Consider the following 72,089-nt stretch of genomic DNA (forward strand, 5'->3'; position numbering starts at 1 on the left):
TTAACAACCATGGACCTATCGGCTCTTAACGTTGGACGAGCAAAAAGATATGTGAAAGAATAAAGTATGTTTTATGAGCTGATCTTTCCCCATAACATTGGGCGTGGATATAACAGCAAATCATAAGAAAATCATTTTTAAATGGCTGCCATCAGAAGATAGACCGGTACGAATCACAAAAACAACTAACATTAAAGCCATAGATAAAAAACGGTTAACGAGTACTCGCAGTTGTTTTAAAACTAGTTTCAAGGCAATTACATCTTATAGAAGAATCATATTCTTCCATAATGAAGTATCAATCGTCACATATTAAATCACAATGTATATTTTTAAATCTATCAAAAGAAACTAGATTTATTAAGTTAGAAAAGAAATGACGATTCCTATTTCCTATCTTAATCAAGGTTACCTCTAACAACAAATTAGAAGTTGTTGCGCGATTTACCCAATCATCAAAGACATCAAGTTCAACTAAATAAATACAAAACAAACCATTTATCCTTCATCCCCATCTCCATCCGGTTCTTGTGCTTGGACAACATATGTCCATAACATTACCACAGCTAATACAACTATAATAGCATGATGCAAAAATTCGTTCATCCTGCAATCTGGTTTGACGAACTACGTTCGAATCTTAGTACTGTTGCTTATAAATGGACTTATCTACGACGCAATTTGTTTAAGCATGTATGTATAACATGTAGCAGTATGAAGGTTGATGTAAGAACATCTTTTTGAAGTAACTAACATGTTTATTATTTTTAACAAAATTCGACATCATTATAGATACATAAAAGTTGTGATTTTTATATCCATTTTGACATTTGTAACTGCATGTTTTTAAAATTCGACAGGAAAACAGTGTCATGACTTACAGCGAGATTAACAAAGCAAAGATACAAATTTCAAATCGTTTTCTTATACAAAACAAAATTCTCTTTTTTAGATTCATTTCAGATATGTGAAAAAGGGAGTATTATGTTATTTGTTTTTATGATTGCATTTCCTATCATGATTTTCTTGATAGAGGGTTGCTGCTCACTAGGAAGCTATTAAACCATAGTTCCAAATGGTGAAGTTGAAATAATTCCTTCGTAAATTTTACGGACGCCATCACGAGTTGGTTGACCGTTATGGAATAACCGTTTCACAAACGATATCGGATCTGTTCCTTACGTCGTAACTACAATCCCCTTCCCTTTCATGAATGTGACCTACTGAATTAGACTATTTACCGGATTTGTATCACATAAGCAACATGACGTGTGCCACATGTGGAGCAGGATCTGCTTACTCTTCCGGAGCACCTGAGATCACCCCTAGGTATTGGTTGGGTTCGTGTTGTTTATTCTTTATTTTTCTATGTTGTGTCATGTGTACTTTTGTTTGTCTGTTTGTCTTTTTCATTTTTAGCCATGGCGTTGTCAGTTTATTTTCGATTTATGAGTTTGACTGTGCCTTTGGTATCTTTCGTCCCTGTTTTTTAATGTATTTGGTCACATGCTTGTCCTTAACATTTTCAAATAATTGCAATAGAAAATAAATCAGAAAACGTTTTAGTGAGGAAACAAAAAAAATCAACGACTTATTTCTGTATATAAGCCACTTTAAAACTGTCCCAGGTTAAATCCCGCTAACATTTGTAATTCCTGCATCATTCTGAATATATGGGCCTGTACTAAGTCAGGAGCCTGTATTTCAGTGGTTGTCGTTTGTTGCTGTGTGACATATTTGTTTTTCGTTCATTATTTTGTACATCAATTAGGTTCCTCGTTTAAGATGTTTACATTTGTGGTTTCGGTGCCTTTTATAGCTAACTACGTGGTTTGGTCTTTGCTGATTGTTGAAGGCTGTACGGTGACCTATCTGGTAATTGCAGTGTCATTTGATCTATTGTCAAGAGTTGTCTCATTAATCATAACATATCTGCTTGTTTATATGTTGTATGTTAAGAAGGTTTCAAATAAACTTGAGGATAAGCAGGTACACGCAATCAGATATGTCTTCTTTCACCATATATGGATTTGGTGGTTCGTGTCTTCGGTAAAACAACTCAACATGTTTATTACACATTATTTTACTTTTACGTTATGTGATTTTATTGATATATTTTTTAGGGGGAGGTGTCAAATACCTTGATTACGGGATACAAAAATACAGACAATAACAAGTATTATACAACCATCTTTAACAGTTGTCCGTATAGCAAATATAAACTTCTATGAATTTATTTTTTGTTAGACATTTTTCGAATTATAGGCTTTATTTAACATGTTTAAGGTCTTCTCCTGTTTCCATAGCATTTCAATTTTTAAACTTTGATTAAGTTGAAGCATAAATCATATTCAGATTTTCATTTTGATTTATTAATGTATTGTAACAACGCATGGCATTATCAATCGTTCGTACTTTATTGATGTGGAATTTGAGAAAAAATTATCCTTTTTATATTGCACAACACTGCTTTACAAAATGTTACCTTCAAGTTGGTTTATAAATAGTGAAGTGGTCTATTGTATAATAAAGCAAGAAAGTCGAAGTAGAAGGCAAGCACAAAATATATTTGCTTTTAGTCTGATATTCACTTTGAAAATAGGGTAATGTTCATTTTGATTTACAACCACTATTTAAGTTATTTAAAAGGATACTTTTATAAAATATTTAATTGTTCTTCAGCGAATTATGCGTGATTGTGCTGGATTTTTTTTAAAAGGTTCTCAACTATATTTGAACTGTATCCGCAAAATCTGTTACCTTCTGAAAAGTTCATCAATTGCTATGATTACGTACGCTAAACTTACAATTTAAAAAATCAAATGAAATGATTTGGCTATATGATATTCATTGTTATATCTTCAAGTAAAAACGAACATTTGTATACTCACGATAAATAGACAATATCCTGCTAACCTCATAAACTTGCTAGATATTTTTTTTTTCAAAGTTTGTATAATATATTTACATGTTTATGAATAGGAAAATAGGAAAATAGGGAAATACATCTTTCAAAACCAAACTTGCTCGACAATATTATACTCAAATTCGACATTACCGGTTATATGACACATACACTCAACGAAACCAGGATAGAGAAGTCTTTACATGCTTTCTGAAGACTCATATTATTACCAGCACGCAGAGATGACATTTAAAATGAGGTAGCATTTTACCCTTTTTGTGGCAACAAGACTCCATGACCAGTTTGAAACTATTAACATATACAAAAAGGATCCCAAATACTACTGATATTGGAATATATCAAATAGTAGAAACTAAAGGAACAAATCCAACATATGTGAACTATACTGTTAGAAACTGAAAATATATAGGATCGAACTTTTGAAACAGGATAAATAGTTATCAAAAGTACCAGGATTATAATTTTATACGCCAGACGCGCGTTTCGTCTACATAAGACTCATCAGTGAAGCGTAAATAGTTGTAAGTAGATTGTAGGTTAATATATTATTATATTATGCATGAATAAAAGATGATTTGTGGTATCAGTCAACCGAATAGAGACTACTGAAGTTGAAAGGTAAAAGAAAAATTGAATGAAACACTCATTATTTATATACACTTCAAAGAAGATCAATCAATTATACAGAAATCCCCAAAAAAGTTTGAATCTACAAGGTGCATTATTTGGTACTTAATAAAAAGAGGTGAGATAAATAGATAAAACAGAACTAAAAACATAAAAGCCTCAAATTGAGAATTACAAACAAATCTGAGGTTATTTACTGTTTTTATCCTATACAAATTTAAGCAAGATGTTTTTTTTTTCTTCAAATTGTTAAAACTTGCTTCAAAGCAGTTTTCGTTTCATGTACATGGAATGGTAATGGAAATGTTATGTTTTGTTTTCTTGTTTGAAAGATAAAACGCGGGAATACAATACTAAACAAAATCACATCAAAACAATTCAAAATGAAAGTATACGTCTATAAAATTCTGAAAGATGTTGCCAACTACTTTTTATCAACTTGAATATTTGAAAAATATAAATTTAGAATTCGTCATTTTTGAGTTCTGCAGAAGATATAAAGACAAGACCCTATTACTACATTTATCATGAGCGCCTTTAATTGTATTTATCCCTATTTTGTGCATTTTTCCTTTGATCTTTTTTGTGATAATTTTTCATATCCTGTTGCTCGCTTGAGATGAAAAATTATCGCTAAAAACTAAGGAGGCACATGGCGTTGCTAATGAAAATGACATGAGATTGACAACATCGTCAAGGTAAAATAATGATAAACAGATTATCATTGGTCATCTCAACGTTAACTCAAATGCTTTTCTCTCGTACCGGCTCAAGCTAGAAAATCAATCTCGTTGGGATGATCAACGATCATCTATAAATTATGAAATTACCTTACATTTACATCCGCACCATTATGTTGTTTTGGCATTTATACCACATCTCATTATTTTCTTATTGTATAAACTTTACGTCACAGAAAAAAAATATGAAACTCAACTGTTAATGATGTATTTCAAAACGTTTATTTTCGTCTTTTAAATCAAGTATATTTGGTTTTGTTATATTGAACATTTTACGAAGAAAGTAAGTAAATGCAGCTCGTATTTTATTATCTGTTGGAGAACTCGGAGAAATCTGTCTAAAAATAAGTCAAACAAATTGAAATTCTATTTTTATTAACATAAAGTTGTTAAACTGCATCTGATTATCTATCTGTACAAATAGCATATTGATTGTCCTTATGTCAGTTCTTCTTTCCATTTAATCGATTGACAACTATATTGGAATCTGAAAAATATAAAGCTGTTAAAATTATTCAAATTTTCAACAACAATATAAATTTATTTTTTACTTATTTGTGATAAATCACACCATTAACGTGTGTGTATTAAGCTTTTGATTTTCAAATATTATAGTTTCTAGCATCAGTGAATTGACATTAAATTTCTTTATGCGTAACATATATGTACTGTTGAATATTTGTTCGTCAGTCTGAAAATTTTATCAATGTGATTTATGTGAGTTTGAAAACAAAAATGAGTAAGATAGAAACATGATACATGTCTTCAATGACTGTGCACTACAGACAATAACTAATCGCTCTGAAATCTTTATTGATATTACTAGGAGACTTTTTTATATAGATTATACCATTGGTGTTTCCCGTTTGAAAGGTTTTACACAAGTAATTGTTGGGGTCCTTGATATTTTGCTGTTCTGTGTGAGCCAAGGCTCCATGTTGAAGGCCGTACCTTAACCTATAATGGTTAACATTTATAAATTCTTACCAAGGTTATGTCCCTTGTGACATACAATCAAAGTTTCACAATATAGGCTATTAAGTAGTGTAATACAACATCTTATGCATATTTAAAAAGATATTTTTATTATTAAAGTACAACTTGGTACATATACATGAAATACAATATATTGCAGTTTTAAACATAAACATTCAATAAACATGTATAATTATACCAACCAGCCTTTAGAGGCTTATGGTGCGCTGTCATTTATGTACGAATAAGTATGCAAACCAAGTTATGAAACACGTCAACTATAAGATGAAAACAAAGGAACATAAACAAGATTGAGGAAATCAAACGGTGACATTAATAAACTAGTTGAGTGAAACTTCAGTACTGTCATTACACTTTTTGTTGTGTTTGTTAAACTTGTAATAAAAAGAGGCGAAACATTTCAAAGGGATACTCAAAAGTAGAAAACACACTAATACCATGTTGAAAGACAAATAAAAAAACAAAAGACAAACATTTGTACACAAAATCAACATAAAAGATTAGGACTAAGCAATACAAACACGTCCAAAAACCATGAATGATTCGAAGCGATTCAAAAGAAAAAGAGAACCTGACGGATAATGTTAACGAAAATGAAAGCATCCGTCATCATCTGTGAAACAGATAATCTAGAATCCACTTGTGTTACACTACACTAAATGAATACAGTGCATGTAGCAGTAAGTCGGGAACTAGCTTATGAATTTGTATCTTAAAAGCAACAGTAAGATTTCATTCATTATGAAAAAGTATTGGGGGATATATAGTATGTCAATGACTAAGCATACCAATAACACAAAATCAGAAACGATATAGGTAAAGCTTGATTTTTTAAATGTGGAAACATGTTTTAAAAACTTCTGTAACTATTTTTGTATATTAATGAAGTTTTTCGACATTGCAAACATGTGTTTCCATAAGTGCAACACAAATGATATTGATTATTGAAAATAAAATAACACTTGGGTGGTACATAACTCCTTAAAATCATCAAAATGTTTTTCCGAAGGTATCACCAGCCCAGTAGTCAACATTACGGTGTTGGCATGAATATCAATTATGTGGTCATTTTTATAAATTTCCTGTTTACAAAACTTTGAATTTTTCGAAAAACTAGGGATTTTCTTATTTAAGACATAGGTTACCTTAGCCGCATTGGGCTCAAACTTTTTCGAATTTTGGATCATCAATGCTCTCAATTACGACTTTGTACTTGTTTGGCTTTATAAATATTTCGATTTGAGCGTCACTGATGAGTCTTATGTAGACGAAATGCGCGTCTGACGTACTAAATTATAATCCTGGTACTTTTGATAACTATTAATTACGCTGTGTTGTTAAGGGAATATTAGGCTTCTCAATGACCAAAATTATTTTTTATCAATCTGTTATATAACCAGTGTAATTTTTCTGATAAATTGGTTGGTTCAAATTTTTTGAAATTTTCATATTTTTGTCATAGGGTTAACGTTAATAATTTTACGACAATTACACGAGTCAAATTAATAAGTTTCTATCACAATAACTCTCGGTCGTCTCCTATGATCACATTTTAAGGTTACTGAGTGATCTTGACAATCTTAAACCTATTTTAAAATATAATTAATAAAAACAAACCATTTATCCTTCATCACCATCCCAATCTGCTTCATATTGTGCCTGTGCCACATATGTCCACAGCATTGCCACAACCAACATGACTATAAGAGCATTTTGCAAAACTTGATTCATTCTGCAGTTTGCTTTTAAGAACTGTGATTAACATTAGAAATTACTGTTTATAAATGAAATTATCTATGACACATTTTATTCGAACATAAAAAAATGACATATAATAGTTTGAAGGGTTGTGTTTAAACATCTGTTTTCTGAACCTAACATATGTTTTTGGACAAAAGTCTGGATCATAAACGAAAAAGTATTTGCGTATTTTTTCAATCTTTTGATCTGACATTTGTCTTTATTAAGTAACCACAAAACTCGTTAAGAAGTAATAATTATAAATATACAATGCTGATAGTTGTAATAGGTGATAAAAGGTCAATAATGTTATCATGTAAACCTGGAAGTGAGAAATATTGTTCCATATATACATGTTAATGCAAACATGTAACATACATGTGTCAGCTTATTCTTATTTGACAATGTACACGTTCTTTCTTAATCCATAGTGCTGACTTTGTGAATTAAATAAACTTTAAAAAGAATCCACAGTTTAAATTAAGTGGATTTTAATTCAAATCAATGTAGGCTTATTTTGATAAGTTGGTTTAAAAAAAAAATGTTTCAACATTAACTGAAGATGTTTCTGAATATAACAGTTGTTATAAATTCGTTAAATCTGTTTTAACTTTTGAGTTTGCCATTTGATCAGAGATTTTCCTTTTGAACTTTCTTTGAGCATCTGTATTTTTCTATTTTTCTTCTTAAGGGACTTCAAATATGCTCCTATTGAATACATGTTGATTGATTGTTGGTTGCGTTGCAGTTGAATACATTCTGGTACAGCAAGTTCAGAAATATCTTAATTATATTACTTTTTGGTATAAGTTTACTAAAAAATTATCGACAATTAGGTAGACGAAATCATATAAATTTCCCTACGATGCAATGATGTTATGATGGGTTGACTTGTCCTTCCTTGTGGATACTTCCTGTTTTTAAATACAATTTTTTCTGCAGTATTAAAAGTATTTCCAATAGATTAAGTACCTAATATTTGTTAACGTAATTCGCTAAAATATTCATTAAGAAATACTTAATCAGGTTTTAAAAAGGAAAAAGATGCCAAAGAGAGAACCATATACATAAGACATAAATGGACTTTCCGAATTGATTTTCCTCTTAGTACAGTATTTTTGTGATTTTACTTTATACATAAGACATAAAAATCACTAAACAAATAAAATGACAAAAAGATAAATACCTGTCTTAAAAACGCCATAAACAAAGATGAGTACTTCGTAACACGAACGCCCACAAAAAAATCATTTGTATATTTAACGTATGCAGTATTGCAGTATTTGGTCAACGGAATGGAATCAATTATATGAATATAAAATATTCCATCCAAAGATTGTGTAATCGTCCGGTTCAAATTTGTAACAAGGCACGGGAAATGGTTAACACTTAACACAGTTAAGGTTTTCTGTGTGGGTTTGTTTATCTTGTGACTAATTAATGGTCGTTTTAAAGCTATATTTATCTTCGAATCATTATTGTTATCATTCGCTTTGAAACATGTTTCCTTTGTATGCGGTAAACAAATATTTGTAGTATATAGTTTGCAAGTTTATATGGGACCAATCTTAATCATTTTCATGATTATTATGCTGCTGTTTGCTTTGACAAGTTCATTTTGAAGTGGTCCTGGGAAAGAGGGGCGTACGATGCCAAAGGAATATCCAAATTTATGTTATTTATATATTAAAATACGTAAAAATTATAATATGTGATTGATAAAAGTATGGATTTGGCTAGTTATCGTAGGGTAGAGATTATTTTTCGATAAATTTATTTCAACCTCAATCTCTACCTTTAAAAGAGGGCGCAAGATACCAGAGGGACAGTCAAACTCATAAATCGAAAATAAGTTGACAACGCCATGGTTAAAAATGAAAAGAACAAACAGACAAACAATAGTACACATGACACAACATAGAAAACTAAAGAATAATCAACACGAATCCCATGTTTTATGTTTCATGGCTTTCATGAGAAGGAAACGGAGGGATTTAAGTTGAAGATGCGTATATTAAGGAATAATAAGTGTCTGTTGGCAGTTGATTTATTGCACGCTTGAACCGGTACATTGTTTTTAAATTCAATTTTACTTTAAGAAAGAAAAGCAATACAAAAAAGGCAACCGTAGTAATCCAATGTTCAAAAGTCAAAAATCGATTGAGAGAAAACAAATTCGGGTAGCCAAATTAATCTGTACCAGATATTAAAAATAATTAAGATTCAACCTAATACACATTAGCGCTTATTGTCCACCATAAGGATTACTTGCTCAGTATAATGCTGTTATAATGCAGCATTATTGGATAGGGCGATTTAACCGTTCTAGTAGAGTTTTTATATATTTTCTAACAAAATATTTTCTCCTTCGCTTCGACATTTTTGCATTCATAATAATACATCAAAAAGGAGCGCTTACATTTTTTCAAGGAAACAGTGTTGGTACTTAAGCAAAAGAACTTGCTTAGGTGTACGATCAGTTATCTAAAATTAGAAAAAAGTATATGGTTACTTTATTATTTATTTAACTATAGTTTTCGAAAAAAAACCAAGGAATATGATGTATATGATTCTTTTGATGTGTTTGCGCTTTTGATTTTGCCATTTCATTTGAGACTTTCCTTTTTAAATTTTCCTCGTACTTCAGTATATTTGTAATTTAACTTTTTATATATACAGAATGGTTATTTTTATCCTAACTCACGTGTTCAAAGACTAGTTAAAAATATAAAAAATCCTTTTCGTCACCATTTAAACTTGGCTCATAATACAGCCATTACATTTAGTAGATCTTTATTTTACTTTGCTCATGCTACTATGTCGCGCTCAGCTCTATATCTTGTTCATTCATTTCACCTATCCCTTATTGATCTTGCAACGTCTTTATCATGTCCTTTTGATTCAAATCTTTCAACACAACAATAATTTCCTCATTTGTCTAACTATAGTCAAAATTTGATTAAAAGCCAAACACTGACATTGACATGTGAATGTATGTACTGAATAAACTAATTCACAACAAAACAATTCTTTCTAAAGAATATACTTTATTTTCTAAATAAGATATAAAAAGCTGTTCCACTAAAGCTACCAATGTTCACAATTTCCATTACATCTCATGGACTTCTGTCTCTACACCAATTCAAACCTGTAAAAAAAATATTCTGTAAATTATTGTGCAAACATTAAGAAAAAGAACATATTGTATGTTGCAAAGTACAAAAATGTTAAAATACATAGTCACCCGACCGCCATATATATCCCGACGTTCATGAAATCCTGTACTTTCATTTACTCTTTTTGTTATTTTATGCCAATGTGTTCAATAACGTACAAATGAACTCATTATAGATACCAGATTTAAATTGTTGTTGGCCTGACTCGCGTTCATTTACTTACTGACATTCGAAGGAAATCAGTTAAAAACCAAACAAAATACGTAGTTGAAGTGCATTGTGGACTAAATTTTCTATAACGTATTCTGTAATCTCAAAACTGCCAAGATTACGGCTATTTTTCAATTTTACCAACCTTATTAAATGTTTTGTCTGGTAAAGGATTAATTAATAGTAATTGTATTGTTTGAAAGGTATTTTTTTACTCGTATTTAATATTTGAGTATAAGCAATTCGAATGAAAATGCAAGCTCAACTTTTATATTAGATATTTTTGCATGCACGTTTAATCCTTGGCTTTGTCTATTGTCTATATATATTTTCTGAACTACGTTCTTATTATCAATGTGAAGCATACATTAATGTTAGTACTTACTTTGAATTTCTAAGTTTCATAACCCTCATTCTCTCCTGGTTCTACGTATCTAGCTTGAATTAAGCCAGCCATCAAGACTGCAGCCATGTATACGACAACAATAACATTTTGACAGAACACATTCATGATATCCGTTTTTTTCTTTGTGTGATTTTTTATTTAAAATGTCCAAGCTAAGTAAAGATGTGTACAGTTCGGTTGATACACGTATATTTATACTCTTTACGTGTACATATTGTTTTGTGTTAAACATTGGGTTAGGCGTCAAAATGTTGTTTTCCTGCATTTAACACATATTTTTGTGTTTGAAAACAACAGGAAACACGAAAATATTTACGTCCACATGCATGTAAGGCGGATTAACAAGAACATTTTGTTTTGCATAAACAAAACATCAATTTTATACAACATTTAAACTGTGTTACTTAAAATTAAAGACCCTTGATTAATTTGCCAGAGGTCTTCAGGTTTTAAGATCAAAGGCAATTTATAATGATCTTTTAACTTAATACTTATTTACAAAGTAAGAAATACCTTTTCTTTAATATTCTTGTGTAGTTCCATCTATGAAAATTAGAAATGCCTGTATCGCTCACCTGATATCTAGACATACTACTGACTGAAGACGTCGACCTTAAAATGAGTTTGTGAGCGCTCAATCCTCTCCTAACCGGAGACAGTGGCGTAACAGCACACAAATCAAGAACAAACTATGAAAATCAGTTGAAAAAGCATAAATCATTAGATCAATACAAAATAAAAACATCAAACAAAAACACAGAGGGAATATATACCTTCCTCATTTCTAACAACAAAAAAGACACTAAGCACAGATTTGAGAGTAATCGAAATTATTATCAACTAGTTAAAAGCAAACAAACAACTAATAAAATAATCATACATCTAAGACTATAATATGACTTTGTATTAAGATCAAAAGAATTGCTCGTTAATCTTTACAGTGAACGTACTGCAATGCTAAATCTGTTGATATTGGACTTACGGCCAAATAAAAATATTTTAGGCAAATGTAGTAGGTCAGTTTTATATGACCGTTTTTAAAATCTTTAATCATGAACTTCTCCTAAACTAGTCCTTTGTTTACGTCGTTATGTATGGATAATACAAAGAGAAAACAATATGGTTTAGTAGACACGTAAAAATCCGAAAAAGAATGTAAAATACCATTGAATGAGCTATTCATTGACAATTTAAAATGATTAGAAACAATTGAAATTATACAGAAATGTAAATTACTTATTCATTAGTGCGTTTAGACTGTACACTTTAAATCTATAGTATATGGGTCAGGATCCCTTATAGACCTTGAGATGAGGAACTCAGATGACGTAATTAAAAAAAATATTAGTCCGCCATACAATTGTGGATGCTGTGATTTTAAAAATGGACATAAATGAACAATAAGAACTGTTTTATAGAGCTGGTGTGATGAGAAAAGAAAGATGTAGATTTGACCTGAAATAAATTATTAGAAAGGACAATTTTTTTATTGAATTTTATGATCAGAATTTTGGGATTATTTCATGAGGAGAGTGACATTTTTCACCATCTTCCGGGGTCCATCAATTTGCGAAAAAAGTAATCTCACTTGCCACCCCGCAAATTTAACCAGACATGTATATATGTATCAGCTTCGATATGAGCCATCATACATGTTCAAGTAAACGATATGGACTGAGCAACGGAGGAAAACGTTACCATTACCGCCTATGGAGAATTAATTGTAAATGTATACCCATATGCTTGTTACAGTACGTAATCCGTATAGATGACCTATTAAATTAGGTACTTGTATTCCCTTTGATCTAATACTTTGTAACAATTTATACAGTATGCATAATATTCAAAATATTATAGTAATTTAATTCACTATTTTAGTAGTATTTCCGATATAGGCCATCACAATTAATTTCATTCTACATATGCACTTACTATAATACAAACTTCAAGATATGAAAATAATAAGATTCATCCGGTCTGATAGTACAACTATACTCATTAGAAATCATTGAGGTTAAGTTTGTAAATACAGTTGAAGTGATGAAATAATAACTTCAGTTAAATCGTATATTTCTTTCGCCGAAATGACTTATATGTACTGATGGAAAAGTGTACCACTCCTATGATTGAAGTTCACACCAGTTAAAAGTTTTAGCGTCGTTATGATGGATCGGTTCAACAAATCTTGTGTTTTAGTATGTGTATCTTTGACATTAGGTGGATTGACATTATTAGCAGCAATAGTTTCAATATCCACAAGCAACTGGTTGTATGTAACGGAGAAACTTTCACTTCAGTATTTTTCAACATACGACACCATTGAATATGAAGAAATTGAGGAATCTTTGGATAACACTACTCTTCCAGACTCATTCGAAGTTTCTGTTGTGATGGGATTATGGCGATTTTGTTCTGTTGCAATGGGTTTGTTGTTCTATTATAGTATAATTGTTTATATGTGCTTACGTCCAATAACTAGTAACCCCTGTGAATTATTCATGTACATACGCAGATGTTTTGGTCTGATACTGATTTTAGTTCCTTTTTTTAGTTTTTGTTTGGGCAAGCTGAAGTCCGCCTCTGGATGCAGGATTCTTTCGCTGTGTTTACGACCTATTAATGCTATTGGTACCCTTTGGCTGTTTTTTTATGTCCTTGGTTGCTTTGTCGGGTCTTTGAAACATTCTGCTCTAAAAAAAAAAAAACGCTTTCCAGCAGCCTTCTGGTTTTTCTGCTCTTAATGTATTAAATGGGCATCTATGAGAAAACCATGCAGATGGTGCTCCATGCAAAGTTGTTTGATTTTGATGAAACTTTGCTGACATGTTCAGGTTGACCTCATTTGAAAGTCATGCAAGTTTGAAGCCCTTACACTGCTGGTAACCATGGCAACGATAGGGATTTAGGGTATTTTCGAGTTTATTTATAAATGCATTTACTGAAATGCATAGATTTCATAAATTTCTCAAATAGAAATAAATACTATAATACTTCTGAGTGTTTAAATACTTTAATAGCACAGATAGGATGTGTATGAAGTCTAAATCACATAATTTTATTAAACATAATGACATATATAGAAAATAAGGGTGTGGCAAAACACATAAAATGATAAAAAATATGGCCTTTTCATCTAATCACACTAAAACAGACACTACAGCCCAAAAGTCGCTTTAATTTACCCTAAATTTCAGAAATGCTTTGCATTTTCTTTGGTTCAAAATATTTTGAAGGGATTTCGGTTGCAAATTAATTTTATAGATTTTATTGATCATTTAGATAGCCTCCCCCCCTTTTTTTTTTGTATTTTCGCAATAAATTGAGGAAAGTCTCATATTTTAATGAAACCAAGCATTCAAAAATAAATACTTGAATTATACAGATTGTAACATGCAATATAGGTAAATCAAATAGAAAATTCAAAGTGAAATGGATTTTTGTGTCACAAACAATAGTAAGCATAAGGCTTAAAAAAAGGGGGGGAGCTGCCAAAGACAATTTTTTTTTGGTATTTTTTTTTATTCCAAATTCCTTTAGTACACTTGTCCCTATTACTTTAAAGAGTAAAATCCATTCATTTCTTCCTAGTAATCCCATTTTTGGTTATTGCAGCTTGCTAATTACTAAAGTTGTATTCTGGTTACTGAAAAATGATATGAAATTCAATTTTAAGTTCATCATATTGAAAAATCTTAAGTATTGACATTCAGAAGTTGTGTCTGACAGGTAGACAAAATTAAGACAGGTTGCAACCTTTTACTTGCATGCTGGTTACCATATAAGTCATTTTGATCATGAGTACCTGAGACAGTGTGGATAAAATCTGAATTTCTATTGTACAAAGGGAGATAATCCAATAAAAATGCTGATTTTTAAAACCTTAAAATTGCATGTACATAATAATTTAAACTAACATACACTTCATCAATTTAATAAAATATAAACATATCTCTATTTGGTTATCTGGAGAGAGAGTTAATAGTGCATTTGAGCATATACTCTTGGTTTGCTTTTGTTGTAGTACTTTCTAAAATTCTCCTAAAAAAAGGTCTAAATTTATAAATTCTCTTTTAGCATTGATACATTTTTAAATATCTCAATCTGTATAAATGATCATAAATGTTATTATTTTTTATAGCATTAGTATTATATTTAACAATCAATGAAGATGATACAATAACACTAAATGGTGCTTACATGCAAGAATAAGATTATTATAAACATACATAAAAGTTAATTCTAATTGACTTAACAGCACAAGACAATTGTTGCATTAGGTATAGAATTTAGGGAAGTATTAAATTGTTTCCATACTATCTTATAAGAATTTACATACATGTAACTACATGAACTATGAAAGGTAATTTACTAATAATTCAATGAATAAAACTAGTTAGTCAATCTAAGAAACAATTTCTGACAAATGAAAATATTATTATGTTGATCAAATGGCCAAGTACATTTGTAATCTTCTTGATTGTCTTCAATACTGATGACCTTTTAATACAGAAGTAATTTTAGACTTCTTCTTCGCTGATGAGAAAGCCTTGCTGATGGTAAGACAGTGAGAACATTCTATTTCCTAGCAAATATCTCTCTCTTCTCATTTGTGTTGCAACTGTGTGTTGACTTGGTGGTTTTCAAGACTTCAGCGAGATTCACATTGCCGTTTTTTTTCCTTTTTTTCAAAGCATATGAGTTCCATTTCAATTTATTTTTATTTGAGCTTGCTATTTTTAACATCAACAGGAAAAATCAAAGACAGATCAGAGCCTTATTCAAGTATCAGTAATATTATCTAAGTTTTTCTTCATCATAAACATGTTTATCAACAAAAATGTGTCTCAGCAATCAGTCTTCTTTCATGAACTCCAGTTATTTTTGGATCACCAAATGTCTGTAAAAAATAATAAGAAAACAATTGTTATACATTAAATGATTGAAATTTCCTAAAAAGAAATTACTTATTAACTTTGTCTTAGTGTAAAATGTGTTTCGATTATCACAACTCTGACATTCCAGTACATAGAATGAGAAATAAAGTTTACTAGCTAAAAATGGACCTAAATTTGTTTTTTTTTTCTTATTCCAAGCTGCAGCAAACTTAATTTTAATGAAGTTAATTTTGCAGATTTCATCTTGTATTTATGACGTTATGACAATACAAAAATAGGGAGATGAGTATTGATTGCAAATGAGACAAATATCCACAAAAGTTCAAATGAAATGAATGTAATGCCTCTGTACAACCTTCAACAATGAGAATAAAACAGCTCAAGGGTACATTCTATTACAAATGCAGAAATTGCACCTTCATCAGGTTGGGAGGGGGGCACTATATAGACACTACATTCAAACTTGATTCACACGATACAGTTCAGAATTTGGATTGTGATGAATTATTAGACACATCATACATGTAGGTTTCTGACACAGAATAAATGTGGTAAAAGAACTGATGATTTTGAAATTGGACTTGTGCCAATATCCAAAATCTAAAGTTTAAAAGACATGATTAGATTTATCATATCAAAGAACCCCATTTATGCAATTTTTAATGAATTTAAACAAAGTTAAAGTTTGGACCCCAATTTGAAGCAACTTGAAAACTGAGCCCAAATCATAAATCTAAACATGCTAAATGCATGATAACATTTAGCATAGAAAAAAAAACTTCACAATAATATTTTAATAAACTAACAAAGGTTTTTTTGCCCCCATGATCTTTTTTGCAATTTGAAAATGAATATTAAAAATCTAAACATATAAGAAGTATTTAACCCAAAAAAGTACAATACACCGTTTAATTTTGCATAATATCAAAGAACACCAATTATTCAATTGTTTTATGAAATCAAGTTTAACTTTGGACCCTTTTGACCCTATAGCTGATATAGACCAATTTAAAAACAAGCCAAAACATTTGAAATTGGTAAAACAATAAGCATTGGAAACAACATGAACAAATATATAATTAATTTTACAGCTAATTTCCTAAAGCATGTAAATCTAAGACTTCGGTTAGCTTGCATGGTTTGTTTGTATATTGTACAACTGCAATTGACATAACATCTAATCAAATTTAAAAGTACTCCATAAAGGTTCAAATATGCCTATATTTATTGTTTGAAGATATCAACCTTAATTACAAAGCTTGAATCAATATTTATACAAACAGAGCAAGCGAACCTACCAAAGTTTTACTCTACACGCATTAGGAAAATAGCTGTAATAATGAAAAAGTTTTTTTTCAAAAATGAAAAATACAAATGTAGTCTTCAGGTTTACCGTTATAAATGCATGTATGCTATATATATAAATGAGGATCTCAGTGTCAAGCTCACTCAGACAAGAAAACATATTTTTTTCTAGGTTTAATTCTTATAAAGAGAACAATTCCAACGATGAGTAATGAAAATTTTGTTGTGTAAACTGTACTGATATGACCCTTAATTGATCATAAAAAAATAATTTGAGTGTTCTGTGTGTTATGTTTACTTTTTGTTCACCAGATTGTTAAAATTGAAGGGTTAATCTAATTTATTGATTATTTATCATGTTTTTACAATAATAAATGTAACTGGTGAATTTCCAGTTTCTATATATGATTATATTTCACAAATAATGCCACAACACAGGTCTTATTTGCTGTCTATTTAGTAGACATTTTTTTTTATCAATTATATCATATATTTACCTATGTGATCTCCTATCATATCTGCTTTCATTTTAACATTATTTTTGTGCTTTTCCATCTTCAACATTAACCTGTTGATAAGAAATAAAATATTGTATATTTGTACATTTGCATGATCAGTACAGTGAGTTACATCTACATGTACATTGTACATTAAGTTGGCTTAACATAATGCATTGGTTCATTGAAAAAAAAAAGTTTTGTAGATATGATAATTAATTTGTGTAAATGTCATAAATGCTATGATATCAATCACATCATCAAGTAATTCATTTCTTCCGTATTGTTATTTTGAATTTGTTTTATCTGAGTAATCTGTAATGTTATAATCTCATGTTGCCCCTTCTGGGCCCTTTAATTTGGAATACATTTGTAAGCATATTCTATTCAGATTCTATTTTATTAACGATAGAAGTAAAGACATGTACAAGTTCTCTTTCCATGTTTATAACTGTGATACATGACCTGCACTAAGGAAATGTAAAGAAAAAGTCTCACAGTAACCAATTTTTAGAGAGAAAAAAAAACAGCTCATAATTGTAAAACATTTTTTTGAGATTGAGAACCATATATTGTATCAATCTAGCTGCATTGTACAATATACATGTAGTACTGGTAAATAAATGAATAAAGACAGGAAATTCACAACTCTTTGGGAGCTCTATTGTTACTTTAACAGTGCTTAATCAAAACCTGTCACAAAAATCTTTAGGGTATGGATAAAAATAAAGGTAGGTAAGGGTAGTGCGGTTAACACACATACTTTTTATTTGGCATAAATGTACAGTAGTTTTCATATGTTTATGTAATTTATACGTGTTTCTCATTTCTCCTTTTTTTATATATAAATTAGACCATTGATTTTCCTGTTCGAAGGTTTTTACACTAGTAATTTAGGGGTCCTTTATCATGTTTATAGCTTGTTGTTCCGTGTGAGCCAAGGCTCTGTGTTGAAGGCCGTACATTGACCTATAATGGTTTACTTTAATAAATTGTTATTTGGATGGATAGTTGTCTCATTCGCACTCATACCACATCTTCCTATATCTATCTACTGAATGTTTTCTATTTCAATGGGTTGTATTTAAAAAAAAAGGGATATGAAGCAACCATTATTTTTAAATTAGGAGAAAAAAAAACAGAGTCAATGGACTCTACCCGTTATTGGCAACAAGATTCAAGTATTATTGAAAGATGCAATTTTATGAGAGTTACAGTATCGTCTAACAACAAGAAATAACTAGCTATATATAAAAGGGTAGGCTAGGCTGTAACTGGCTTAATGTTCAGTGGCAAATACTTCATAAATATTCATGAAGAGGATAACTTACCATTTTCATGCATACATGTAATTTTTAGGTTCATCGAAATAAGGTTAACCAAAATGAAGAGCGGGGATTTTTTGGCTGACACCTGACATTGAAAAAGTGTTTGAATAGAGGCTTCCTGTATATCCTTTACAGAGTTCCGTCATGGGGTTTAAATCGCAGATTCCATTTGTTTTCAAGTGTGGTGAACATTATACCCATTCGACAGGAGGGAGCTGATTTAAAGTCCCCATTTTACAGGAGATGGCTTCATATTTATTCATCCCACACATTTAAAATTTATGACAAACGCGATTATTTTAATTTTCCTATAGTCAACTTACCATTTCTGTGTAGCAACATCCCAGCGGCACCAACATATGGGGTACCTGTGTCTCAATTGATACGTTCCTCTAGAGCCAGCTCAAAGGACGTTGATTTTGTTGACCGACAAATACTGCTTTCTCAAAAGTTGCTAAGACAGGGCTATGAATCAATCAAATTAAGGTTATCACTCAAGAAATTTTACGGTCACCATCATGAGCTGATTGGCCATTATGACAAAAGTGTGTTAGAAATCATAACTGATATTCTTTCTCAGTCATAATAACCTTCCATCATTATCGAACTGAACAAAGAAATAACACGATGGGTGCCGTATACGGTGCATGAAATGCTTACCCTTCCGGAGCACCTGATTTCACTCCCGGTTTTTAGTGGAATTCGTGTTGTTTCTAATTTTTTTATTTATAACTGTTGATGTAAATGTCCTTTGGTTTTGTGAGTCTTTGTTTACTCCTTGGTTTTGATTGTTCTTGTCTTAAAAGAATTCATCACTTTATCAAGAGTTTTAGTGCTGGACAAAGGAAATTCATGGATGACCATTTTTGTGTACTGAGTCATCCTCAGTGGCGATATGCTCCAATCAATTAATCCCTCGACCATTCCATTATTTAATTTATTACTTAATCAATCCATCAGTAACGTATGTTCAACGCCTTTTATATATCTTTATGATACGAAACAATCTTAGAATCCTCGTATATGTAGTTATCATTGCTTTCAAATTCAGTAAAACCATCCTTACAATGTAAGCTTTGGTCAAATAATCATTTGAACAAAAGTAGCAAACATTCCTTTAAAATATAAATAGCATTCAAATATTTTTTTGTTTCAGATTTCACAATTTGTGAGAATTTGGATTATAAGATACCGAAAATACAACGCCAGGAGGTTTCCATTTCAATTGCTGGTAGGTGTATATTTTTTTTTTATCTTATCCTAATATCAACGTACATCATTCTATTAGATATTTGAAAATAACAAGCGACATAAAACATATCTACAAGTATCAACACAAAATTATATCATTCCATACAACAATATTAGAATGATAATGTCTATCGAAAACTCTCAACAAAAAAGGAGGACGTAAGACACCAAAGATAGAATCAACACTTTTAAATCGAAGAGAGAACGATAAAACCATGGCAAATAATGTGAAACGACAAAAAATACAAACATCCATCTACAAAACTTAAAGACGACAAATTCAACATAAGGTTTATTAACGGCAAAATATCTTTTTTTCTTTTATTTCTGTTGTACTGTTAAAAGAAGTGGATAAATGTAATAGATTTGATAGTAAACACATCATTTTAAGGTAGCACAATACAAAGATTTTTCATCCCCAATCAGACATCTTTAAACTGATGTAGCTCCACTCATCCTTCTTTAAATTCTATAAATGAGGTACCAAAAGAAAAAAGAATGATCAATCTTTCAATTTGTGATAATTTCATTATGACATAATAATTACATAATTAATTGTTATGTAATTAGTTGCCATATTGTGATGTCCATACTTCAATGAATTTAGCTTCTTTGTTATTCAAAGCATCCCAAAATATGTTATAGATTCTTGCACAACACAGTTTGACCTCCAAAACCGTGTCTCAGATTTTTCCTATTGTATTTCATTCTCTAATAAATCTTCAATGAAGCTTGCATCATCAATTCATAAGAGACCACTAAATTCAATTGGGTATAAAATTTGTTCTTTTGATGTTTTTGGAAATCTGAGACACAGTTTTGGAGGTCAAGCAGTGTTATGCAATAATCTATAAAATATTTTTGGTACCTCATTTATAAAATATAAAGAAGGATGAAATGAATTACATCAGTTTAAAGTTGTCTGATTGGGAGTGAAAAAATCTTTGTATTGTGCTACCTTAAATAGAATGTCATCTATTTATATCAGCGATATACTACAGTAACTGGTGCCTTTATGTAGAGACCATGGAACACAAATCTTAATATTAGTAACACGAACCTTAAAAAAGCAAGGGTTAACCGAATTATTCATGTTATGTTACAGTGGCGGATCCAGAGGGGGGGTTCCGGGGGTCCGCACCCCCCCTTTATTTTGGCCGATCAATGCATTTGAATCGGGACATATGTTTTGCACCCCCCTGCACCCCCCCTTTGCCCTGGGCTAGCACCCCCCCCCCCCCCTTTCGAAAATTCCTGCATCCGCCACTGTGTTATGTCGTTTATTCTGGACAAAAGAATAAACTGAAACAAAATCTGAAACGCTGTCGTCTGTATTACCAATGTTAATTCAACTGATCGGTCGGAGCTTACGTTTTAATTTGCATAATGACAGTCTATTTGAAGATGTGTGTGATAAGGATGATTGCCGTTATAATTATTACTGATTTCTAATCACCTATCAGTGTCACCAAAGGAATTTACAAAACAATGACTGGACACTTCATTGATGAGTTTATCCTAAAACACCTATCTATAGATGGACTGGTTTATTATGAGCGAACCGGTTAAACTCCGCCCAGTCAAGTGAAATAAATCGAGTAATAACATACAACGAATGACTTGAAACAAACAAAATAATCAAAGTAAAATGTTTTTTTTTTGGAAATTTTTTAAAGAAACAAACACCGGATTTGAACCGGGTTGAATCCACCATTTTCTACATACGTAAATGCCTGTATCAAGTCAGGAATATGACAGTCGTTGTCCATTTGTTTGATGTATCTAAGCGTTTGATTTTGTCATTTGATTAGGAACTTTCCGTTTTAAATAGTCCTTGGAGTTCAGTATTTTTTGGATTTTACTTTTTGATAATACGAAAATGGAACATTTGATGAGGTACAAACAAACATAACTGAAGAAAACAATCACAAGAACCAAATTAAAACCTGTAATCATTTTAAAGGCTTACATAATCATAATTGTTAACTACCAACGAATGAACTGGAACTGTGGTACAATACAAGTCTATAAAAAGAGAATAGTGTTCATCCGCAAGCAGTTATTCTATTTGCAGTAAAGCTTTTTTTTCCTATTCAGAGTACTTGACCTATTATCAGGCAACTAAACTGAGGTCGCTTCACAAATTATAGTATCATTTCAATAAGTTTTGAATTAATATAGATAGATAAAAATACCAACAAAAATGTGTTATAATTTAGCCAAAATAAAACATATTTTTATGTATGAACATCGTATTTTTATGAATGAATATCGTATTTACAGAATCACAAAGAGAATCGTCTCCAATGTTTCTCACAGCTCTTATTTTAATGGTTGTTTCTGGGATATTTAACGTGATGGGAAATATCAAATGGTTCAGGGTAACAATGGTAGCAAGCATTAGTTACATGCTAACAGGTATGATTAATATATAAGGTCAGTATCGTGCACACGTGCACACATAAGACAGTCGGAAGAGGTTTGAGGCCGAATTAAGTAATGAAGCAATCTGATTGGCTGCATTAAAACATGAGCTTTGTTTGATTAATCATCATCATAACTATATTTTCAGAAAACCAAGGATCTGTATATACATTGGTGAATGAATATACAAATGAATGAAAGAAAAACATTAAAATTTCGGGTGTCTGAAAAGCTTATCCTTAGACTTCATCTGGAACACTGAAATCAAAATATTTGAAATCCAGGAATGTCGTCAACTTCTTATTATGATCTGGCAATATCATTTGGTACTAAACCTTTTATAAACTAGAAAGATCCCTAAATAGTCACTCCTAATAATCTAAAAATAGAAAATAACTGCATTTGGTAAAATATTTTGGTCTATTTTCAGAAACGCAACATTAATGATATTTCATGTTGTAGCACTTTTTATTATGGTTGGTATGGTAATCTACATTGCTAACATACAGAGCGAAATACAGCAAGTCCATGGCGAAGATTCAAAGAGAGATGACGTGTCGATAGATTATAATTATGGTTGGTCATTCTATGTCATGTGGTTGAGTTTCATCACGTCATTGGCTGCTGCAGTCATATGCATAATTATATTTTTCGAAGAGTGGAAAAAGATTCAAACTACAACAGAGATCAAGATGCAACTGACCAACATAGCTGAGGAGAACGAAATGACAGTTTGATGACGTAATATTGACGTTTTTTATGACCTCGCTAAACAGATCTAACAATAATACATTTTTTCCAAGAGAGACATTTTGTGGAAATTTTAGCATCCTATCATTCTTTTGAATATATAGGAACATTACATATGAACACTTGTCAGTTACCTCATTCTTAAACGACATAATCCATTCTGATCTTTGCCATTTTATTGTTTACCACTTTATTATATGAACCTTGTATTTACTACAAGAACATCGGTGTATATCTTATCTATATAAAAGAACATTTGAATAACCACTGTTTTTGTTTGGTCTTTTCCTAATTTATACAATTCCGTGAAAAAGAACCTCAGTATGTATATATAATTAGGTTGTAAATTTACAAATGAATATTGTAAAGGTTATGTAAATAGTATCGAATGCAATGTAGAAATATTGAATAGAAATGTCGCAATATCTGATGTGTTTTCCAAATCGAACCCTCATATATATTGAGAAATTCATCACAGAGAATGATAACAGTTGTACCTGACGAGTAAGCGTATTCTAGTTCTATAGATGCGACACCCGTAACCGTACACTAGAAGGTCAGATCATTTGAAGAACAAAAAGGTGGGTTCTGTCAGACTTAAATTGTTACATACTTTTCTGATAACAAGATCATCATTAAATTGAGCAAGATTGTTGCTGTCGATGTACAATTAGACAGGCAAGACAGACATGTCCATAGGTTATATCTGACATCGTTTTATACATTCATTGCATCATACATTTGTATATTATATAACATGGGTTATTTTGGGACTGATGAATTGCAATTTTTTTTTTATTGTTAACAGGTGATACATGTTTTATGGTTTTTTTGTCACTTATTATTTTGATCTTCAATAATAATCTCGTCGATTTAAGCACAAATGAATATATGGATTGATAGGTTTATTACATCCAGTGGCAAATGAAATGCATATTCAGGACGAGAGCGATATAATATAGTTATCAAAGGTACCAGGATTATAACTTAGTATGCCAGACGCGCGTTTTGTCTACATAAAACTCGTCAGTGAAGCTCATATCAATATGGTATGAATATAAATCCTGATTTGCACTAGATCTACAGTATAAGCCGGAGTTTTTAACGTGTTGGTTCACTAGGTAAACAGTTTGCATGAAGACGGGTCACTGTACACGAACACATTTATCTCCGATCCGACCAGTATTTTTCATTCTTTTAATGTCTTGCGATTAGCAGAGAAGAAAGTTTTTTTCTACCAGAATAAAGGAAGTAATAAAAACAGCCAGATACAAGCTTCTCCCATATATCGGTACATGGACATCATTTATAAATATAAATCAACGTCGAGACAGCTTATATGATCAGGTATTTCACATCCCTTGTTTTATGGAAATATTTTACACAAATTTACAAGAAAATGTCATTGTTTACCCCAAGAGCTAACAAAAACCTTTAAACAGACTTATTGGCAAGTGGTATGGAGTAAGGTTAATGTTGTCAATTATATTAAAGATGGGATATTTTTAATTGATATCGCTTCACTCATAGTGTCTTTGCATTGGAAATAAACTTATTTACTATAACACCAGTCAATGATATGATACAGGTTATGTTCTTCTTGTATATAATATGATTATATGCTACTTCACCCCTAACGGGAGATATTGTTGGGGATTTTTTTCAATACGTTTAATTAATGACTTGAATTGTCATGTCAGTAGCTGCTAGAAGTCCATTGCCAATTGATGTTGATCATTTTGAAACGGAGTTTTCTGTGTGTTTGCTGTGTGTCTGTTTATTCCACATTGCCTTAAGGTATCGGGAAAAGGTTGAGATTTCACAAATACATGACTGTTGTGTAACCCTCACTGTATTTTAGCTCCTGGTCCAAGTGAGGAACCTCAAGCCTTTAGTAGTCTTGAGTTTTTTAATTTTGGTTCAGTATTTAGTTGTTTTAATCCTTCTTCATTTACATGTTTCGGAGTGTAATGTGGCGTCCATTTCTCTTAACTGGTATATTATTTATTTAGGGGTCAGCTAAACCCCGCTTCTCGATCCTAGATGTTCTTGCTGCGTTGATGATCCATTGGTGACCTTGTGCAATTTCTGATCTTCCATCGAGCTGTTGTCTCTTTGTCACATTCCTCGTTTCCATTCTCTATTCTATTCAATATGTTAAAATTCCGTTCAAAACACTATTCAAATAATCGTCTCAAAATTTAACAAAAAACTGTCAAAACTGAAAAAAATATTATGCATAGGAAAAGACGATCAAAGACGATGCTGTGTTATTTTAAAATTGATATAAAAAGTAAACTCTTTTCTTTTATACGTTCGATTAAGTAATTGATGGTTGTTTGTCTTACTTACAGTTGCAATTTTTCTTCATTTCAAAATATAACTGTTTACATTATTATTTTATTGGATAAAATATTACTTGAACATGTTAAAGGATCAAACAGGATTTTACATATTCCTTGAACACAGAATATATACTTTAAACCTAATCATTAGGTCAACTTTAATTGCAACGTTTCCAAAAGTTAAAATCACAAAAATACTGATTTTCGAGGTAAAAGTGTAAAGTTCATTATCAATTGTCAAAATCATAAGTCAAATCACATCAAACGAATGGATAACCCATGTATAACCTATATAGGTATAGCGTGTAAAATGTTGTAAATACTAACTAACATGACATGAACAATCAATGACCTAGCTTTTTGAAACATTATTATATTTGTAATATGAAAGGTAATTTGAATGACCTTTCTCTCCTTGATAAAAGAACAAGATCATCATAAGTCATGCTTATCTAAAATGTTAAGAAAATCGGATATGACTGACAAAAAAAACCCTCAAATAACATTATCAGATCAATTAAATTTTACACCGAGAACACAAGTTTAATTTCATTTTTATTTTCCGTTTTGTAACTTTTTTATTAATTGATGGCCCTTACATGGAAATGTTAGACACCAGAAGCGTGATTTGAAAGAGCTTAATGTTTAATAAAATAGGTAAGAAAGTGTCACCCCGTCTTATTTCACACCTCCGACAATGAAGGAATACATTACTTCATTTTGTATTATTTCAATGGTGTTCTTGTTCCGATTTATATTGTGTCAAGATGCACCTCCTTATTATTTCTATTTTCCTGACGGTAAGTAAAATATTACAGTATGCTGTTTTTCTATTGCACTAGGTATATAAGAAATTATTTTACTTCACGTTAAAATGCCATATATTTATTGGCTAATACGAGGGTGTTAATTTTCTCAATCACATGGCTGATCGGTTGACAATGTTTCCTCATGGTAACATTCTGCTCTATCACCCTCTCAGCTAGGTGGTATTTATATAATGCTATATAACAAATAAAAAGGGCGAAAAAGACCTCAGGGACATTCAAACTCATAGATCGAAAATGAAGTGACAACGCCATGGCTAAAAAAGTAAAGAAAAACAGACAAATAATAGTATGCCAAAAAAGGATAAATGATAGTTTAAAACTATTTAGAAGAAGACAATTAGAGCTATGTTATATAGTGGTAGTATACAAAATATGGAGAAAATCGTAGTGTTTTTTTCTATATACGTGAAGACGACAATAGATATATTTTCTGATTTTGTTACTTTTAAGATGAAAACTGGGACAGATCAGTTCAGTTTTACATAAAATGCAGAAAACTTAGATCCATGTGTTTCAAAATTCATATTATGCAGACGAATTCACGATTTCAGTATGTATATTAACAGAGCTGCAAGGTTGATTATTCTCCACACAAGAAACCATTCAAAAACCAGTTATTTTCCTTATAAACATAGATTATGATACCTGAATTTAGTTCTAAATTGTTCAAGTACGTTTGCAACCAGCATAATTAATGGCAACATATTTAATATGTTTAACAAAACAAAATACAATTCTTTCATCACCCTTCTTATTATTCAGTGTTTGTAGATTTGACATTTTCTATTCTCGTCCTCTCTTTTCCAAAATCACAAATTCTACATATTGGTACAAATGGAATGTATTTATTTATGAATGTATTGTTAATTATCCATTTTATATGATAATTTTCCCTTGTCACCATCTTATGGTGTTTATATATCTCAACGTGTTCGATTCTTTCGTGTATATGTAAAAACGTATTGGATTTTAACGAAATAAATCTTTGTAATACTGAACAATTATTACATAGGGTTTTCGTTATCACAAACTAGTCGAAATCATCGGTACAAAACACCATTCGTAAATATAAATCAGCATGCAGACTTCACATCAAAACAGTTATGGTAATATTCTTTAAAAAGCACAAAGCTGTCGACACTAACTCAAAACCAAACCAAACCTTTAAGAAGTGCTATAGTTACGACACTGTTCTCAGGTAATTTAGGATGGCATATTTTGGTTTTAGAGCTAATTTCCTAATTCTTGTAGAGAAAAACTCTGATAAGCTTGATTGCTCTGTTGGTATAAACCTGAATTCTAGCTTTGTAGTAAACATTGACATCTTCAAACAATATAATATATAAGCATACTTTAACCTGTATACATATATGTAAGTTTGATTGGACGTTATACCAGTTACAATTGTACAATATTCACACAAAGCAAGCAATCTATTCAAAGTCTTGCTTAGCATGCATTATGAAATTAGCTGTAATATTGATTCACTCATTGGTTATATGCATCGGAAATGAACACATTTATTCTAAACGTAGTTGTTTGCATGCTACAGGTTATGTTCTTCTCGTATATGTTATGATGGTATGATACTTAACTCCTAACGGAAGGTATTGTGCTTGATTTTCATATATGATGAAAACAAACAGTTTATATAAAATCTAGAGCTGGCATGTAAGTAACTGCTAGTGAACCTTTGTTAATTTATGTATCATTATCATTTTGCTTATTTTGTTTTGTTACCTATTACGACATCGGACTCGGACTCCTTTTAACCTCAGTTTAAATGTGTGTATTGTTGTGTTTTTTTCTACATTGGCTACATATATATATAGGGGAAGGTTGAGATCTTACTAAACATGTTTAATTCCGCAGCATTTTTGCGTCGGTCCCAAGTCAGGAGTCTCTTGCCTTTGCGTGTCTTGTATGATTTTGAAGTTTAGTTAATTTATATGTTTTGGTGTTTAGTATGACGTCCATTATCACTGAACTAGTACATATTTAGTTTAATGATAAGCTGAAGAAGCTATCTGGATGCGAGATTTATTGTGTGTGCCTTCGCCTGTTTATTGGTCTTAAGACGTGTTGTTGTCACTTTAACGCATTCCCCATTTCCATTTTCGATTTTATGTACATTAAATAAGCATTAAATGAACACTACATGTAACTGTTAGACAATAGAAATCATATCGTGTGTCGTCAAGTTTAGTTGTAAGTGGATATCCACTGACAGTTGTTAGGTAAAAATATAAGGCAACCTTACTGAACCTGAGGTATTCTTATGTTTGTTTTATAAAAGATGAAATGTATAAGTATAATGATCAAACGTTTAAATAATCAATTGACCCTATATCATATATCTACATCTGAACGCAAAGATAGGTGTATTGATTCAACTTTGCATTTTTATAAGCTTTTGCATGAAGTATGTCTTATGCTTATGACGAAACGAGCTGATGACTCATAATTGGTCCCAATAAGGATGCCGACCTTTTCTGACAAAGATGTCTACCAACAAACATGATCATGTTAATAACAAATCTAGACTTCTTCAGTTTCACTTCAAATACTTTTTTGTAAACACCTCTGACGTAAATGAAAATTGAAACTCTTTTTCGTGATGCTAATTTAAAAAATTAATAACAATAATAATGATATCTTAACTCTTTACCCACTACGACAGTCGTCAGATCAATCACTTAATTATCTTCTGTGATTCAGAATTGAAATCATCACTTCTCACAAAACTATGCTTTATTATTTTTATTCAGGCGGAATGAACGGTGGTGAAGGAGGAGGAGAGGAAGGTGGTGAAGGAGGAGAGAGATGTATATTTTATGATGAAACCTTACATTGTTTTTGATTGGACATACGAAACCTTACATTGTTTCTGATTGGACATACGAAGCCTAACATTGTTTCTGATTGAACAAACAAAACCTTACATTGTTTCTGATTGAACATACGAAATCTTACATTCTTTCTGAATTGACATATGAAACTCACGGAACTATGACACCACATCTTCTTATTTTCATATGAACAAATTACTGTGTAAAAAAATTGTGTTTTTCTTGAATGTATTAATGAACAAACTTAAACCATTTAATGAATAAACGTATTAGCATATGCATACATTAAAATGAGATGCTTCTCTTCTACATGCATATGCTATATCAATATATAAATAGCACATATTAAATGCATTTATTCAGGATTAGCTTGCAAAAAGGGCCATATATTCTGTCGTCACAGTATACAGCTATTCTAATTTTACATGTATAATAAATAGTGTACAATGTCTCATTGGTGTTAGCTCAACGTCTTTTTATGCTTGTAACAGCTATCATTCGATATATATCAAATGTACGAGATAAGTGATTGAGAAACAAAGCAATACATTTTTAAAGAATATTTAAAAATCAGAACCAGTGATGTTTTGCTTATTTTTCCTGTTCCTGAATATTTTTCATAAGGAAATTGAATGTTACTTTCCCAGATAACCTTTTTAACGAGACAAACCAAAAAACAAACAAATCATATTATGTCAAAAACAAACGCGACCGTGTATCGACGAAATATGCGTTGCTTGCTATGCCCATGATGATAAAAACTGCGTTGTCTGTTGCTTCACGATTTAGTATGCTAACAAAAGCAAAATATTGCACCTGTTTTAGAATAATAGGATATGTTCCCAGAAAAAAACCAATTACACTTCAGAATCCGATATGAACCTTTATGTTCAAATGTAGCACAAAACATATGTCTAAGATCGATTATGAAACGAGTCAAATAATAATACTCATTGATCTATCATGACTTGTATTTATATTTGTAAGATGAGGTACAATGTAACACCTACTGATAACAATGCTGGTATATCAAATCAAAGAAACAGTAATTTACCGGTGTTCAAATCTCATAAATCTGTAAGGAAAACAAACCACAGGGACTCACGTTATAATAGAGTGATACTGCGTCTCTTGCTATGCATGCATCACCCGCCATCGGAATCAACACTCAGACAAAATGTCTCAATCGGCAAAAGAACATATTTGGTAAAATAAAGATATCACGACAAATAAAACATCATTTCACACATTATAAAAAGCTTAGGAAAAAAACGTGTGTATCAATTTTAATTATGCTGATTTAGAAATCGTTAGAAATGAAAGTTAATAAATACATTAAATCGGTGTTTTCGGCCGACTTGCCACATATTTTGCAATACTGCTTATAATACCAATCTTTGTATTAAGATCTCGTATTCTGGTGTATTCGTCTAGGGCTGTAGGTGAAAGATTTGTAAGAGTCTCCAGGCAGTTGAAAATGCTTAAATCTGCTACAGATAACTGAAACGTAAAAGTATAAGCATTATTGATTTGTAACTGTTTTGTAGCAAAAAAATTAAGACATGTTAACAGAAAATATTATCAAGTACAAGAAAAGATACATCACGAAAAATAGTCTGTACTATGTTAGCTGTCTGCTTTTTAAATTTATTCTGTGATCTTTTGATTTCATCGTCTACATCTTGTATTGAACGGACATGTGCAACGTTTCTTCTTAAATTAAAAAAAATCGAGACAGTTTCCCTTATAATGTAATCTCAATCTTTGTGCCTTTTGTAAAATTACAACTTAGATGAACCGAAAACTTAATAATGTAGTACAGATTTGGGTCAGTGTAACACTTATCAATTCAAAATATTAAAAAGTTGTCAATTTTAATTACTTAAAAATTTCTGAAATTTTGAAATTTTCACCAAATAGTTAATGTCAAAATTCTCAATTACTTTTTTATATTTGATAGTTTAGATATTTGATCCCTAAACTTAACGTGCAGTTTTGGTTATTTCGCTTTTTGAAAGTTTGATTTTTAAAATTTTTGATTAACATATCAAAAAAAAGAAAAGGGGCGAATAGAGGAGTACCTGTAAACTGCGGAACAGAATAAAAGCGAAACGTAACGAATACTTCAGAACTATTTGATTTTCCAAGCGGCCATCATTTAGGAGTTCATTTTTTTGTAACAGTGCATACTGATGAACTCGCAGTCAGCCAACTAGTATGGAAGGGTTGGGTATGTATATATTTCTACAGAATGTTAAGCAATAAAATGGCTCAATATACACGTGTATTTTTTTTTTTTTTTTTTTTTGCTTAACAACTTCTTACAATCTACAATCATGTCGGCAGATGCAATCATTGAATGTACATTTTGAACGATCATCTTTAAGCTTTAATCAACTATTTCTAAATTGTTGGCCTTCTTATAATCACCTTTGATCGATGGTAGTTATAGAAAGGCGCTTCGGACGCATGCAATTTTTAGACCTTTGTTTTCATTTTATATCGATTGCATGACGATCATATATTGTACATAGATACGAAGATGTGGTATACGTGCTAATGAGACAACTCTCCAAAGTACGGTCTTCAACACGGAGCCTTGGCTCACACCGAACAGCAAATCTATAAACGGCCTCAGTATGGTGAATTCACGCTTAGCTGTTGTATTAGTTTTATTACCAAGGTTTTCAAGAATACTTAAAACATAAAAGTATTCAATTTGTTATAAGAATAATTGATTATAGTGATATACATACTTTTCCTCCTACAATGTATCCGCTCTTTGTTTTATTCTCATTCATGGTCTTCTCAATGTATGCCATTATGGGGGCAAGTTTCGTATCCAGAATATCTTTCACAGCAGTAGCCTACAATACGTTGAAAAATATATGAATCTATATATTATCTTTTAATTACTTGTTTTCAAAATAAACATTTTTAAAAATCTGTATGTGGCATACTGCGACGAGCATTGAGAATGTGTAGATTTTTTTAAATTTCCTTGACCAAAAAGGACATGCATAATACCGCAGTCCAACTAGGACACGATCGCATTACGATCTGTGAAAAAAATGAATATTTTGACGATCGTAGTGCGATCGTGCAGGTCGCAGTAGGGTCGTAGTGCGGTTGTGGTGAGGTCTTCATGATCGTGATGAGTGTGGTCAACTTTGAACATGTTAAAACAATCGTGGTGTGGTCGTGTCGAAATCAGGTCGTAGTAGAAGCGTAGTTAGAGCGCAGTAAGGTCGTGGTAAGATTTTATAGTGATTACACACTTTTTTCCTTATACCGCAGTCCCACTATAGGCCACGATCGCACCACGATCTGTGAAAAAAATGCAAATTTTGATGATCGTACTAGTACGATCGTGTAGATCGCAGTAAGGTTGTATCACGGTCGTGGTGAGGTCTTCAAGATCGTGATTAGCCTGCATGGCAAACTTTGAACATGTTCAAAACAATCGTGGTGCGGTCGTGGCGAAATCATGTCGTAGTAGAAGCGTAGTGAGAGCGCACAAAGATCGTAGTAAGATCGCAAAGGTCGCTGTACCATCGAAGCGAGAGCGTAGCGAAAGCGTGATTCTATTCGGAGAGACTGCGCTACGATCTCACAGCGACGTTTTTACGACCTCACTACGACCATCATGTTCTCACCGCGATTCTAGCACGCCCTTGTCGTCCTCATCACGCTCTTCTTATGACCTGACTACGTTCATACTACGACCATCATTCTCATTGTCATTTTCACATAAAATATATATATAAAAAAAAGCTCCCTAGATTTTGTTGGTCTGTATGTAATTATCCATTTGCTCTAACGGCTCAACCGTGCTTCTCGTTTTATGAACGTAGTATAATCGGGGTAAGAACGTGCTACAATCGCAGTAGAAGCGTGGTAAGATCGTGTTGCAATCGAAAAAATCGTAATTAGGACGTAGTAGCATCGTGAAAGCAACGAAAATTTACATTTTCATGCCGTTCATACCGCGACCTCACCACGATCTGAATTTATTTTAGATCGTATGAGCGTGGTGCGATCGTGGTCTTGTGGGACTGGGGCTTTACTTATTGTCTTGTCTACATTGTTCGTTTTTGTGAAACCAGTTTGATTTTGTTTTTCCTTACTTATTTTGCATAATTGAATTAAACAAATTAAGCTTATGATGGTTTTCTTATATGTTCTATTTTTAAATGCAAGTGTAAAGTGTCACACACTTAAGTTTGGGGAATAAGATTATACCTTTGCTTCCTCTTCTGGGATAAAGAACGTTCCAGAAAGCTGCACTGCAAAGTCTGTTATCGTCGTCATTACTTCATCAATCTTACATCGTTCAAGGTCAGAACTACCAAGCAGACCTATATCAAAATTAAATGACTTTTTTGTCACTTTTTTAATCATTCAAAATAAGTTAAGTTATTGTGAAAGTCTTTACGAACATGTATAATAAAATACATTCATAAAAATATTGGAAGTACAAAAAATTATTGCACTGACGTAAATTGTAGTTATATAATTCAATCGCATTTATACAAAGAATCGTCTTAAATCAATTGAAGAACATTTTTACATGCGTTAAATAAGTCAATCTTTCTGTCGATGAGCTAATTATTAGTTCTTGAAATGCACCACTTCGAATGTTGCTTAGTCTTTTAGTTTTCTATTTTGCGTCTTGTGTACTATTTTTTTTTCTGCTGATTTTTTTTGGCGTTGTCAGTTTATTTTCTATCTATGAGTTTGAATGTCCCTCTGCATCTTTAGCCTCTCTTTGACATTGTGTCGCATGCTAGCTCAAAATGTCCAAAACTATCCTGTGTAAAGTTAAAAAGTGTATACAGTTCATTTGTTTTTGAAAAAAAATGTGTCAACCAAATAACTAGATGCGATGAAGGCTTAGTAAAATAGTTCCATTTTGAAAATGATATGATTACACCTTCGTTTAAAAAGGTTATACGGACATACATAAGTGACATACCAAATTGTCCTGCAAGAAATCTGTCGATCACCAGTTTTTGTGTCAATTCATTTCCATTTATGGTTAAAACAGGTAAAAATCCTAGGGGAGTCTCTGGAAAAAAATGAAACTAAATTATTTCTTCTCTTATGTGTCTCTTTAATTTGAATCAATGTGCCTGTATTCATAAACCAGAGTAAGTGTGGTAGATTAATATTTGCTGGTTTCAATCAGCTAGTTGCTTTTAATATTGGGTTTTATCGTATTATACATGTAGCTACTCCGTTGATATATATACATGTATATTACGCGTTATAACATTCAGTTATAAGATGAGTTTGTTCATTCATTTATTATTCAGTGTTTCATTGTTTGTTGTTCTTTATATCAAAAGGGGTTTTCCATTCAGAGAAATATTACAGCCACATAAATAAATACAATATATTTTCGGTTTTGACGGAGACAACTTACTTGGTTTTAATTCTGGCCAATCAGCTTGTTCAATGCGGATATCTTCATATTTGACACCAGCAACGGCAAAACATAAACGAGCTACTTCTCCTCTTCCTCTCGCATTGAAGTAGGTCAATTTATAATTGTAAGAAGCATTTTTACTGGAAAAAAAAACAATCCATCGAGATCACAGACAGACGAAGACGATATCATTTATTTTTTCATACTGAATAGGAGAAAGAAAAGACACAAATAAGAAACGACATTTGAATTAGCTGTCACGTACAATGTACATTTGACTAACTTTAATTCTTTCAAATTTGCAAAAGTGTAATGGCTACTTGCAAATCTGATGCAGAGTGTCGGACTCTCAGACTAGCTAAATTGCCTATTTACTGATGCCTACTTCCTGTTACATCTGACGATTTATTTGATATCAGTCCACTATAGGACAATTTCCCGCGTAAAAGTGTATGCTACAGCTAATTTGTTCGGTTGGAAATTGTCAAATGTATGTTTGTTAAGGTATACCCTGATTCACTTGAAGGCTAAAAACGAATCTAAGCTTATCGGTAAAGGTACTTCTTGACATTAATCATCTTATCATGTTTATGTAATTTATACGTGTTTCTCGTTTCTCGTTTTTATATAGATTAGATCGTTGGATTTTTCGTTTGAATGGTTTTACACTAGTAATTTTGGGGCCCTTTATAGCTTGCTGTTCGGTGTGAGCCAAGGCTCCGTGTTGAAGGCCGTATCTTGACCTATAATCGTTTACTTTTATAAATTGTTACTTGAATGGATAGTTGTCTCATTGGCACTTATACCACATCTTCCTATATCTATTGACATTATCTATTTTTTCAATTATTTCAATATTTGTGAAATTAATGGAAATTTATTAAGACGGTTGACTTAATCGACAGGTAATACTGATATAGGAGATCCAGGTAATATAATGCAATCTATCAATCAGTACTATTATTTTTTCTTCAACCAGTACTCTCTATCTCTCAGTACTTTTTACAACACACAATTTAAACAACGAGAGCCACATTATAAAGAATAATGACAGACCATACAGCGATGTTATATAATACAAATACCATGTGACTACTAGTATCATGAGTATACTAAACTACAGTATCGCTTCAATATTAGTTCATAAACAGCCGGTAAATTATCAGGAGCAGATCCAGCATTTTGTAGAGGAGGGCGGGGTGGCTGTAAAACTAATCCCCCCCCCCCCCCCGCCGCTCTCCAAAAAAAAAAGAAATGCAATTCGCATTTGATATCTTTATGTATTCGTATCATTGTTTCTTAAACTTTGAACAAAATGTAAATATGTAAAAGCTACGCGATATAGAATATTGTTAACTGTAAATACATATATAAATGAGAGGAAAAACATATTCATGTCAAAATTGTAAACATAATTGTATTGAAATCAATAAATCTAAAATTTGAATTTACCTTCCACCGGACCCCATAATGAAGATGGCTAACTTAAAAGGTCAGTTACGATTATCATCTTAGTGAAGTGGGTATTTAACAGCATTACTTTTTATCGTCGTATCTTGTGTTATGGTTACCAGTTCCTGACTAATAGGCAGAAGGCGTATTGATCTATTTATTAACCAGTTAATGTTAATTGTCCTCAATCTTGACTTATAAATTGTTTTAGATAACCAATATCTGTTTTACAGCAGATGCAAACGTTTGGTAAATGAGGCATCTAAAAATAAAGCATATCGATTCGAATTGTTTTTTATTTTTTATAATTGTTTTAACTTAAAACATTTTCTATTTTAACATTTTAATTGTCCCTAATATTGACTCCCGAAATATTATAATAATTATCTTTAAGCCTTTATCCTTGAGAAGTACGAAAATGTTGAATAGTTCGATTGTCTACCTTTGATTTTACATTTATCTTGACTTGTATTTAGAAATTGACAATTATGGACGGTTGAAAACAGAAACTTTGAGACAAAAAAGATGATTTCAGCTCCCATATTGGGAACTTTCCATTTTTATGTAACAACATATTCCTGCAGCGTCTGCATACGAAGTTTATATCTCCCAGTTGATACAATATTCGAAGACCCATTCATTGGTGGTCTTCAGCTGTTGTCTGCTCTTTGGTCGGGTTGTTGTCTCTTTGACACATCCCCCATTTCCATTCTCAATTTTATTATTGAATTACCTATGGTGATTTCCTTGATAAAGGGCTGCTGCTCACATGGAAAGCTAATACAAAAAAAGATTTCCAGTTGTTGAAGTTGAAATTCTCCCTTTGTAGATATTACGGACGTACGTCATCACAAGTTGGTTGACCGTTAACTGATCTTAAATGGAATATCTGTTTCACAGATGATAACGGATAAGTTCCAATTGTCGTAACTACAATCGCGTTCCCTTTTCCCCTCAATAATGACCTACCAAATCAGTCTTAGTACCAGGAATTGTAATAACATGAGCAACACCACGCGTGTATATAGTCCGTCGGAAGGGGACGATAAATTGCTGAACTGTGTTAAAAGAGAGCCATATATCTTGCACGATAAAGACACTCTTGTAGCTTTCGAAAAGGAGCAGGCTAATGCCGCTACAAAGCAGCACTCGCACCCGGAAAGTGGAAAGGGCTTAATATAAGTTTCAAAACTTGTTTCCAAATCCACTATAAATAGATATGTTTAAACTGACACCACGGGTGCCCAATTTGGAACTTGATCTGCTTACCCTTCTGAGAGACCTCTGTGAACCAGATTTGGTGAGGTTGGTGTTGCTTAGTTTTTTCTATGTTGTGTTTTGTATACTGCTGTCTGTCTGTTTTTAGTTTGAATGTCCATAGTGTATATTTTACCCCTCGTTTATCGATAATACAGAACATTCCTCAAAGAACAAATTGTATACTTCTCCATTATATAAAAACCCAGTAAATACAGACTTAGCATACAAACTACAAATCTAACCAGCTTAAGTTTATTTTTCACTGATGCACGGTTTATGAAGTAAGATATACAAATACACAAAGTTTAGGTCTGAGAGTACATGCAGTTACTGAAAGTTAGTTCGAAGCGAATAACAACCATTAAAAGAATACTAGCATTTAAGACAAAAATAATTATCAAGACACCTCCAATAACCAATGGATTTAGTGGTGGCGTCTTGTTAGTAGCTGGACTGTTTTACGTTGTGTTTCAGTTTTAAAAAAATGGCATAGACATAAAAGCAGTTTGTTCACGCGTTAAACTGTTATTTTATTTTGTCAATTTTTTTTAATGTTAAAAGACGTGTTTGTTGAATTATCACCATCACATTACATTGAATTCGTTAGATTATTTAAAAATCCCATATAGATAATACAATTGAAATGTTTTGCAGGGTGTAACGTACATTGTACCTTGAGATATTTATTTTAAAACGTATCACTATAAGAACATAAAACACATCAATCAATTGTCATTTGTGTTTTCAAATGTTAGACTAATGTTGTATTTTCAATCAACACTTTTTTTATGGTCACAAGATCTAACATGTAAAAAAAATCAATTAGTAAGCCAGTATTCTTCTGAATTTTAAGAATCAATCACAAAAGTTCCTGATATATGATCCGACAGTGAAAGGTACAAAATGTATAAATCAACACAGCAACACCATGGAAAAAAAAAAAAAAAAAAAAAACAGTCAACAGTGTACAAAACACAACCTAGAAAGCACAAGACATATTTCATACACATACAAAAAAAACAGCAGAAGTTTAATTTTTAACTATACGTCGGTTACATCAGACGTGAATATAGATAGTAATGTAATACTCCCTTAACTTGAAACTGTGAATCGTCGAAGTTTAGATATGTTCCCTATGACCATGTCATTACAGGGGACCTCAATATCGTCCAGGACAGAGAGGTTAAAAACTTTTTGAAAAAAGGACCTAAATATCGTCCTCCATCTAAAATAGATTGGAAAGAGTGTCGTCAAGTCACTAAAGATGATCTTTCCTCGTTTTGTAAAAAAAGGTGTAAACGGGGAAAATCTGATAAAAAATCTCTTGATTCTTATTTAAATAAATGTATGAATGTGGTAGATACATGTAAGAGAATATCACATTTTGAAAATAATTTAGAAGTAAATAATAGAGTACATAATACACCTATTTCCAGAATAAGAAATAAACTTCAAATACTTTCAAAACGGTTTGTGTCTGTACCGGCCGACAAACCAGCCAACAATGTGGTGGTGGTAAGCCGTAAATACTACACGGACGTTCTTAAGAATGAAATTTTAAATTCATCTACATTCAGAGAGTCATATAGTAAACAAGCATATCACAACCACATCAAAGCTTAAGGCTTCTTCTGAACATTTGTAGGTCCCTACTATGCATTGGCTACCTAAACTACACAAAAAAAACATTTAAATATCGTTTCATCTCGGCCTCTAGTAAGTGTTCTGCAACTAATGTTTCAGTGCTCTTAACTAGTTCATTAACTACTATTAAAGAGCTTATCATAAACTATTGTAATAAAATATATGAACATAGTGGTATGAACCATTTTTGAAGTGTAAACAATTCTTTGGATGTTTTAGATAAATTACGTGCTTTTGATGGTCCTTTTGATTCTGTTAATAGTTTTGATTCTTCTACTCTTTACACTACACTTCCACACTATCTTATTAAACAAAAGTTTTCCTATCTAATTAAATGGTCGTTTGGTAAAGCTGAATGTAGATATATTTGCTGCAACTCATTTAAAGCTTTCTTCCCTCATGAGAAAGGTAAATATGCTAGATATACTTACTGGAAGTGATGAGATGATTGAAGCTGTTAATTTTCTCCTTGATAATATTTATGTACGTTTCCGCAACAAAGTTTATCGACAGGTTGTAGGTATCCCCATGGGCACTAAATGTGCCCCTTTAATAGCAGACTTGTTTTGTACTGTTACGAATCACAGTTCATGACTAAACTCAGTAAAGACCCTTCGAATTTGCATTTAATTGATAAATTCAACAACACTTACCGTTATCTTGATGATATTTTTTCGTTAAATAATCAAGAATTTTCTCAATATACTGCAGAAATTCACCCCAAGGAACTTACTTTAAATAAATCCAATTTATTCGGTAATAACTGTCCTTTCCTGGATTTAGATATTTCGGTTTTAAACGGGAAACTCCACACTAAAATTTACGACAAAAGACGATTTTTCGTTCCCTATTGTTAATTTTTCATTTCTAGTTGGTGATGTTCCTTTGGCACCATCTTACGGTGTTTATATTTCACAACTTGTTCGCTATGCCCGTGTCTGTTGTGACGTTTTTGATTTTAACGAACGCAACCTATGTATTCCTGGTAAATTATCAAACCAGGGATACAACCTTTTAATTACTAGATTTTTCCATAGATATAATAAAGATTTGGTTTTGAAGTTTGCTTGTACCTGTAGAAAACTTATTTCAAACGGGATAGCACATCCTCATTTTTACGGAAATGTTGTTAACCGTGCCAGGAAATTTAGAAATGATCCATGTAAACTTGTCGCTCCTTTAAATAATCTTATTCTAAACGGTTACCTATTCAACACTGTAATAAGATCATTGAATATTGGTTTTATTGGTATAAAGATTGATTTTGTTATCAGTAAATTAAAAGCTAACTAAATATTACTAGTATGTTATATGCATATACATATTCATGGACCTACAAATCCATTGGATGTTGGATGTGTACGGATTAATAGTTTAGTCTTAGTTGCATGATTTTTTTATTAGTTGTTAGTGGCTTTGAACTAGCTGTCAGATAACTGCGAGTACTCTCATATCTGTTCATTGTGTCTTTTTGTGTCGGGATGTATAAGTAAGCACTTGTATTTTTGTCCATCTGATGAGTTAAGCCTTTTTCAACTGATTTTTATAGTTCGTTCTTATGTTGTACTGTTATACCACTGTCACAGGTTAGGGAGAGGGTTGGGATCCCGCAAACATGTTTAACCCCTCCACATTATTCAAGTATGTGCCTGTTCCAAGTCAGGAGCCTGTAATTCAGTGGTTGTCGTTTGTTTATGTCTTACATATTTGTTTTTCGTTCATTTTTTTTTACATAAATAAGGCCGTTAGTTTTCTAGTTTGAATTGTTTTACATTGTCTTATCGGGGCCTTTTATAGCTGACTATGCGGTATGGGCTTTGCTCATTGGTGGAGGCCGTACGGTGACCTATAGTTGTTAATGTTTGTGTCATTTTGGTCTTTTGTGGATAGTTGTCTCATTGGTAATCATACCACATCTTCTTTTTTATATTACAACATGAACCTGAGAAATAACCTATTCACTTATGATTAATTAAAGTCATTGCATAATTTTCTTTTGTCATTTCGATGCCTTTTATATATCTGACTATGTGGCACGAGATTTACGCATTGTTGAAGGCAAATTTATGATGACCTATAATTGTTAATGTCTGTGTCATTTGGTCTCTAGTGAAGATTTGTCTCAATATAAACAACCAGAAAGCATAGATAAAAACACACGTTTGCTGTTTTTATTTTCGTTACATACAGGACATAGTATTCAAAGTCCTTCAAAGTTTTGACGGACAGTACGTAAAACAGTATCACTATCGCCAATCTGTTTTACAGTGGTGTGGACCTTGTGCACAGTATAGTCTAAATTTTCCAACCAATAATCAGACTATACCGATTCAATGTCTGCAAAGTCGAGAAGTTACTTTGAAATGGCTGGAAACTCAAGTGTTGTTGATAACCTACAACAGGCAAAACCTAGTTTAAAATAATGTCATTTTTGTTTAATTTGTTGTATTTTGAATAACTACCAATCAGACATTAAAGGTCAGGAGCCTATATTGTTCAGTGGTTGTCGTTTGTTGGTGTGGTTCATAAGTGTTTGTCGTTTTTTTATTTAGATTAAACCGTTGGTGGGGTTTTTTTTCGGTTTTACACTAGTAAGTTTTTTGGGTCTTTAAAAGATTGCTGTGCGGTGTGAGACAATGCACCGTGTTGAAGGTCGTACTTGGACCTACATTTGTTTACTTTTACACATTGTGACTTGGATAGAGAGTAGACTATATAGCTACTAGTCTTAAATTTGCCCTCATATCACATCTTCTTATTTCTAATAATTACCTTAATCATTTTTTTAACTTTTATGTATCAAATGCTTTTATTCTTTATTGCTTATTTTGCTGACCGATTGTTCCTTTTCGAGGAAATTTGCTTGACATATTTTATTATTGTAGTGAATAAAGGGAAAAGTAGTTTAAGTCCCACGAGACAGCAATTAGTAAGTATTGAATGTCTTCTTGGAATCATTCGCCTATCTTTTTTTGTGTGGTTTACAACAAAATGTACAGTGTGATTAACAAATGTACTTTTGACTGTCGGCCTCTTTAATAAATAGTGATAGTAAATTGTTTTGTGTCAAATAATGTCGTTCGTTTTCTCGTTTAAACTGTTTCATATTTTGCATGTCATGGTCTTTTATATCCGACTATTCGGTATGTTTTTTTTTAATTTCTTGTTGTTGAAAGCAGTACGGTGGCCTAAAATTGCTTCCATCCACTTCATTTGAAGTCTGATGGATAGGTGTCTCATTTTTGACTCTACCATATCTCCTTATTTCTCTATTTATTACTTAAACTATTATATCTTTAAAACCAAAATGACTTGATATGACCAATGCTCCTAATTTGTTAATATTTTTGTAAACGTTGCTGTTGCATTCACATTTGTTTTTTATATACCTTATCGACATTGGTGTACTTCTGTTCGGATTCTGGAAATGCCATTCTGAAGTTCTTTTGCTGTAATTTATCAGTGTGAGCCTCAAACTACAAAGATATCGTATTGAATACTACAGAAAACGCTTTGGTTCGATGCATTGTTATTTCTAATGGTTTTGGTTACTTAACAACCGAACCAGCCATTCAGTTTGTAATATACTTCATTCAAATGTACATGATTCATCTATGGGTGGTAATAGGTTTGTTGTGACATTTTGAATGTTTAAAAATGTTTATCCTGAATTCGAGTGCCGTTTAAATATCTAAATCTGATTTTTGCCCAATTGAACTTCCGACCAGAGGATAATTTTCTTTCTTCAATTGACTACATTAACAATATCAAAGAGTCAATATCTTAATGTACCAAAAAGGGGGTAACTGAAATAAATTATTAAAAATTAATGACTTCTGTTCGTTTCAAACCAAGCATAACTTTACGAAAAGTACCAAAATAAAAGAGAAAAAAAAAGAAAATATAAAAATGAAATAAAACAACATTAATTTAATCAATTGTCATACATACATTAAATTATGTGAAAACTTACAACACCATTGCTGTCTTCTATTCCATTAAGCTCTATATACTGTATCTGTGACTTTGGTTTGATGGGAAAGTCAATCAGTGGTGGTCTATATCTGACTACAATTTTATTTTATTTATTACATAGCTTTTATATAGCGCCTATCTAATAAACATAATACTCTAAGCGCTTAACATATAAAATTGAAGGAAAATATATATCACAATGCATACAATAATAGCAATTATATATATATGAACATAAGAATAAAACAGAAATTAAATAGAATAATGATGGAAATTAAGAGCATTGACAGGGGAAATATATATCACAATGAATACCATAAAACATATTAAATATAACAGTCAATAAAAGAATAATGATGAAAATTATAAGTATTTACATTCCAGTAAAACACAATGAAAAGATAAATAAAACTGTCTATTCAATAAAATCGTCAAAACTAAAAATTTAAATAAGTTAAAAATAAAAAAAAAAAAAAAAAAAAAAAGATCCTATCACTTAAACTTTTTAGAATAATAATAAATTATCACATTTCTTACACATCACAGTACGCCAGTCTAAAAATATGTGTCTTCAAACCTTTTTTAAAACGAGGAAGCGATTGTTCTCTCCGTAAATGAATTGGTAGGTCATTCCACAATGTAGCTCGAGCTCGGTCGAATCGTCTTTCACCGTATGTTTTAGTGCGGACATCTCTTGGATTCGTTATGAGTCCTTCATTTTCTGACCGGAGTGTTCTAATAGGAGCGTATGGTACAATCAGTTCTTTCAAATATTTAGGTGCTTTATCGTGTAATGCCTTAAAAACGTAAAGTAAAAGTTTAAAATGTGATCGGTATTTCACGGGGAGCCAATGTAGCTGCATCAGAACAGGTGTTATAGAGTCAAACTTCCTTTTTCTTGTGATAAGTCTAGCTGCTGTGTTTTGAACGCGTTGTAGTCTTGCTATAGTGGAAGAGTTAACATTATATAGCAAAGCGTTCCCATAGTCTAATCTGGAGGTGACAAGAGAGCAGACTAGTGTCTTACACGCATTTTCGGTGATATACGATCTAATGTTTCCGATGGTTCGAATCTGGTGGTAACATGATTTTGAGACGGCTGTTACCTGCTGTTCCATACTCAAGGTCTTATCAAAGAACACTCCTAGATTCCTAACGCAGTTCGCATCACTTAAAATAGTGCCATCGAAGGGTAGCTCATACTTGGATAACTGTTTGACTCGATGTTTCGGAGCAAAGACGATGAGCTCTGTTTTGTCCTGATTTAGTTTCAGCATATTTGATGTCATCCAATCGCTTATCTCTGACAAACACGCTTTCAAACGGTCGGATAGATCGTCCCAATCACCTTCCGGTTTAATCACTTGATATGCCTGAGTGTCGTCGGCATACGAGTGGTAAAGCATTTTATGTCGCCTGCATATTTCACCAACAGGTTTCGAGTACATGCAGTATACCTTTGGTCCTAGAACAGAGCCTTGAGGCACACCATATTGAAGACGTAGATCGTCAGATTGTTTGGTGCCAATGGCAACTCGCTGAGTTCTATCTTTCAAGTAAGACTCGATCCACGATAAGGCGCTATCAGAGACTCCGAAAGAATAGTTCAGACGTTCTAGTAAAATTTTGTGGTCAATAACATCAAATGCGGCCGAAAGATCGAGCATCAGAAGTACAACACAACTGTTTTTGTCCAGTGCAGAAACTATATCGTGGTGAACACGTAGAAGAGCTGTTTCTGTAGAATGACGAGCTCGGTATGCAGATTGCAAATTTTCGTGCAGATTATTCGATTCTATGTGGTGATCAAGCCGAGAGGAAACAACTTTTTCCGAGACCTTCGACAAAAACGGAAGGTTTGACACTGGACGGTAGTTTTTTAACACTTCATGATCTAGACTAGGTTTCATACAAGGAGTATAAAACAGGGAGTTATACTGTTTATTAAATAATTATGAACTATGAACAATAAACAAAAACGTTTAAAATTTCTTTCAACATAACGGGCATATTATTTTATTGTTTCACAATCTGGTTAGATACAGTGCATGTGTCTAACAATGTTTAAGCCTTGTAAAATTGAATTATTGTTGATTGATTAACGTCCAGCAATCTAATTAAACGCGGGTTTCGTTAGATCTCCCACGCGACATATCAGAAAACGGGAGCGATAAAGTCCAGTCATGTGGCAACTATTTATTGCACGTTTAGGACGAAAATGAAGATAGAAATAGATACATAAAGTAGTAATAATAAAGGCTGTGCGGGATGTGATTCGGGAAAATTTTGCATGCCTCTTGAAAAGAGGGTATATTGGATGGGTCACCATTGGAACCCTCAAAGAGTTCTTGAAAGGGTTCCTATCGTCCAAATGGCGTACAAAATGTAGCACACCATTTAAACGAGGCATCGGATTTAACATCCAGTCTGATCGGAGGTGACTGCTATCTTATACATCTCACATAGCCAAAGCGGATGTTCCCATTTTGTCAAGGGGTTTGCTGTCGATCAGAGGAAGATCTAAGTTACTATATTTATATTCCGGATCGCAAGTCATCCCTGGGCTTGTTAGATAGTAGGCTAGCATTCAGGTTCAAGTTCAAGTTCAAACCCACATCATTTCTATTCCAATACATCATCAATTACAGCTAGACTTAAATTTGTGAACCATAAAAGTATTAGGATAGCTTTAAATTTGTCGTGACATTGTGAAACATGTAAATTATCTTGAAAAATCGTCTTCAATTCTCAATTTCTAGATGCTTGACTCCAGAGTCATGATCGATGCTATAGCGTATATTTTGAACTCCTCTTAGGATTTTTGTCTGTGTCGTTTGATTGCTGCCTCGTTGGTGTTTGTCCTACCAAACTATATACTAGTATTCGAAAATATTCTATGTGAAATAGTGAATGGAACTGGGAAGTGTGTCAAAGAGTCAACCCGACCAAAGAGCAAAAAATGGTTCTTCAACACAGCAAGAAAATCCCCCACCGGACGTCCAGCGAAATGGATGACACACTAGGCTATACTTACATATGATGATCTGAACACAGCCAGCATTAATTAGAGCTATATTTGGTTTGGCAGCAAAGAGCAATGACTCGGTGACCTTCACTTTTATTTTAATATCATGTTTTGTATTGTTGTGAACTGTAATGGAACCTTCACTGGCCTCTGTATGTGGTGCTTCAAAAATAATCATGGCAATAAAAACATTAGTATCACAGGGACTAGTTAGCAGTTTAAAATTTTGTTTATCAATGTTTTTTAAATCTATTTTTCACATTTCCTGTCTATTAGTGATTGTATTGCATTATTCACGGTTTTATCGTTGGCATCACTATTTCTTTTTCACTAGGATTTTTCAGGTAATGGATAGGGATAGTAAATTGCACATTGCTAGAAAACAAAGAAATATTGATGCTAACGGTAAAAACGTTTATAATGTAATACAAATAGACAGATAAAATAAAAATAAAACATTTAAAAAACATTGATAAACAAAAGTTTAATCTGCTAACCGAGTCCCTGTGAATTATTATACATAAATAATGTATTCTAATTTAAAGTTTGAGGTTGGTCTTTTTCAAGGAAAAAGTAAAATCACAAAAATACTGAACTTAGAGGAAAATCAATTCGGAAAGTCCATAATCACATGGCAAAATCAAATAACAAAACGCATAAAAAACGAATGGACAAGAACTGTCATATTCCTGACTTGGTACAGGCATTTCAAATGTAGAAAATGGTGGATTAAACCTGGTTCTATAGTGCTAACCCTCTCACTTTAATTTGATGACAGTTTCATTAAATTCCGTAATATTTACATTGATGCGTTAACTAGTTAATTACATTACTCGATTGAATGATTTTGAAGTTTATGGTTCAACGTATTTTGTAATTTATAATAGAAATATATCATAATGACATACAATAGAACAATATCATACTGACGGGATCTTTTATAGTACAGAGTCACGTTAAAAGATAAAAGAACCAAAGAAATACAAAAAAGTCGCATATAAAAAACACGCGTACGCCACCAAATAATGAAAGACAATACAAACACATTGACGAGATGTATAAGTACCGATCCACGTCAGACGGGATATCACATAAAACCATTCATATGACAATTTGAGGCTTATAACAATAAGAATAACTGTAGTAAAATAATTTTGATAAATTTGTTAGCTAGAACAAGAACAAAAATCCTTACCGGACATAGGTATAATTTTGGCAGGTTCAAAACAAACACTCATTTCAAAAAATATTTAACTAAAAAATGTGTGAGGTTTAAGGTATTTCAATAGTATTAAGAAGCTTTTGTGTTTAGTTTAAAATTAACAGATTAATAATTTATATAAACCATTCGGATTGTGTTTAAAATTTTTCCCAAAACAAAAGCGATAAGAATTGAACAATCTTTTGTTGTTAAATGAGATTTAAACAGTAATTATAGACTTTATACCTACATGTGCTGCTCCTTGTAATAATGTTAAACTAGAACAAATAATGTAATTATAAACATTAATATTACATTAAGCTATTTTTAGACTATGTCATAAAGATGTCATCCAATATATATGTGTGCATTACGGTTGGTGTTGGAAGGGATAGCGTAGAAGTAGATATGAATATTCATGTGCACTCGGAAGTTCTCTTAACGGAAGTAAATATGGGTCGTGCTAAAACAAGTAAACAAAATAGAAAAACGCACGCGCACATGCACGTGGTGACATCTATGAGAAGAAAGACTATATATTACAGATTACTTATGATTACAATTATTATATTTAGCATGATTGAACAAAGCTAATAACATTTAAAATATATAGATTCTAACTGGGTACGATGATGAGGTAAGTTACGTTAATAGAACACAGGAGTTTGGAATTTCGAGAGAAGCTCTACTGTGATAATCGACTTTAGGCAGCAACCATTTGATTTTCTGGGGGGGGCTATGGTTTTTTTTTCTGTACAAACTTTTTTTTTCGCCTGTGGCGAAAAACAATCTATTTTTTTCGCGACAAGTTGAAAACAATTTTTTTCTTTCAATTTTAGCATTACATATAGTGGTAGCTGAGGGTGAAACAAACATTTTTTTTTTCTCAGAATCAAAAACAAATTATTTTTTTCTCCAAAAACTGGAAACAAACTTTTTTTTCCAAAAAAAACCATAGCCCCCCCCCCAGAAAATCAAATGGTTGCTGCCTTATATTTTTACCCCCTTATTGATAGGATTTCAAACTCCTGTTGTTAGACATTTACAAGAAGTTCAGGTCACAGTAGTATAATTGAACGGACTTTTGTTAATTTAAAGATAAATTAATAGATCAGCTCTAGTGTGAGATGATTTCCAAATGTTTTCAAATATCAATGTTATGTAAGTTTAACAATGTTTAATAGCCAAAACCATGACAGGAAGTTAATGATTGGACCTATTGTCATGAAGCTTTTTACTTTCTCTTTCATCCTTTTTCAAATTTTTAAAACATGGCCAGAAATTTTTAACATGCATGTATTTAAGAATTGACGTATTTACACTTGTATGCAAATTTGTCCGCCATTACATAAAATCACACAGGTTCCCGTAAACTTTGATATCATAATTCAAAACATTTGATGTTACAACTAAAATGTGATTGTTGCATGACGTGAAAAGGTTATTCGGAGGTGATATAAGGTCATTCGGAGGCAATATACAGCTTAATACCAATAGTGTAAACAGGTTTATTGAATGCTTCTATTTGGTAATTCATTGGGGTGTAAAAGTGTTGACAGTCCTAAGCGCTTCATTCTAAAAATGTGCGCACGGTCAACACTGTTACAACCCTATGAAGTTACAAAAAGAAGCATTCAATAATATAATTACATTTTTTAGCTATAATCATGAAAACACGAATTTTATAATAGTTTTATTTAATTCATCTAGCACTTTATCGTGGGATCACATGTTATCCTGAACGAAAAGGAATAACATGTGATGTGCAGTTAGCCAATTAGAGTAAAGTATTATAATGAAACATACATCTATTAACGTAATTATTAAATGGTAAAAGACTCCTTGAATCAATGTTACCTTGACATCATTTTTAAAAAAAAGTCTTTGTTTGCAACTTTTACCTGATGTACATGAAGATATGTATATAATATTTTTTTAATTTCAGGTCTAAAATTAAATAAAATGTCTACCATTAACTTAAAATATCATCCAGATATTGAATCTGCTTATGCTGCAATTAGAAAGTATGAACTGGAGACCACTTCTAAGTACATATTATACTACAGAGAAGCTGGTTTCAATCAGAAAGGTAACTGTTTTGTCCCCTGCCACACAATGGCAGGAAATATATTTAATATTTTTAAAGCTTTTTTTTTTCATCCTGCTAAATACAACAATACTCATATATAGACCTTAACTTATTTGTAAAGTTCACAGCAGTAAGAAACATTGAGTTATGGCAGAGTTATCTTCTTTCCTTTCATCATGTTCATACAGCAGGCTTGTTCTTATTGGTTTTGTAAATCCATTTAACAACAGAAAAAAGATATTGTGTTAAATTCTTTGATAATTACAAGTAAATTATAATTTTGATATCTATACTTAACAGATAAATCATGTTATTAAAGGAGGGATATTTGCAAAAAATACCATTCAAGAGAATGTTAATTTTCACGAGTCGTAAGGCGAGGGAAATTCATTCTCAAGACTAGTAGTTAACGTTAAAAAACACATTGATGATTGTGACATTACAAACGTCCAGTCAGATAGAGTATTTTTTGGCAAACAACACGGCATAGAGGGTAAAAAAGGCTTATCCTTTTTGCTTATACCTAGGCGGCGTTAAAAAATGAAAAAAATTCTTTTGATAACAGTAAATTGGTGAAAAATACACTGGCTATCAACCAATCAAAACCAAGGATTCTTACATAAGGTGTAATTAAGTCCAAAATTATATACCGGTAACGTGCGCTGGCAATATTGCATGTGCTTACAGGTTCAGTTTCTCTTGTAGACTTGGATAATTTGGACAAGAAAAAAATTTGGTGGGATAACCATATCCCCTTTGATGGTATTCCGTATTGCCTTTTGGGGTCTGAAGTGTGGGACTGTCATCACGGGCCAGACAGACACGTGAATGATAAAAAGAAACTTGTTGCCAAAAAGGTATTTCAAAATTTTCTTTTTAGCAATAAAAATAAGAAATTTATTTATTAACTTGAAAGACATTGTACATTTTACAGATTGATGTGTTAAATACAAACTAAATATATATGTACTTTTAATGTCTTCAATAGTTAATATATTTTAATAGTTTTGTTTAGAATTAGTTTAATTTATAATACTCCTATCTCTTACATAGGTTTGGTAGATTCAAGGAAGTACATTGTGCAACCTTTGTACACTGGGTCCTATAAACAAGGTGATAGGTTGTGCTGCTGGAATAAGTCACCTTTTTAAGCTTGTAAATATTTGAATAGGGCGGTAAAACTATCAGAAATATTATTCAATAAAGTTCCCACAACTGCGTCAGTAATCTTTCTTGGTCAGTGTTTTATCAACCAATTTTCTCACATTTGACACTTTGTTATTCCTCTTTTACATAACATTACACACCAATAGAAACCCAAATAATATTGGAAAAGAGATATAGGAAGATGTGTTGTGAGTGCCAATGAGACAACTCTCCATCCAAATAACAATTTATAAAAAAGTAAACCATTATAGGTCAATGTACGACCTTCAACATGGAGCCTTGGCTCACACCGAACAACAAGCTAAAAAGGACCCCAAAATTACTAGTGTAAAACCATTCAAACGGAAAAACCAACGGTCTAATCTCTATAAAAAAATGAGAAACAAGAAACATGTATATATTACATAAACAAATGACAACAACTGTACATCAGATTCCTGACTTAGGACAGGTGCAAACATTTGCAGTGGGAATTAAAAGTTTTAATGGATCCAAACCTTCTCCCTTTTTGTCGAGCCTTCGATTTTTGTCGAAAAAGCGAGACTAAGCGATCCTACATTCTGTCGGCGGCGGCCACAAATATTCACTCTGTGGTTAAAGTTTTTGAAATTTTAATAACTTTCTTAAACTATACTGGATTACTTCCAAACGTGGACAGAAGCTTGTTTATGATCACAAGATAGTATCCAGAAATTAATTTTGTAAAAATAAATTCCATTTTTTCCGTATTTTACTTATAAATGGACTTAGTTTTTCTGCGGGTAAAAATTACATTCACTCTGTGGTTAAAGTTTTTAAAATTTCCATTACTTTCTTAAACTCATTATAAACTATCCTGGGTTTGTACCAAACATGGACAGAAGCTTGTTTATGATCATAAGAAAATATACAGAAGTAAATTTTGTAAAAAAATAAATCCATTTTTTCCATATTTTACTATTAAATGGACGTAGATTTTCTGCCAAGAAACAACACATTCACTCTGTGGTTAAATTTTAAAAAAAATTAATAACTTTCTTATACTACTTTTAATTTGTACCAAAGTTAGATAGAAGCTTGTTTATGATCAAAGCTAGTATTTAGATGGAAATTTTGTTAATATTTTGTACATGTGTATGTGTATTTTACTTATAAATGGATTTAGTTTTTTTTTCCAGTTAACATTACATACAGGCTGCAGTTAAAGTTTTTAAACATTTATTAGATTCATAAACTATCCTGGATTTTTACCAAACTTGGTCAGAAGCTTCTTACAATCAAAAGATAGTATCAAGAATAATATTTTTAATTTTTTTCCCCTCATTTTTGTTGAGCCTGTGTTTTTCAGCAAAAGTAGGCGAGACACTGGGTTCCGCGGAACCCTTACAAATTTTGCTGAAACAATAGCATAACATCACAACATAGAAAAACACATGATAAAATATCAATTGGCAGACTTAACTCAATCAAAAAACATAAATTAATACATAATAGGTATACATTTTTTAAATTTAAATTTTATGAAAAGGGTGGGGTAACAGAAACCCAATGACACCCCCTTTCAATTAAGTATTGAAGTACGTGCATCTTAAAAAATATGTACATTTTGTTTATCATTTAAATTTAAATCAGTACCCTCATAACCTTTTAATACTAAGGAGTCAATGAATTAAATTTAGTATTTTATAAGTTGTTATATGTGAAACACCTATAATTAATTGTGATACATAAAATTGAGAATGGAAATGGGGAATGTGTCAAAGAGACAAAAACCTGACCATAGAGCAGACAACAGCTGAAGGCCACCAATGGGTCTTCAATGTAGGGAGAAACTCCCGCACCTGGAGGTTTCCTTCATCTGGCCCTTAACAAATATGTATACTAGTTAAGTGATAATATAGATGATACATGCATGGATGTTGTATGTGCATTTTTTCCATTTTTTTTACAGGATGAGATGGAAGAAGAACATCCATACACCAAAAATTCAAAGAAAAGGTTTTTAGTTCAGAGTAGCAAGAAGATGGACTGCAAGTCACAGATCACTCTAAAAGCTGTTGTTAAGTTTCCTGACTTTAAGGTAAACTATTCTTTTTCTTTCTTAAAGTAACTATATTCCTTAAATGGAAGATACCTAAAGTGTTACCAGGAAATGGTTGTTTATGTTGCTTAAAATTGTTATAACACTCAATTCATGGTATCCTGATGAACATGGAAAATTATAGTATGAGCATGCATTTTGTACTTAAGACACATATCCTTTTTATGCCCTAGGCCTAAATCAATATATTGTTTGTTTCCCCAATCCCGACCCTGCCAATCCAGGTGTGGGTAGGTAGGTAGGGAAATAATTTTATATTCCCAAAAAGCTTGAACATTATAGCACGATCCTGCAAGCCAGAAAATCCAAAATGAATAAAATAATATTGACTTAGTTTTGAAAATTATATTTTATGAGTAGCACCAATTTTGCAGGGTCGGTCGGGTTTGGGGAAACAAACAATATTTTATTTTAGGCCCCACCTACAATAGTAGAGAGGCATTATTTTTTCTGGTCTGTGTTTGTGCGTCCGTCTGTCCCGCTTCAGGTTAAAGTTTTTTGGTCGAGGTAGTTTTTGATGAAGCTGAAGTCCAATCAACTTGAAAACCTAGTACACATGTGCCTTATGGTATGATTATTCTAATTTAAATACCATTTGATTTTTTACCCTATTTCACGGTCTATTGAACATGGAAAATGATAGTTCAAGTGGGGCATCCGTGCACATTCTTGTTCTTCATCTTCTTTTCCAATACATAGAATTACAGGTGGGGATATAATTAGTACTACAAGTAGAGTTTACTTTGTAGTAACTTTGAAAAGTACCTGTATAGCAATAATGTCCATTGTCCTATTATGACAAAAAATGTTTATAGTTATTATTCATTTATATGAATATAAAAAACTGATCCAATGTTACAGATTGATGGCCTTGATAGCACTTACAGGAGAAAAAAATGTGCATCCAACCTTAGAGCAGCCAATTTCAATCATGTAAAGAAAGATGTGAAGATTGTCTTAATTCTTCCTGATGCCAAATCTCATCAGAATTGGTGAAGTAATGCATATATTTATCATCTTAATACAGTGCATACAAATAATGTAAAAATGTTTATAAAGTCATTGTTAATTTTGAAATTAGTGTGTTCATTTATTAATATGAATCCATGACAACTTAAAAAAATGTGAAATATAATTAAAGCAATTACTAAAAAAAATATTACAGCTGAAATGATCACTGCAGATTTTAATAACTACAAATTTTGCAATAATTTACAGTTCTAAGTACAATTAATTTGTGTGCATTCTTTAATTTCTTTCCTACGATCTGATTTCTTCGGTCATTCTTTTTTTGTCATACGTAGGTTCAGATGTGCAGTTTCATATTTACGCAAATACCCCTCAAGAACATGATATATCTGTTTAATTACACCGAATGTTAATGTTGAAACGCATTGATGATCGTGACTTTACAAACGTCCAGTAGGATAGAGTATTTTTTGGCAAATACCATGGCAGAGAGGGTATAAAAGGCAAATCTTTTTGTCAAATACCCTGGGGGCGTTAAAAAATGAACGATATTCGTTTGATAACAGTGAATTGGTGAAAAATACACTGGGTATCAACCAATCAAAACCCAGGATTCTTACATAAGGTGTAATTATTCTTATAATTTATATAAAAGTATCATTTAAAAACCTTCTATTCTTTTTTGTGCAGAAATTTTCAGAGGAGAGTATAGAGAATTTCTTTGATAAAATATCAATCCTTGATGTAAGAGATTGCTGGCTCTCTTTGGTTGACACGTTCATGGAAATTAAAGAAAATCTTCCTTTCAATCCTGAAGATGTGAAAGGAAAGTTCCTGAATGCAGAAGAAAACTATTTTCGATGGGAGAGTTTGGTGATGGGTAATTTATCAATTTCCAATTATTTTTATGACAAGTTTGTAATTAAAATTAAAATTAGAATTTGATAATAAATTGCTGTATAAGAAGTGCTCTTTCTGAATTTACCTTCATCAGGTACACTTACACCACAAAACAATATAGCCAACAAGAATATGTCCATAGTACACGGATGCCCCACTCGTACTATCATTTTCTATGTTCAGTGGACCGTGAAAATTGGGGTCAAAACTTTAATTTGGAATTAAAATTAGAAAAATCATATCATGGGGAACATGTGTACTAAGTTTCAAGTTGATTGGACTTCAACTTCTTCAAAAACTACCTTGACCAAAAACTTTAACTTGAAGCGAACGGACACACAGACGGATGAACGAATGGAGGCACAGACCAGAAAACATAATGCCTCTCTACTATCGTAGGTTGGGCATAAAAACTTAGGATGCTAATATTTACTCATGATTTAAAGGTTAATATTGGTATAAGACTGATGAAAACAGGGATTAGTTGTAATTGAGGACAGTGTGGGTTTTTTCTTCATAAATTAATGTTAATACATTTATCGTTGAACATGGTATGTTTTTTTCATGAACATTTGCAATTTGCAGTGCCAATAACTACACTATTGAAATGTTGTTTCTTTAAAATATGTGATGAAAAGTTATATTTATTAGCTATGAAAAAAAATTGTTTTAATGTTAATTGTAATTGATATATAAGTATTTGAAATTTATATGGAATACTCAAAATACCTTTTTATTATTTCTTTACTAGATACATAGAGAACATTCCAACTAAATACATAAGAGACCATGTTTATCCAATTAAAGTCCAAACCAAAGCTTCTTGGACAATTTTCAGTGGACTGTCTGTCTTCATTTTTGGAACTGAAACCAAAGCTCAACAAATTAGACTTGCCATTGTCTGCACAGAGTTTTCAGAGATAGATAAGGTAAAAATACATGTACATTTCTGTTTGAAATTTTTTTAGCCCTTCAGCTGATATAACCCATAACTTTGTGTCTCTTACTCAAAAATATTAATGTTCCGGACCATATGAGTATTTGGACCATACACGTATGGTCATGGCCATATGCGTATACTCATATGGTCCGACCATATGCGTATGGTCGGACCATATGAGTATAATACTCGTTTGGTTATTAACGGCCCGGACCATATGAGTATTTGGACCATATAGGTATTTTTTTGTAAATCACATTATAAAAGTTTCAATAATACAAAAACGTTATCTAAAAAACAATGTATTATTTTTATAATTAAAATACTACGTAAAAAAGTTTTCATCGCTAATTACATTCTTGCATGTAGGCTTGGGGTGACATTTACTTCCTCATTGATAATGACCATCGGTATAAATTGTGATTATTATAATTTTGACAAGTAAGTAAAATTAACTGTGAAACTTGTAATTTTTATTTAGCTAATCTTTTTACTATAATATAAAGATAAAATTAACTATATGATAGCGTCTTTTTAAAGAACAGTCATACCATATGAAGAGTTTAGAAGTATTAAAAGTAAACTGTAACAGAGTGTTAATTACTCCGACCATATGAGTATATACCCATATGGTCATGACCATAAGCGTATGGTCCAAATACTCATATGGTCCGGAACATTAATACAACTGATTGTTAAAAATCTGCATAAAGCAAGTGAAAGTCCAAGTTCAACTTAATATATCAAAGTTACATCAAGTCATTTGTAACCCCTTTGTTATCCTGTTGTAGCATGAAGTGCAGGTCATGGGTTTGACTTCAATTCAAACCAAAGACTTGCAAATATGCTATTTTTCAGCTAATTACATTGCATCAAGAGGTAAAATTAAGGATTGTTCTGCTCAGGATAATGGGTCTGAGTGACTTCATGTGGAGTGTTTTCTTGTGAACTAACATGTTAAAAGTCCAAGCCAGCATATTGTTCTAGAAAAAATACAGGGTCAATTTATTATTTCCTTATCATGTTGTCATCATGAATGTGCATTTAACTAGTCCTGGACCTTAAACAACCTTCAATCCATACATCTAGTTATTTGTTCTATCTTCATACATCATGAATATCATATAGGTTTATTGGTGTGAATGCTTATGGAGGTTGTTGAACATAACATTAATATAAACTCTTTAATTAATTTATTGTTATTGAAATGATTTCTTAATATCATTGCAGACGCAAAATTACAATGATAAGACAATTATTCAGATGGAGCTGAAGAAAATGGATAATTTCTGCAAAAATGAAGATATCTTAGGTATTTCTTTGATAAATTGAGATAAAATTACATATTTTGAATTGACAGGTTATTCATAATACTAAAAATCAACTGGATACTTAATGTTATCTATACTGAGCTGAATAAGCTAAATTGGTTTGAATCTTTAAGATCTGATAACAACTTAGTGTAATGAGAAAAAAATAAACATGTTAAAATGTGATTGACCTTCCAACATTGTTTTTTGATGGATGTCATACCATAGTCTGAAATTTTGTGTCCTACTAGATAACCAATGCAAGCAAGATTTAACAAAAATACTAAAAATTTCTGATTTTTTAATTGTGAAATGAAAAAGCATAGGAGATATATTACTGTATTCGAAATTGCAAAGTAGTAAACAAATAGGATACACAAGAAAGGAGAAGAAAATCTGTTTAATTAATTTATTATCTGATTTTAGGTTTGTTTCACCTTAGGTTCATTCCAATGGAATTCAAGTTGAATGTTTGTATTCACAAACGACTTAATGGCATTGAAGAAACATTCAGACATGAATGCCAGGAACCAAATGGAACGGTTGAATTCTTGTCCATGCATCTGAAAAAGGAGCCTTGTGTGTCATACCACCTACTCGTAGATGGTATTTTTATCTTCAACAGAGGACCAGAACTAAGAGAAAAATGTGGGGCAAACCAGTTTGGGCTCTGTCAAGGTCAATCAGAGTCCTACATTCAGTGTGGTAAATGCTTACAAAAGTACCATAGACAGTGTGTCATTGTTGAAGTTGAGACTTTTGCATGTGGTTGCCACATAGAAAGGCCACTGAAAAGTAGAAAGTAAGTATATACAAGTCTTGTCTATATATATAGATTCTAACATTGGTACCAGCGGATTATCAGATTTATCCAATAGAGATTTAAAAAAGTTGTCAATTTCACCTGTTAGTATATTTTAGGTCATCCAGCTAGCTGATAAAACATTACAACCTTTCAACTCATCCAATCATCTTCTTAGATCATTGGCAACCACATTTGGATTTTTTTTTTGTATGCAATTATTCTTGAAAGAGTTAAATTGCCAAAGATTTAGAGAAATATATTTACACAAAGATGTCTTTAAGTAAAATTAAATACCCTGCATTTATCATGCCTACAGTTATTGAATGTTGAATTGCTGAAAGATATTCTTGCAAGCATGCAAGAACTGAAAAATTCATTTACACATTTATGAAGAAACTTATTGAAAAAAGTAAAATCACAAAAATACTGAACTGAGAGGAAAATCAATTCTGGAAAGTCCATAATCACATGGCAAAATCAAATAACAAAACGCATCAAAAACGAATAGACAAGAACAAGAAAAGACAGGTTTTATTTATTAAATTTGGTTGAAGTATTTCAATTCAATAAAATATTAATTTATAATTTGGAATGGACATTATCACAATTACTTATCAACTAAATCAAATTAATCTTTTTCCAATAGATTTATATTTTTTTATTTGAATTTGATCAGGTTATATCTTTTGTGATGAATGTCATAACACAAATAGTTTTTTATACGACCGCAAAATTTGAAAAATTTTTCGTCGTATATTGCTATCACGTTGGCGTCGGCGTCGTCGTCGTCCGGCGTCCGAATACTTTTAGTTTTCGCACTCTAACTTTAGTAAAAGTGAATGGAAATCTATGAAATTTTAACACAAGGTTTATGACCACAAAAGGAAGGTTGGTATTGATTATGGGAGTTTTGGTCCCAACATTTTAGGAATTAGGGGCCAAAAAGGGCCCAAATAAGCATTTTCTTGGTTTTCACACTATAACTTTAGTTTAAGTTTATAGAAATCTATGAAATTTTGACACAAGGTTTATGACCACAAAAGAAAGGTTGGGATTGATTTTGGGAGTTTTGGTTCCAACAGTTTAGGAATTAGGGGCCAAAAAAGGGCCCAAATAAGCATTATTCTAGGTTTTCGCACAATAACTTTAGTTTAAGTAAATAGAAATCAATGAAATTTAAACACAATGTTTATGACCACAAAAGGAAGGTTGGTATTGATTTTGGGAGTTTTGGTCCTAACAGTTTAGGAATAAGGGGCCCAAAGGGTCCAAAATTGAACTTTGTGTGATTTCATCAAAAATTGAATAATTGGGGTTCTTTGATATGCCGAATCTAACTATGTATGTAGATTCTTAACTTTTGGTCCCGTTTTCAAATTGGTCTACATTAAGGTCCAAAGGGTCCAAAATTAAACTTAGTTTGATTTTAACAAAAATTGAATCCTTGGGGTTCTTTGATATGCTGAATTTAAAAATGTACTTAGATTTTTAATTATTGGCCTAGTTTTCAAGTTGGTCCAAATGGGGGTCTAAAATTAAACTTTGTTTGATTTCATCAAAAATTGAATAAATGGGTTCTTTGATATGCAAAATCTAACTGTGTATGTAGATTCTTAATTTTTGGTCCAGTTTTCAAATTGGTCTACATTAAGGTCCAAAGGGTCCAAAATTAAACTAAGTTTGATTTTAACAAAAATTAAATTCTTGGGCTTATTTGATATGCTTTATCTAAACATGTACTTTGATTTTTGATTATGGGCCCAGTTTTTAAGTTGGTCCAAATCAGGATTCCATATGAAATATTGTGCAATAGCAAGAAATTTTCAATTGCACAGTATTGCACAATAGCAAGAAATATCTAATTGCACAATATTGTGTAATAGCAATTAATTTTCAATTGGAGTTATCTTTCTTTGTATAGAATAGTAGTTGATAATATATGTTGGAAATTTGCCAGACATGACTATGATGTCATTTTCTATTTTTATTTGCCAATAACTTTATGTAAATGACTTCATTGGAAATTTGCCAATATAAAATGTTGCTGATGAAGCTTTTTTTCCTTATCTTATCTAAAATGTTTTTAGATAATGTATGTTGGACATTTGCCAGACATGACTATGATGTCATTTTCTATTTTTATTTGCCAATAACTTTATGTAAATAACTTCATTGGAAATTTGCCAATATAAAATGTTGCTGATGAAGTTTTTTTTATTGTTTTATACAATAAACAATGTATATTCACTTTTACTACCAACCAATCTTTACCATTCAGTGATAACAAGCACTTTATTTTACATTTTAATATTTTATGATGTATTTAAAAGAGTAGTTATTGTTGCAAACTCCATTAGAAATTTGAATTGATATCAGTTTTGGAAAAAGGGAAACGGGGATGTGAAAAAAAAGGGGGGGGGGTAAACTTTTCTCATTTCAGATTTCATAAATAAAAAGAAAATTTCTTCAAACATTTTTTTGAGAGGATTAATATTCAACAGCATAGTGAATTGCTCAAAGGCAAAAAAAACTTTTAAGTTCATTAGACCACATTCGTTCTGTGTCAGAAACCTATGCTGTGTCATGATCAACTATTTAATTTTAGATTTAAAAAGTTTGAAGAAGAAATCTTTAATTGATTTGTAAAATCTTGACATTTGTTTTGTGTAAAAAAAAAACATGTAATGTCAAAAATTTGATCACAATCCAAATTCAGAGCTGTATCACGCTTGAATGTTTTGTCCATACTTGCCCCAACTGTTCAGGGTTCGACCTCTGCGGTCGTATAAAGCTGCGCCCTGCGGAGCACCTGGTTGTTGTATCAAAGAATATGAATGCTTTTGTTTCTTTCTCTTTAAACATGTTGTACATGTTTTTTAGCTCAGGTTTGTTTAAATGCATACTATATATTAACTATTCACAAAAATCCTCAATGTATTTTATTGCAGTGAAAGAATTTATAGATGCAAAGAAGAATTTATGAAACATGTGAAGAGTCTTGATATTAAAGTAAGACATGTTACTGTAGATCAATATGTATTTCTAATTCTCAAGAAATTTGTTCAAATTATTAAGAAGAAGAAGAATTTAAATTTATTAAGTTTCAATTTATCATCACTTCGTGACATATCCATTTATTAAAAAAACCAAAAACACAGATTTATTGAATGGTAAATATGACTTATGTCTGATGTATTCATATCATCCCAAGTACACTATGTTTGCTAGCATAATTAAATCAAATTAAAATTAAGTAAGTACCTGAATTGGAAATAGGATATCTCATCATTTTTACATTGTGAATCAACATGACCATTGAAAGAGAAGTACAGAATTTTCTTTACCTTTTTTCCAGTATTAAGGATGTACTTAGGTGAGGTTTAGGAATTTGTGTCAAATGTTTGGACTCTTTAAGTTTTCCATACAATGCAAGGTAAAATATTTTGCCCCATAACACCCATTTATTTTTTCATATAAGTCTTAATAGCTTATGAAAGGTCATTTACCTCAATTTTAGAAGATTCTTAATTTTTCTTTCTTTTCTTTTGTTTTGAGACCCAAATAATACCAATGCAACTATAAGGTAAAAGTCTGAGTCATCCTTTCCCCCCTATATTTAAAATCTCAAATATCTTGAAAGGGAGTTCCATGACCTATCAATATTTTTAGCTAATTTGTATCCTGAACATATGCTCTACTAGCTAATAGTATCATTTTCAAATTCTTAATTTATTAATTTTGACCTAACCTCACCTACAATGACCTAAGTACATGCTTAAGTTTCTTTTATTTGACTCTGAGTATAAAGACCAATACAGTTAACCATTAATCTTTTCCAGGAGCAATACAGCCAGTTAATTACACTTTATTATTACATTTTTTCTGTAGATATAGATAGAAATAGATGTAAAACTTATTGTATTTAAATTTACTTTTTTCTGAAGAAATTGGTATCAGATATTTCTTGTGAAAAGATTAATTCTGCACGCTGGCAAACCATGATTGGAACTAACCCAAAAGAAAAACAGATATGGAAAGATGGGAATAACATGGTTCTAACAATGACTGGGGCACCTACAGTGAGTCTTTCAATTTTTAAGAACATAATCTAACATATATTTATATTGAAAAGTTTTAAGATTTTGTCCAAGCTGTGCACAAAATAGGAAAAAAATAAGATTGAAAATACACCAAATATTTATATTCAATATGAATATTCGCATTTTGTCTATTACAATAAATTTGTTCATAATGTTCTACATACATTGTAGTATCCTTCATAGTATAATTATATATATATATATAAATAGTACAAGTTAATTATTCTACAGGTCAAAAACTGAATATAACTGAAAGTATACTTCTTTTTTTTTTAATAATATTACTGCTTAATTCATTATCATCAAAACTCCTTACTATTTTAATTGTTCACAAATTAATTTTAGCTAAAAAAAATTAATTCATACAATGTAATTCGTAAAGCAAATGATCCTTAGTAGGGGTCATTCGATGTGTTAAGTGTAAAGTACCTGTTACATATGTATGTGGTGTGAAATCAATAACCATTTATATGTTAAGTTAACCATTATTAAATAAATGAGCAACAGTATAAATTTGTTTGATGTCAACATGTAATGTATCAAAAAGTACAAAAAATGGCTTCTTTTTTTACAGGAAATAACAAATTATGTTATTCAGCAAACTAATTCAAAGTCATTAAGCGCAAAAGGATTTGTTATGGATGTCTTTGCGCCAGAGGTTGGTTATACTTGATATATTTCTATAATTTTATTTTGTGGAATGGTATAAAACATCTGTCATATCATATAACAGTGCTTTCATATTATAGATAGGTCACTCTACAACCAGGTGTTACTAATTACCAGCTATTGATGAAATTTAGAGTACTATGCTAAAAAAAAAAGTTGAAATAAGCTAAAACAATCACCTGGTGTCTGTCATAAACTTAAGATTAAATATAAAAAAAATAATATCTTTTTTGTTCTTGCAGGCAGTGGTAAAAGTAATTATGATGGTAGAAAACATCAACAGAATGCGTGCAGAATTATTCCTGCTAAAAGATATAAGTGCAAATCATGAATGTAGTAACACCTCAAAGATATAAGGCCTTCTTATGTAATTTTTATATGTTTACAGTTTGTAAATGAAATGAGTCAGTAATGACAAAAGTATTTCAATAGGTTTACTATTTGTGACTAAAATGAATCAGTAATGACAGAGTATTTTAGTAACGACTGTATTTCAATAGGTTTACTATTTGTGACTAAAATGAGTCAGTAATGACAGTGTACTTCAATAGGTTTACTATTTGTGACTAAAATGAGTCAGTAATGACAGAGTATTTCTGAAAATTTACTATTTGTCACTTAAATGAACCAGTAATGACTAAACAATTTGTTTGTGTCAAAAAAAAGTCAGTAATGACAAAATATTTCAATAGGTTTACTATTTGTGACTGAAATGAGTCAGTAATGACAAAATTTACTATTTGAGACTAAAACGAGTCAGTAATGACAAAGTATTTCAATAGGTTTACTATTTGAGACTAAAATGAGTCAGTAATGACAGAGTATTTTAGTAACGACTGTATTTCAATAGGTTTACTATTTGTGACTAAAAATAGTCGGTAATGACAGTGTACTTCAATAGTTTTACTATTTGTGACTAAAATGAGTCAGTAATGACAGTGTACTTCAATAGTTTTACTATTTGTGACTAAAATGAGTCAGTAATGACAGAGTATTTCTGAAGATTTACTATTTGTCTCTTAAATGAGACAGTAATGACTAAATAATTTGTTTGTGTCAAAAAAAAGTCAGTTATGACAAAATATTTCAATAGGTTTACTATTTGTGACTAAAATGAGTCAGTAATGACAAAATAATTCAATTGGTTTACTATTTGTGACTGAAATGAGTCAGTAATGACAAAATAATTAAATAGATTTACTATTTGTGACTAAAATGAGTAAGTTATGACAGAGTATTTCAATAGATATAGTATCTGTGACTAAAAATGAGTCAGTTATGACAGTGTTTGTCATTAATGACAAAGTATTTCAATAGGTTTACTATTTGTGACTAAAAATTAGTCAGTGATGACAAAATATTTCAATAGGTTTACTATTTAAGACAAATATGAGTAATGACAAAATGATTCAATTGGATTATTTGTGACTAAAATGAGTCGGTACTGACAGTGTATTTCAATAGATTTACTTTTTGAGACTAAAACGAGTCAGTAATGACAAAGTATTTCAATAGGTTTACTATTTGCGACTTAAATGAATCAGTAATGAAAGAGTATTTTAGTAACGACTGTATTTCAATAGGTTTACTATTTGTGACTAAAAATGGTCGGTAATGACAGTGTACTTCAATAGTTTTACTATCTATGACTAAAATGAGTCAGTAATGACAGAGTATTTCTGAAGATTTGCTATTTGTCACTTAAATGAGACAGTAATGACTAATTAATTTTTTGTATAAAAAAAAAGTCAGTAATGACAAAATATTTCAATAGGTTTACTATTTGTGACTAAAAATAGTCAGTAATGTCAGTGTATTTCAATAGGTTTACTATTTGAGACTGAAATGAGTCAGTAATGACAAAATAATTCAATTGGTTTACTATTTGTGACTGAAATGAGTCAGTAATGACAAAATAATTAAATAGATTTACTATTTGTGACTATAATGAGTCAGTTATGACGGAGTATTTCAATAAATTTAATATCTGTGACTAAAAATGTGTCAGTTATGACAGTGTATCCCCGGCGAGAAGAAATTCATGACTTCATGAACTATCATGAATGGTTCGTGAATGTTCATGAATGGTACATGAAAATTCATAAATGATTCATAAATGAAGGTTCATGAATTTAATTCATGAACTGTTCATTAAAAGTATTTTATGAATGTTCATGAAGTTTTGATGAATCACTAGCTGCTCATAAAAATTCATGAAATGTTCATTAAAAGTATTTATGAATGTTCATGAAGTTTTGATGAATCACTAGCTGCTCATAAAAATTCATGAAATGTTCATTAAAAGTATTTATGAATGTTCATGAAGTTTTGATGAATCACTAGGTGTAACATTTATAACTGATACATCACACGTATAAATGAGTATCATAGGTACCGTTTCGACTGTTTAGAGTAGAACATTTTACCTAATTATTCGTGAAATATCATAAATGTATGGTGTTTTTATTTTTTTATTCCTGCAAAATAAAAAAATAAAATAAGATGAAATAGAAGTTGTAGCTGTATTTTAAGATAGATATTATATACAAAACTAAAATTTTTAAAGGAAAACGTATATTTTAATGAAAGTGAAATACATTTTCAAAACATTCTCAAACACCCATATTAAGGGGAAGTAACTCTTGTGATTTTAAATTTCTACAAACCGGTAAACCCCGCAAATCGGCTGTTTCCGTAGTCCAACGGTCGACCGATTTTGAGAAGTTCACTGAAATACCATAACAGGGACGAATCAACTTCGGGCCGATATTATATGGGACGAGATTGACACCTTGACTTAAACGCACTTGCAAATATGACGTAATATGATTACGCTGGATAACAAAAATGGAGAATCCAAACGCAGATGTTTTCAGATAAGTATTTGATTTAACATATAATGATTATGAAATACAATTTGTTGAGGCAATATAAAACATTTAGGATTTTAATCTGAGCAAAACATCAGAAAGTTTAGGCAGACAATAAATTAATGAAGAATGATAAATTGATATATTGTTGTCACATTCATAACAGACATATCGTAATCTGACATGTAAATGGTACATGGGTATATATGATAATCTGATATGTAGAAATTAAATTGTGTGAATAATATTCATCGTAAATTAACTTGGTGAAACGTTAATAATAATTTAAGTCGCCAGTTTCATCTTCAAGGGTTAAAGAGGGGGGGGGGGGTACTAAATTTGAGTTTAACTTAAACTTCCAATGCAATTTAAGATGCATAATGCTGTTTCTATTGAATGTATTGCTTCATACAATCATTACCTCTTGAACAATTGATTCTTTGTGGATATTTTTGTACTTTTAGGGGATTAAATATGAGCTGCCAGCAATGATATGAAACAGATTTTATGCAGACTCCATTTTAATACCTTTATTCAGCAATTATTGTTGGAAATACAGAGACAGCAAGTTTTGAATTACAGAAAGGAAGAGAAGTTTATATATCACACATAATTTTTATATTAGTTAATCAGTTTGTGGATTTACCAGTGATAATTCCAGTGGAATCTACTGGAACAATTCATGAACAAGAAAGGTTCATGAACATTTAAGTGTTCATGAACTTCAATGTTCATGAACAATTTATGAACAAAGTTCATGAACAATTCATGAACAAGAAAGGGTTCATGATCATTGTTGTTCATGAACATTTAAATGCTCATGAACCTTTCTTGTTCATGAATTGTTCATGAACATTAAAGTTCATGAACATTACTGTCGATTTTCAGTTCATGAATTGCTCATCAAATGTTCATGAAGATATGATGAACTGTTCATGAAATCTGTTCATGAACAGTTCATGAAATGTTCATGCATATTCATGAATTATTCATTATCATCTCACAGGGGATGTCATTAATGACAAAGTATTTCAATAGGTTTACTATTTGTGACAGAAGAGAATCAGAAATGACAGTGTATTTTAATAGATTGACTATTTGTCACTTAAATGAGTCAGTTATGACAAAATAATTCAATTGGATTATTTTTGACTAAAATGAGTCGGTACTGACAGTGTATTTCAATAGGTTTACTATTTGAGACAAAAATTAGTCAGTAATGACAAAATAATTCAATAGGTTTACTATTTGTGACTAAAAATTAGTCAGTAATGACAAAATATTTCAATAGGTTTACTATTTAAGACAAATATGAGTAATGACAAAATAATTCAATTGGATTATTTGTGACTAAAATGAGTCGGTACTGACAGTGTATTTCAATTGGTTTACTATTTGAGACTAAAATGAGTCAGTAATGACAAAATAATTCAATTGGATTATTATTGACTTAAATGAGTCGGTAATGACAGTGTATTTCTAGGTTTACTATTTGAGACTAAAATGTGTCAGTAATGACAAAATAATTCAATAGGTTTACTATTTGTGACTAAAAATGATTCAGTAATGACAGAGTATTTCAATATTGAAAAAGTTAAGTTATTTTTTTGCAAAAATATTTTAGATGTCAAACAATGTACAATGAATGTAATGGTGTATTATGAGCTTTGTAGATATCCTTTGATATGTTCTAGATTGTATAATATTATAAGATACTGGTTTAAACTTTTATCAATGAATAATTGTATTCTTGTTACAAAGAACAGGTATGGAATCAATGTAATAACTGAAATAGATGGATTTATCAACTGAAGTTTTTATTGTTTAATTTGGGTCTGAATGACTTCTGGTATAACCAAGATAATTTAGTTGTAAATGACACTCTTAAGTATTTGATCAAAACTAGAATATTTGATCAAGTTAATCAATACTTCAATCAATTATTGGATGACTCGCCAAAGTGTTTTTTATATAAATACTGTGTAAATAATGTTTGTTTACAATTTTACCTTACTAAACATGTGAATTTTAGAGTGTATCTAACGAGAATAAGATTGTCTTCACATAACTTATTTGTTGAAACAGGACGATATCACATTGTTAATAGATCAGAAAGAAAATGCATTCTCTGTACTTTAAATACAATAGAAGACGAGTTTCATTTCATTTTACAGTGTGATTGTTATAATGCATCTAGGAGGCAGTATATTAAGCCATATTATTATAAGCGTCCATTGTCATCTAAGCTTATACAGTTGTTGACCACAGAAAATGTAAAAGACATATGTAACCTTTGTAAATTTCTTTTCCATGCATTTAAACGTAGAACAGACATGTTATAAGTTACCAATACTTATTATAGATCATTATTCTTCACGGATGTATTCATTTATCAGTCATGTATGTTTTAAGTGTTTATTTATGATATATTGTATTTGCATATATATTATATTTGTACTAATGAGCATAATTTGCTCAAAGTAATGAAGAATTGAAATTGAAAATCAATATGGTAGGTTACATATTTGTAACTGAATGAGTCATTAATGACAGTGTATTTCAATAGGTTTACAGTTTGTGACTGAAGGAGTCAGTAAACTTTCAAACAAATCTGGAGTCCTGCTAAATGGCATAATTTGTTCACAATAAGTATTGATGAATACTGTTACATGTAAAGTAGTACAAGCTAAATTTGAAAATGTATTGGATTTACAATTTTCAGTTAATTTCATGTATGAGTAAATACTAAGGTACAATACAGAAATTAGACAAATATGCCATAGAAACATCTATGGGACAAAACAACATTAGCTTGTACTGCATTACACGTAACAGTATTCGTCCATACCAATTTTAATTACATAAAATTGTCTCACAGGCCTTCAGATTTTTTGGAAAAATTAGTGTTCACCCTAAGAACTGGTTTAGCCACCACATAACAATTTCAAGTTTATTTACATTTTACAGTGTGTATATGTTAATTATGTTTAAATGAGCATATGTTCCGATAGTTTAGTACTGTATTAATTACAGGCTAAAAATTACAGACAAAGTTTAGATGTTTATGAAGTGTCCTATATTTAATTGTCACAATTATTTTTTGTCACCCAATTATAAAAATCAATGTAATAAATTACTTTTGCTAATATCAGCGCCTTGTTTCAGAATAAAAAATCAAATTGTGATACACCTACTTATTTGGTGTATTTAATTTCAGACAATTTATCATATTTGTTACTGATATGTTCATAACTAATTATAATTGTGGATTTTAATGCCATTTAAGGTGGTACCCAACACTTTAGCTAAAGTTAATTTGGCTCGTTTAATTTTCATAAAATTTTGTCAAAGTATTTACTTTGACCCTTTAACAAATAAATACAAAATTCAAAAACTTTCAACCAACTGTTTTGTCAGAAAAATTACACTGGTTATATTGCAGTTTGACGAACACCAATATTGATCATTGAGAAGCTTAATATTCCTTTTACAACACAATGCAATTAAAACGTTTAGCTGACTTAACAGAGTTATATCCCTGTAGTGTTAGGTACCACCTTAAGGAACCTTGATTGATATAATAAATATTTTATTGTGTATGTTTTCTTATTTCTTCTGCAATACAATTTGTGGGATTCCTATTCATCTATATATTGACAAGTGTGTCATTTTCATGTCAAAGATGGAACCATTTTACATTTAATTTAAGAGTGTAGACCTTGGTTTAGTGAGATAACGCTTAAATCAGTTTTGCATTTGTAAAAGTCCACTTTCGTCATGTGTTTTAAGCATTTACTTGAACTGATTGGAATTAATCGATGTAACCTAGAAGTTTAGTTAGAATATATTTATGAAATTTGTTGACACAAATGTACTGATGCTTTTTAAGAGTTATATCTCTTAACATAGGTCGACCTCCTTAAAATCCACCAAATCTTCCGAATTTGATTGATCCTTTATACGTCATGTGGGTATAACTTTCTGAATATTTCTCCCTTGGCTCCGTGTCTAATAACAGGCTCCTGACTTGGGGCAGGCACATACATACTGAATGTGGCTGGGTTAAAACCTGGTTTTATAGATAGCCTGACAGTCACACAAAATTCCATTACAAAGACATGTGAACAAAACAAAGAGACAAACTAGGTGACGTAATAGGTTAAATGTCAAAATAGGGGTACAGCAGTCAACATTGTGTTAAAATCTTATTTACTATAAAATCAAAACAATATGTAACAAAGAAACACGAACAAGCATATAGACAAAGCACATAAGTATAAATGAAAGACAAGAATACAAAAAATTGACATAGCACAAAAACACAATGACAGGATGTATAAATAAAAGCAAATTGACAAAAATTGACTAAACAGTAAAAAATAATATTCACAAAGACATAGAAAAGAATACTATAAAAAGTTTTTATGATAATAAACAACTTGAGTACATAGAATCTATACTTGTTAGTGTTCAGTTTCAACCTATACTATTTATGTAGATTTCTTGATTCAATTCTTGAACGGGTCAGACAAAAAATAAAAAATTTGTATAAAATATGCAATAAAAGCCCATTTGGGTAGTTCAGTTATAAACAAGTGTTTTGTTAGCATAAGAGGCCCTCATGTGTATAAACACGCAAAAATTGAAGATGTGGTTATATCAAGGTCTAGACAATGTAGACACCATGTACATACATCTGTTGTCCTGAATTAATATGTAATATTCGCTGCTGGACTTCAAAACAATTCAAATGCTATTTTGTCCTTATAATGAATATACATTTCCTTTCACATGAAGCTGCATATGTCTACCTTTGTTCTATCTCTTCGATATGAAGTTGTTATTTTGTATAGTATACATTTACTTATTGCCCCTAATCCCTTCGGTTGAGGAAAATGGTTCATTTGTACTTATCTGATTTGCATGATGCCTCTTACCGATCATCTGCTTTTGCTACATCCCTTGAAATTTTATTCTTATATACCTATATACGTTTGCTCTATTCTACCAAACAATGTAAATATGTCTAATGGATACATCTATACTTGGACCCCTTCACGTAACAGATCTATATATGATAAATATACCTTTGCTCCATGTTATATTAAACATAATTTCCTCGCTAGGTTTAAATATGTTCAGTTATACTTGTACTCTATCCCCTGAAGAAAACTTTGATTTTCATTGTGTATATTTATCTAAATTTGATGTACCTCCCTAATAAGTTATCGAATTGCCTCATTTTACTTATATATATTTGCTCAATCCTCTTTACATGATTTTGGAATAGGCTACTATGATTTGACAATAGTAATTCCATTACCTTTACGGGGCTTGGATATAACTTACTGTATACATCTGCCTTTACTCCATCCCTTTTTCTTAAGGGAGGAGGTGAATTTTTTTTCAATGGAAAAACCACTACCTTTGGTCTTTGATTTTCACTAGTACAAGCAATGGTACAGTTTCAACCGATCGTATTCATGTAGAGGTTGGGGCTCGATTCATAAATGAAACAGACCAAAGATAAGTTTGTTGTATATATAAAATAGACCACTTGTTGGCAAATCTATGAAACACAAATTTCGGAAATACAATCTTGAATGACTTGTTTTGTTAACGAGATAGGTTCTCATATGTATCAACCTCTCAACAATTACAAGTACAGGTATATCATGGTCTAGTACATAGCAAACTTTATGTATACACATCTGTTGTGCTTAATTTGTATGTAATACTCGCTGCTGGACGTGAAAATCTGTTCAAATGCTATAATGTCCTTATAATGCACTTTACAAACTGTGACTTTGATGGAGAGTTGTCTCAATGGCACTCATGCCAAATTTCTTATATCTACATTTTGCTTCTACTCCAATCGACTAGAAGGATGTCTCCATTTCTCTGAAACCCTTTCACATGAAGCTGCATGTGTCTCCCTTTGCTCCATCTATTCGATATGAAGTTCATATTTTGTTTAGTATACATTTACCAATTGCCCCTCAATCACTTCGGTTGAGGAAAATGGTTCATTTGTACTTATCTGATTTGCATGATGCCTCTTACCGATCATCTGCTTTCTTTTGCTACATCCCTTGAAATTTTATTCTTATATACCTATATACGTTTGCTCTATACTACCAAACAATGTAAATATGTCTAATGGATACATCTATACTTGGACCCCTTCACGTAACAGATCTATATATGATAAATATACCTTTGCTCCATGTTATATTAAACATAATTTCCTCGCTAGGTTTAAATATGTTCAGTTATACTTGTACTCTATCCCCTGAAGAAAACTTTGATTTTCATTGTGTATATTTATCTAAATTTGATGTACCTCCCTAATAAGTTATAGAATTGCCTCATTTTACTTATATATATTTGCTCAATCCTCTTTGCATGATTTTGGAATAGGCTACTATGATTTGACAATAGTAATTCCATTACCTTTACGGGGCTTGGATATAACTTACTGTATACATCTGCCTTTACTCCATCCCTTTTTCTTAAGGGAGGAGGTGAATTTTTTTTAATGGAAAAACCACTACCTTTGGTCTTTGATTTTCACTAGTACAAGCAATGGTACAGTTTCAACCGATCGTATTCATGTAGAGGTAGGGGCTCGATTCATAAATGAAACAGACCAAAGATAAGTTTGTTGTATAAAATAGACCACTTGTTGGCAAATCAATGAAACACAAATTTCGGAAATACAATCTTGAATGACTTGTTTTGTTAACGAGATAGGTTCTCATATGTATCAACCTCTCAACAATTACAAGTACAGGTATATCATGGTCTAGTACATAGCAAACTTTATGTATACACATCTGTTGTACTTAATTTGTATGTGATACTCGCTGCTGGACGTGAAAATCTGTTCAAATGCTATAATGTCCTTATA

General features: G+C 31.4%; 5 protein-coding genes and 2 long non-coding RNA genes across 7 annotated transcripts in view; 3 read left to right on the forward strand and 4 right to left on the reverse strand.

The window, feature by feature from the left end:
• LOC139502340 (uncharacterized) overlaps window positions 1-624 on the reverse strand; it is a 2,288-nt gene extending 1,664 nt beyond the window's left edge. Inside the window, exon 1 of the long non-coding RNA XR_011658797.1 lies at window positions 496-624. This is a non-coding gene — a long non-coding RNA (uncharacterized lncRNA). The remainder of the gene's footprint in view (window positions 1-495) is intronic.
• A 12,191-nt stretch (window positions 625-12,815) lies between these two features.
• Window positions 12,816-23,538, forward strand: LOC139499946 (voltage-dependent calcium channel gamma-5 subunit-like). Its single transcript, XM_071288610.1, has 4 exons — window positions 12,816-13,245; window positions 20,003-20,077; window positions 22,381-22,515; window positions 22,984-23,538. The coding sequence occupies exons 1-4, from the start codon at window positions 12,984-12,986 to the stop codon at window positions 23,256-23,258; spliced, it is 747 nt and encodes a 248-aa protein (XP_071144711.1). The 5' UTR covers window positions 12,816-12,983; the 3' UTR covers window positions 23,259-23,538.
• LOC139499947 (uncharacterized) lies at window positions 13,816-17,646 on the reverse strand. The gene is made up of 2 exons (XR_011658274.1): window positions 17,519-17,646; window positions 13,816-15,718 (listed from the first exon to the last, which is right to left on the reverse strand). It is a non-coding gene; the product is annotated as an uncharacterized lncRNA (long non-coding RNA).
• Window positions 23,539-30,564: 7,026 nt separating the features above from the next.
• Window positions 30,565-36,314, reverse strand: LOC139501148 (glutathione S-transferase 1-like). Its single transcript, XM_071290142.1, has 6 exons — window positions 36,176-36,314; window positions 34,721-34,863; window positions 34,271-34,363; window positions 33,538-33,653; window positions 32,052-32,162; window positions 30,565-30,795 (listed from the first exon to the last, which is right to left on the reverse strand). Exons 1-6 carry the CDS (start codon window positions 36,190-36,192, stop codon window positions 30,631-30,633), a joined length of 645 nt encoding a protein of 214 aa, XP_071146243.1. The 5' UTR covers window positions 36,193-36,314; the 3' UTR covers window positions 30,565-30,630.
• Window positions 36,315-41,251: 4,937 nt separating this feature from the next.
• LOC139500399 (uncharacterized) lies at window positions 41,252-46,257 on the reverse strand. The gene is made up of 4 exons (XM_071289140.1): window positions 46,089-46,257; window positions 43,053-43,147; window positions 42,469-42,555; window positions 41,252-41,472 (listed from the first exon to the last, which is right to left on the reverse strand). Exons 1-4 carry the CDS (start codon window positions 46,255-46,257, stop codon window positions 41,455-41,457), a joined length of 369 nt encoding a protein of 122 aa, XP_071145241.1. The 3' UTR covers window positions 41,252-41,454.
• A 1,403-nt stretch (window positions 46,258-47,660) lies between these two features.
• Window positions 47,661-53,612, forward strand: LOC139500400 (calcium-responsive transcription factor-like). The gene is made up of 5 exons (XM_071289141.1): window positions 47,661-47,917; window positions 49,226-49,369; window positions 50,075-50,226; window positions 52,467-52,595; window positions 53,478-53,612. Exons 2-5 carry the CDS (start codon window positions 49,243-49,245, stop codon window positions 53,610-53,612), a joined length of 543 nt encoding a protein of 180 aa, XP_071145242.1. The 5' UTR covers window positions 47,661-47,917; window positions 49,226-49,242.
• A 3,548-nt stretch (window positions 53,613-57,160) lies between these two features.
• LOC139500401 (uncharacterized) lies at window positions 57,161-61,652 on the forward strand. The gene is made up of 3 exons (XM_071289142.1): window positions 57,161-57,537; window positions 60,489-60,549; window positions 61,485-61,652. The coding sequence occupies exons 1-3, from the start codon at window positions 57,188-57,190 to the stop codon at window positions 61,650-61,652; spliced, it is 579 nt and encodes a 192-aa protein (XP_071145243.1). The 5' UTR covers window positions 57,161-57,187.
• The last annotated feature ends 10,437 nt before the right edge of the window (window positions 61,653-72,089 follow it).

Source organism: Mytilus edulis, chromosome 13, assembly GCF_963676685.1.
Source record: "Mytilus edulis chromosome 13, xbMytEdul2.2, whole genome shotgun sequence".
Classification (NCBI taxonomy): Eukaryota; Metazoa; Mollusca; class Bivalvia; order Mytilida; family Mytilidae; genus Mytilus; species Mytilus edulis.

Bases quoted from the DNA above. Each gene is read 5' to 3' on its own strand.
- LOC139499946 (XM_071288610.1), top strand. From the start codon at position 12,984: ATGATGGATCGGTTCAACAAATCTTGTGTTTTAGTATGTGTATCTTTG. The intron at 20,078-22,380 runs GTAGGTGTATAT...TCGTATTTACAG, and splicing joins GGTTTCCATTTCAATTGCTG to AATCACAAAGAGAATCGTCT. The intron at 22,516-22,983 runs GTATGATTAATA...TTCATGTTGTAG, and splicing joins CATTAGTTACATGCTAACAG to CACTTTTTATTATGGTTGGT.
- LOC139501148 (XM_071290142.1), bottom strand. The intron at 34,364-34,720 runs GTAAGTTGTCTC...ATTTTTTTCCAG, and splicing joins TTGGCCAGAATTAAAACCAA to AGACTCCCCTAGGATTTTTA. The intron at 33,654-34,270 runs GTATGTCACTTA...ATTTTGATATAG, and splicing joins ATTTCTTGCAGGACAATTTG to GTCTGCTTGGTAGTTCTGAC.
- LOC139500399 (XM_071289140.1), bottom strand. From the start codon at position 46,257: ATGATTATTTTTGAAGCACCACATACAGAGGCCAGTGAAGGTTCCATT. The intron at 43,148-46,088 runs GTAAGTATAGCC...ATAAAATTGTAG, and splicing joins CTGTGTTCAGATCATCATAT to TCAGATATAGACCACCACTG. The intron at 42,556-43,052 runs GTAAGTTTTCAC...ATATCTTTGTAG, and splicing joins TAGAAGACAGCAATGGTGTT to TTTGAGGCTCACACTGATAA.
- LOC139500400 (XM_071289141.1), top strand. From the start codon at position 49,243: ATGTCTACCATTAACTTAAAATATCATCCAGATATTGAATCTGCTTAT. The intron at 49,370-50,074 runs GTAACTGTTTTG...TTTCTCTTGTAG, and splicing joins AGCTGGTTTCAATCAGAAAG to ACTTGGATAATTTGGACAAG. The intron at 50,227-52,466 runs GTATTTCAAAAT...TTTTTTTTACAG, and splicing joins AGAAACTTGTTGCCAAAAAG to GATGAGATGGAAGAAGAACA.
- LOC139500401 (XM_071289142.1), top strand. From the start codon at position 57,188: ATGGAATTCAAGTTGAATGTTTGTATTCACAAACGACTTAATGGCATT. The intron at 57,538-60,488 runs GTAAGTATATAC...ATTTTATTGCAG, and splicing joins AGGCCACTGAAAAGTAGAAA to TGAAAGAATTTATAGATGCA. The intron at 60,550-61,484 runs GTAAGACATGTT...TTTTTTCTGAAG, and splicing joins TGAAGAGTCTTGATATTAAA to AAATTGGTATCAGATATTTC.